General features: G+C 38.7%; 3 protein-coding genes and 1 pseudogene across 9 annotated transcripts in view; 3 read left to right on the top strand and 1 right to left on the bottom strand.

The window, feature by feature from the left end:
• The window catches only part of LOC129741867 (uncharacterized), a 544810-nt gene extending 528851 nt beyond the window's left edge, over window positions 1-15959 (top strand). For 6 of the 7 annotated variants that reach the window (XM_055733697.1, XM_055733690.1, XM_055733681.1 and 3 more), the window contains 6 exons: window positions 5393-6364; window positions 6738-6864; window positions 6933-7078; window positions 7164-7560; window positions 14181-14498; window positions 14568-15959. In XM_055733697.1, coding sequence (XP_055589672.1) covers window positions 5393-6364; window positions 6738-6864; window positions 6933-7078; window positions 7164-7560; window positions 14181-14498; window positions 14568-15622 — 3015 coding nt within the window. In that variant the 3' untranslated portion in view covers window positions 15623-15959. Of the gene's footprint in view, window positions 1-5392; window positions 6365-6737; window positions 6865-6932; window positions 7079-7163; window positions 7561-7631; window positions 7912-14180; window positions 14499-14567 lie in introns of those variants that run through there. The other variant, XM_055733711.1, reaches the window with a different exon arrangement.
• An 18828-nt stretch (window positions 15960-34787) lies between these two features.
• Window positions 34788-46021, top strand: LOC129753758 (uncharacterized). The gene is made up of 5 exons (XM_055749608.1): window positions 34788-35196; window positions 36026-37365; window positions 37425-37641; window positions 37703-38169; window positions 38226-46021. Exons 1-5 carry the CDS (start codon window positions 34900-34902, stop codon window positions 39502-39504), a joined length of 3600 nt encoding a protein of 1199 aa, XP_055605583.1. The 5' UTR covers window positions 34788-34899; the 3' UTR covers window positions 39505-46021.
• Window positions 46021-55153, bottom strand: LOC129753767 (nuclear transcription factor Y subunit gamma). The gene is made up of 4 exons (XM_055749618.1): window positions 54795-55153; window positions 46863-47553; window positions 46689-46793; window positions 46021-46621 (listed from the first exon to the last, which is right to left on the bottom strand). Exons 2-4 carry the CDS (start codon window positions 47550-47552, stop codon window positions 46256-46258), a joined length of 1161 nt encoding a protein of 386 aa, XP_055605593.1. The 5' UTR covers window position 47553; window positions 54795-55153; the 3' UTR covers window positions 46021-46255.
• A 2501-nt stretch (window positions 55154-57654) lies between these two features.
• On the top strand, window positions 57655-57774 carry LOC129740749 (U6 spliceosomal RNA; annotated as a pseudogene).
• Window positions 57775-72089: the final 14315 nt, after the last annotated feature.

Here is a 72089-nt window from a genome sequence, read left to right as displayed (position 1 = left end):
ACCTGACGTTTAAGCCAAGTGACCTCCTACATTTCGTTCATAAGCCTTTTCACAAGTTCAGATTGAAGACGCTCCTCTAAAGATCCTCTAATAATATTATATTTTACATTTAATTTTAGCTCCGAGCACTCTATGGATAGTCTTAAATATTTGGTTGGCCTTTGACAGAGATAGTCAATTCCGCTGTTCTTACGAAATATCACACAAAGAGTGTGCTTACAAAATTTCATTACTGATTTTAACAATCCAACTATCACAAGTTGGTAATGGAGGGAGTCAGTCAACTGAGCTATACATATTCACGCATTCGTGGTAATATGGCGATCTGATATGCTTAAACCGGGGTAGGTATCGCTTAAGGCCTCCATGATGGCCCAAAAAGAAATGCGCCAGGTAAAAGTTGATATATTTGACCCAATTCAAAAGCCGCAGAATCAGCCATTGCATTCATCTTAAGATTTTCGTCATGTTGCTCGTTGAGCTTTAAGCACGCCTCTGACTGCTCTTATCTCGTGAAACTTCTTGTCGTCTACGGTCTTTTTTTAGTTGATCACCCAGGTGGTAAGTTCTTTTAAACGGATTGCATTTCAAGGCACGGCGAGTCACTGCGTCCCCTATTATGCTATTCTGGTGAAATTTTTCGACTATAGATACTATGTGCCGCTACGCCGTAAAGTCCACCTGGGGTGTCTGGCCATAATTCCTATCAGGACCTACAACAAAGTCTGTATCCGTGATGGAAGACCAAATCCGTGCTTCAGCGCTCATCAGCTAACTCGTTTTCAAGTCAAACTCTAGCTTATATACCTCGCCTCTTATTACGATTCAAGACTGAGGACCTCTCCTCTAACGACTTGAGGTCCGGCCTTTACTCGTAACTCAAGGCTCGCTTGGTTATCACGAATATAATGTGCTCCGCCTCTATTCGCTTCAACTTTATAAACCAGATCTCTTCTCTAGCGATTTGAGATCTTGGCTCCGCTTATGCTTATCCTCTCTTCTTTGCCCGTCTGTGTGCCGAATCGAGAGCAGCTTATCCTGGACACGTGCCTGTCACAGCACACGTCCGGAACTTTACTGAACAACTCGGATGATTTCCGGCGAAAACGCCATTCTACACCGACTCGAGTGACTCACCCTCCGGCGACGTGAAGTCACTCTGCTCGAGAGTATCCTGCGGCGTGAATACTCTTTCTCCTACGAGTTCGATTGCAAAGAAGGTATTGTCTTATTCCCGCAGCTTCCGTCGTAAGGGGCGCGTTCTACTCAGATACCCCGCGACGATGGAGGTATCCTACACGTCGTTCACGACGTACCTAGCAGCATTTCTAGCAAGGCATTCTACCCCGACGGTGGTCCGGTCTTTCTCCTTGCTTTGGCTGGAAATTTTGGGGCTGGCAACCCTAGGCCTTTTTGCTAACCGTGTGCCGAATCTTGAGCAGCTGTAATGATGTTACATATATTTCTCCTATTTTATTAACACTACCTCACGACAATGCCATAAAAAGTTCCCAGTCCCTGAAGACTGCTCGGCCTGCGAGATGTCAGTGTTACTTGGCGTCAAGAATGCGATCGAGGTTTGGGTCGTCAGCAGATGACGAATCCAAAGAAGCAGGAAATAAAACAGAATTCACGATACTCCTCGGGTCGTCATTACTATCGAGAGGTGAAGCTTTTCTACCTTGGTAGGTCTCGTCCATTTGCCTTGTGACCACTAGACGAGTATCATCTAGGCCCGGCCAGTGAAACACTAAGAAAACGTGCTTCGGTAGTGTTAATACAGTTGTGAGTTTAGACTGTTAAGTAAGATCCAGTATAGTTTCACTACCTTCACCTATTATACCTACAAAGTCAAATTGAACTCTTTTTAGTGGTCATCGCAAACCGTGATCTTTCTTGTCCTGGTCTTTCTCGTATCGGCAGTAAAGGTTCTAGTGAGGAAAACCTTCAAAGGAAACCTCACTACCCTGAATGATTGTTGTTTTGCATTTTGGATTATTTCCTTGAGCGACTTGAACGCTATTTTTGGTGTCAAGACCCGTCCTGAGGGAACAAATTGCGACCCCACGGTGCTTTCGAGTACCTGGCGCATGAAGTGGTGGTTCGTTCAAGGGGTTGTCTCCTATCACCTTCCTCCCCGTTACACAGCTTATCCTAGACTCACGCCTGTCATAGCGTCTGACGATGATATCATCCTATCCGGCTCAATGACTCACCAGACAGCGACGTGAAGTCACTTTATCTGCGAGCATTCCACAGTATGAATACTCTTCCCTCTAAGAGTTCGACTGCGGAGAAGGTATTTTCGTATCCTCGCAGCATCCGTCGCAGGGGGCGCGTTCTACTCAGATGCTCCCCGACACGAAGGTGTCACGGTCGCGGACTGGTACAGCTTCTAACTCTTCTGCAGGGCAATCATGATCCGGGGGAACCCAAAGCTGACCACGCGCCAAGTATTGGCATCTTCACATATCTTCCGCACGGAGTTGTCGGTTGTCGTGTCGGGCTCACAGGCGGCAAGCATGTTAATGCGTACCCCTTAGAAGGAACACTGCTCTGGTGTCTCAACTATGACACCGCAAGTTTCAGAATGGTGAAGCCGCAATAACACGCATGAAATATCCGAGACCAGTCAAGAATTGCTCCATACATCATGTTTCCGATTCATCCAGAATCCGACATTAGGGATCAAGCGATTTGGTTATCAAGGCCTCTCTGGCATGTTTCCGCAGGTCGGGCATGTGCCTATGCTCGTAGCAGATGATATCTTCCTTTAACAAGATCGAGATGGGCATGATCCCCACTACCACATCAGCCGCTATCGAAGATACGGTTCGGTATCCGCTGATCATCCTCAGATTCATCAGCCGCTGCACACTGCAGAGCTTCTGTATGTTGCACTGTCTGTTAAAGGCTGCCTTCCTGGCTGCCACTCCATATAGCAGAATGAACGAGGTCACACTAGCCAGGACACTCTTTCTGTTGCAACGGATCGCTGAGTTATTCGACATGGCTCGTGAAGCTCAGCCGATCGTCGATCATTGCTCCCAGGTAGTTAATCACACGCTTGGACTCGATTGCGCTCGGTCCTACTGCAATCGTCCCTGTTTGTGCTGATTGCAGGTTTGTGATCAGCACCATCTCGGTCTTGTGGTGAGCCAGACGAAGACTCTTGGAGCGCATCCAACTTTCCACACGCTCGATCGCTACTTTGGCGAGTAGCTCCCGAGTAGTAGGGCCCGTAGCCAGGAAAACCACGTCATCGGTTAATCCCGCAAATCTCACTCGCTTGGGGAGTCGCAACCCCAGCAGTTTGTCGCAGACGATGTTCCACATTACCGGGTCAAAAATCGATCCTGGGGAACCCTGCCGAGACCCTCGCTGGTCAAGTACTGCAGATGGCGATTACGGAAGTAACACTCCACCTTCCTACAGATATTTGACGGGATCCTCATACGAATGAACGACGACACAATCGCTGTTAAAGGCGTTCTGCACGTCAAGGGTGACCACTTCGCAAAATCGGTTTCAGCTTCATCTGCTCCTTCGATGACCTAGTTGTTTTCGGCCTCGGTATAGACCTGGATCCTTCTCTGGACCACCTTCTCCAACACCTTGCCAGCTGTGTCCAAGAGGCAATGGAGCAATGGATCACCTGGTAGCTTTCCCGGCTTTGGCAGGACACCAATCTCTGCCTCTTCCAAACGTCTGGGAAGACCCTCTCATTCGCGTATTGTTGCAGTGATGGCCGGGAAATTTCGAAGTGTTCCATGATCGTGGCCTTCGTTGCAATATTTGAAATGCCGTATCGAAGGTTATTAACGTTCTATGTAGATAGCTTGCAATCCTGATTCATGGAAGCGAGGCCATCTTTTAACAATGTGACTGCCATTGTAAAGGTTTTGGAGATTGTACTTGGAAGCGACCCGTAAGGATGGAACATTTAAGAGCAATGATATCTGCAAAAAAGAAGATTGAACTCCCCCGTTATGTAGAGCTAAAAAAATGACTCCTTCGTCGAGTAGATGTGATGTCTGAGTAGTATTATCCTTAGTTTCCTAACTAAGGTTTCAAAGTTTCAACCCTTCATACAGAAAATTGGTCCTTCGAACCGGATCGTTGCAACATAATTATGCAAGAGAGGGATTAATTCTATAGCATAGAGGAAAATGAAGAGTTCTCTTTAGGTTTAAGATAAAATCGGTCAATGTTTTGGATGGTTCAAGTGTGTCCAATTTTATTAGGTTACATTCCCATCTACCGGTATCCGTTTAACACATGATAGTAATTCGTTTCGCCATCCGGGCTTATTTGAGGAAACAATTATCATCCGCCACCCTAAATGCCACACAAATCATCCAGAAAGTTTTATCCAATCGTTTTGCTTTGTCCCACCGGTTGGTAGCTCATAAATTTCTTGATTAGAAATTTCTAAGATACCGCCAAGAAAGTCGCTCGACCAACTGACCGGCTAACCAACAAACATCGATAAGAGAGAGAATTCAAGTGCCGAAAATAGTCGTCAACACACCGACCGCAAAGAACTGGATTCAGATAACGATCTTCACCCCGATAAGTGAGCGTTGTTGTTGTTGATAAATAAAATACCATCTCATCGTCATCAGTATTCTTTCCCGGAAAGCCGGTGGCGCTCGTTTTGAAGATTGGGGGGACAGTTGGTCGACAGTTGGTGATGGTTACAGGTACAGGTACTTTTCGCTAATAAACACCGCAAATCAAGTGGGTGGCGTAATCGGGGGGTTAGATTCTTTCGACAAATTTTCTCTTAAATTTTTGAGGAGATAATCTCATTTGTAAAAATCACATTTTTGAATTTTTTCTACCGAGTTGATCATAATCGATTTGGTAGGATCGCAAATTGTTCCAAAAAATATTCGTAAAATTTTCCCATGAAAATTTACCGAAAATCACGCCTCTGGCTGAAGCACCTCCACGAGCATCCGGGGAGCCACCACTTGTTGTTTACGGATATGATATGGGGTTGTGTTTGGTCAGCTCTCTTGAGTTAGTGAGTGGACTTCGGCCATTCATTCATTCCATTCTTCAGTTCTTCAGAGAACTGGGGGATGAAATTTCGTGCAACAAATCAACTGGAATTCACATTTGTGATTATCAGACATTTATTTATATTTAGCCAAATATGAGATTCATCATGGATTTGATCCTGACAGCTCCAATTATTCACGTCTACTTTCAACGGGACAGTGCCTATGGAAGTTCCCGATATTTTATCAGCATCGCAGATGAGCAGGAACTAATTCGCCGAAAGTTGGTTCGAATATTTTGCTGCCGCCTTGGGAGGACCATTGTTAGCCTAAATTTCTTATCAATTTTCATCAATTGAATTAATTTTTTTTTCTCATTTTTTCAGGATTACATCAACAGTGGCCTCGGAGGCCAGCAGGCGGAACCTCAACGGGTGGCCGCCCTCACCAGTGTGCAATCGACCAGCAACGACGAATTCTCGCCGCTACTTTCGACCAAATCACACCGGAAGTATGCCCTAGGTTCCCGATCTCCTTCCGGCCAATCGCCGGTTACCAAAAGTAGAAAAACGCCGCAGCAGAGCAGTGCGGCCATCCTGACACCGGCAGCCGTTGCCCACGCAAATGCCGCCAGCCACAGTGGCAAGGAAAGCTCGGACAAGGAGACGGGCTCCCCGAAGTCGAAAACCTGGAAAGGAATCGTTGCCCGACAGTTCCGCAAAATGCAGGGTCAACCAGGATCACCCGGTTCCCAGCATCCGGAAATCCTTCTTCCGGACGGAGCTTCCATTAATGTCCCTCTCCAACTGTGCCCTCAATCGGAGGAAAACCCCTACGTCCCGCTGCTCCTAGCCAAATGTACCGGCATCGTCGAGAGCAAAGGCCTCGGTGTCATCGGAATCTATCGGATACCCGGAAACACCGCAGCCATCTCGCAACTAACGGAACAAGTCAATCGGGGCATGGACGAAACGACCCTTAAAGACCCGAAGTGGGAAGACGTGAACGTAGTATCATCCCTTCTGAAATCCTTCATTCGAAACCTTCCGGAGCCCCTCATCCCGGCCGACCTCTACCAAAGTTTCATCCAGGTCGACAAGTTAATAAGCGGCCAGCAGCGCCTCATCGAGCTGAAGCAGCTTCTGAAGCGCATTCCCGTCTACAACTACGAAACCCTGAAACATCTGATGCGGCACCTGAGTGTGATAAGCACCAATGCCCTAGTTAATCTGATGGATCCCCGCAATATGGCCATCGTGTTTGGCCCCTCGGTGGTGCGGAGTGCCAACGAGTCGCTCGAGACCGCCGTCAAGGACATGAAACACCAGTGCCAGATCGTCGAGGTGCTCATTACGCATGTAAGTTGATTGAGAAATTGTTTGTGAGACTTTTTTTTATTTACACAAATTTGAAATTACATGCTAACAACAGATTTATTATATGGAATTAATATTAGGAAAGGTTCAGAGAAAAAGTAGAAGAACTTTGCATGGGAGTTTAAAACCCATACACATTCGAAATTCTGAACTGATGTAAAAGATTTACAAAGTATCGAAATGGAATCTGAATTTGAAAATCTGAATAAGGCATTTGAATCTGTTTAATCGGGTAACCTTCTGAATCATTAATTTAGCGTCTCAAATCTGCCGTATAAAATCAAAAGCTGAACCTCACAAAAGAACGTTAAGGTCAAGTTTTCACTGATTGACATTGCTTTTTTTGCCATTCCAGTACCAGTACTTCTTCGAGGACGACCTGCTGCCGAATGTGGTCGAGAAGCCGGCCACGACCACCGTCGATTCCGGCCTGGAGGTTCCCTCCACGTCGCTGTTGCTGGATAATGTTTCTAAAATTGAACGTAAGCTAAGCTATCGATTGGTTTCTTGAATCCGATTTCTAATGGAGACTTTTTACTTCAACTTGCAGCCTTCAAAGAATCATCAAAGGAAAGTAGTTCCCATTTCGTGGCCCAGATTGTGCAGGCGGCCAACAGGAAGATCCGAAGGACGGCCCAGCGTAAGAGCACCATGTCCTCGACGACTCCGGACTCGCTGTCGCTCGATAGCACCACGGTTTGTTTTGTCATTTTCTGATAAAATTCTTTTACAATTGTGAGAAACTTACTACTAATTTTTTTTTTCAAATTTTGCTCAACAGTCAGCGGAATCCAAGGAACAATCGTCACGAATTTCGCACCGATACCTGCTTCCTGGAACGGCAGCTAGCCTTGGAGCAGGTCGCGGTGGTGCTGGAAGCGGAAGTCAGTCGGATCCGGGCGGTGCGAGTCATCATCATCATCGCCATCAGCATCAGCATCAGGTGGTGGTGAGGATGGACGAAAGTCAGAAGGAGAATCATCAGTACTACCATCAGCAGCAGCAGCAGCAGCAGCAGCAGCAGCAAATGACCACCGGAACGGTGGCGTCGGGAGCAACAGCAGGGACAGGAAATGTCGATGGACGACACCACAGCACCCAGAGCAACGACGACAACTCATCAGTATTAAACCGATCGTCCGAGGAGGATTCCAACGATAGTGCATTTGCCGATAATGGTAAGTTTGAACAAACAAGAAAAAATCTAAAGATAGAACCAGAAAGAGTAACAATATTTATTCACCTTCAGTTTATCGGAAATATTACCCTTGGTATTATACGTAACTTCTAAAAGCATTAGCTTCAACGCAAACATACAAACAAACAAAATCAGAAACGTTCAAACAAGTTCACAGTTGTTAGATGATGATCTCTCGATTTTCTTCAATGAGAAGAAAATCAGAAGAGACCTTTAGATTGAAGATGTAAAACAAAAAATTGAAACCGCAAAAGTATTGATGTCAATCGAAGCCGGTTGGCGGCGGAGCTAATGTGAATTGAAGTTACCACTCACTAGTTCAACAGTTCGTATTAGTTCCCGGAAAAGGTGGAGGTACCTTTAGAATTTAATTTGTGCAGTTTTCGGTTGTTTGTTTCCCAGACCAGCTTTCCAAACCTTTCCCTATGAAATAACCAGAATTTCCAAAGTTTTTGTGAGTTGCTAATAGCGTTGCTGACGTCTACTGCCGCTTTATTAAGGCTTTTCCTTTGTAATGTGTGATTTTCTACCCAAACTAATACTTAGGACGGGATGAATCATCCAACCGGATGAGAATCCCCGAAAAAAAATTATAATTTTTATGTCGGATGCCAATACACAACAGACGCTGATGAGCCACAATTATTCTTATCGGTTCAACATTTAAAAAGAAAAGATATTAATTACTAATGTTTCAATGTTTGAACTTTAGAACCTTAAAATTTTTCGAAACACAGGACTGCAAGTGGTAGAGAAGAGAAATAATCACTCCTGAAGCAAAGAGACACTGCTTTGGCTATTTATTCTTGGATCGCGTTTATTGAAGGGTTGAAACTTTAAACCCCAAGCTGGAACTATTTAGCATGAAATATAGTGATAAGACAAGGAATAGATTCCAGCTGATTGCCTTGTGCTAATAAGGACCCAAAGGAACCAGCTTTGGGTCGTTTGAAGCACACCTTAAATGGATAAAGAGCTGCTTTTTCTTCTAGGCCAAACCATCGACAGATTTGATTCTGTAGTGTCGATATCGCGTAATCTATGTTCCCCGGAATACGCTTGACCTTTATTTAACAGCTTTGATGGTTGGCTCAGACATCTGTTACAAGGTGGCTGGATGATTCGATTTAAACAAGGTCAGAAGAGACCGAAAACTGAGAGGACGTCTCTTTTGATAAGAGGATCACACAGGTGCTTGACGAAGGTGATCGTCCGGAATTTGGTGGTTCTTGAAGGAAGTTGATCTACTACCACTGTGATAGGCTGAATACGTTGCCTTTTTTGAGGTTTTCGAACGCTGATTATCCAAAGGATCAAAATTTGACTACTTAAGTCGAATCCGGTAAATATAATCGTTAAAAGTACAGTATCTATCATCTGAAACTAAGTAAAGAGTCCCGAGATTTGACCACCGTTTTGACTGAAATCGGGATGTACCGTTTCACTCGGCTAATATTCGGGGTCAATTGCGCCCCTGTAATATTTCAGAGGGAAATGTGCCGCATCCTCGGGAATGAGAAGAATGTCATAATCTACATTGACGACGTGCTCATTTTTGCAGATTCTATCGAAAAACTTAGAACGAACCCCTACCGAGTATTTGAGATTTTGCGCTTGAATAATCTGACACTTTTAGCGCCAAATGCAAATATGAGCGGACTCGCATCAAGTTTCTTGGCCATGAGCTGGACGAACTTCAAAAAAATTTGTGTAAAAAAACAACAAAAAATGGTAGTTCTGGGCTTTTTCACCGTCCCTTCGTTGGCTCTCAACGCCCCCAGGGGGTGGCAGGGACCACTTTGAAAACCACTGATGTAGATGAAGCGAAAATTAAAGACATACAAAACTTTTGTCCTCCGACAACAAATCCTGAACTCCGCAGTTTCCTGGGCTTGGCTGCGTTTTTTAAGTCCGCATATCAACATTTTTGCTGAGTTAAAAAGCCCCCTTTGGGTGGCGTGTTCAACTAAAACTTGTATTTCGGGAACCCAACAACACTACCCTGGGTTATTTCTCGGGACATGATAAAACGATTCTATACACAGATGCCTCTCCGATCGCACTAGGCGCGGTCCTGGTGCAAGAGAAAGTTGGTCATCCCCCAAGAGTAATGAGCTTTGCATCTAAAGCCTTGACTTCTACTGAAATCGAACGGTTTTCGTTCTTCCTCTTCAAAAAACATTTTATTTTTAAGAACCGACGCGGGAGGCACAGTGTTCATTCTGAACCGTACGCGGGAGAACTCGAAAAGAACTGGTAAGTACCAGCGCTGTGGGATGGACACTCCGCCATAGTCCATACAACTACGAAGTACAATTTGTTAAAGGACGTAAGATTATCGCTGACCCGTCGTCCTGACTTTATGTAGGAGAAGATGTCGCATTCGATGAGGTAAAGAGACCCTGCGAAATAGCCTGCCTCAATTCAATCGTAGAGAGTTTTCTTACAGAGAGCGAAACGAAAGAAGCTACGGGAAGGGATACAGTACTCCAACAAGTCATCATATCGTTAGAATTAGGGGCATGGGCATCTGACCTGAACAAGTTTCGCTCTGTTGCAAAAGAACTTTCTCTAGAAAACGGATTGATGGTGAAGAATGGTGCGCAGTAATACCAGAAACCCTGAAAGGACAAACTCTGTCGCACCGCAGGACAGAAAAATTGAAGAGTATCCTCAGGGAAGTGTATGGTGGCAACCGATGCCAAAAAACGGGTCGGATCGTGCAAAACATGTGCAATGAACGGTAAACCTGAAAAGCCAACCCCGAAATAAACCAGACGAGTCCTTGAAGAGGTGTTCGACAGGGAAGATTTCCCAAAATTCGTTAGATGGGACATCCTACAAGAATGCAGGAATCGCCTCCAATCTAACAGGAGAGTATCTCGGAAATTGCAGTGTATCTTCCTCAGGGAAACCCCAACCATTTTCTGTCGACTTTGTCGGCTCATTGGCTGCCGGCTATCTGTGCGAGTCGGCCAATTGAAGCATAAGCCGCTTTAGCCGATCCATCCGTTCACCAAAATTACCAGCTGACAGTTCGTTTTCTCTCTCACAGCAGTGGTCCTTTTGGTTGGAATTTATCATTCCTACTGAGAGCCAACTGTCCTTCTCTTCTTCCACCTCTCCAAAATGCGTTGCTAAAAGTACATCCACTGCACCATTCTCAGTCAGACGCGATGTCTCGACAAAGCTTTATTCACTCCCAGATTGTTGGATTCAATTCGTCAAAATACATTTGGGAGTCTTCCGCATTTGGAGCGCGCACATATTGTCCATTTGAACCCATCGTAATCTGAAAATTAATAAACAAAGAAAATGGTTGCAAACAAACCGCTCAACTTTTTTGCCATTCAAAAAAAAAAGTTAAACTAAATTCTTCTTCGAATATGCTCAAAAGTATCATCTAGAAAATTCACTGTTAATGCGGATTTCTTCTATGCGAAAATCGGATGCTTCAACACTCACGAAAAAATGCATTACACCAATGAAGTAAACTCCGAACATAATAATTGACCGTTCAAGCTTTTGTCAATAAACAGCGCAGCAAATTATGTAAATCCCGTTGACGCATTCCTGAAGGGCAAGGGAATTCCTTCATTTTCTTTAAAATTAGGAATCAATTTCTTCGCTGGTCCTTTCAAGTTGCTTGCAATCAAGTTGTTGCAATTAAGCAAGCTCCTGGCAGGAATCGCTAAATGTGTGAGTCGGTCCTTTGTCGGCTGGGACTAATAACTTACAGTGGAGGAAACACGTCTGGTCTGCTCGGCGTCTAAAACGTGAAAGAGGACATGTTCGGTCGGATGTTGCCCTTGTGGTCAGAGATGCCAATGTGCCTGATTTTTCAGGGATTGCCTTATTTTTAGAGGCTCTGCCTGACAACCTGATAAGCCCTTGAATTTCCCTGATTTTTGAAAATATGCCTGATTTTGCCTGATTTTTGCGAATGTGATGAAAAATGAGTAGTAAAGAACTGGATTACCCAAGCAACCAGAATTCCCTTTAAAAGGGTCCATATAAGCTTAATCAGCTCTCGTTTGTGTCTGAAGAGAATGCTAATCAGCCCAAAATTTAAGTTCTTAAAGCTACTTTCAAGTTCATTTGGTGACTGTAGAGAACGCTATTCAGCTTCTAAGAGAATGTCAAGAAACTACTACGTGCCGAAAAAAATTCCGATTGACAGATTGCTCTGACAATCAGATGACAGACTGCTAGGTTGCCGGTCTATCACGATATATCTCGTTGACTTCAATGTTTACTAAATCATAATTTATTGCAAAGAAGCTATTTACGCTTTGGGAATTGATCCGTTGCCCTCTAGGTTGTAGTGCAAACTCGTTAACCTCTCGACCTAACCTGCTTTTGTTTTCGCCACTGTTGGAAGTAGTATTAAAACTTCATTTCGAAAGTTATTTATGGTTATGTTCGAGTAGATTAATTAAAACCGAGTGGTCGAAACCTTGGGGTTTTTTTTATAAGGGAATTTCAATGAATAAAAAAATAACCCCATTTTTTTTTATAATTTTTTTTTATTTATTGAAAACTTCTTTAAGCACTTCATTTTTCTTCACTATCAATTGCGAGCCGAGGCTGTGTTAGAATGCAGAATGATTTTCGAACCCTCGGTAGGAGGCACACATAAGAAAGTTGCCGTATTCTCACCGGTCCGTTTTTTTGCGTTTTGTTCATAATATACTTACCATAGGTCGATCTTAGCTCAGTATATACCATATTCTAGTGGTGGGTAATCGGCAAACCATGTTTTGCTATTATGCTAAATACTGGTATAGTAATTTACTATCTTCTTCAGTGAGCATTTTCAAAAATGCTCACTGAAGAAGATAGTAAGTTGCTATCAAAATACCGGTTTCTGAACTTTTCTTTTACCGTGGTTGAATTGAAGGGAATCTTCCGATTGCTTTGATTCAGTCCAGATTAAGTTTAAAGTCTGTTTCACATAGAATCTGGTGGGATTAAATAGATCATTTCTCCGCAAAGAAATAACGTACAACAATAGTAAAAATGTCATTTTGTAGGGTTTTTATTGCACTTAAAGGGAAAAAATACATAAAAATCATTCGTCAGATTTTCCGATGAATTTTCGAACTTTTTTTGTGATACCACCCATCATTTTCTGCAGAGTACTGTTGGTAACCTCATTCGCCATCTTGTTCCACCACTTTTCCATTTGAGCGGGTTTTTTCATGGTTCTGCCACATTTCTTCAGTTTACGTTTAACTATTGCCCAATATTTCTCGATGGGACGAAAATCCGGACAGTTTGGTGGATTGATACTTTTTTTAACAAAATCGATCTTGTTCTCCTTATACCACTCAACGACATCCTGGCTGTAGTGGCAGCTTGCCAGGTACGGCCAGAACTTCACCGGATCTTTGTGGGACCGAATGAATGGCAAAACCCTCTTCTGGAGACATTCTTCTTTGTAAACATTTCCATTCATTGTGTCCCCAGTGATGAAAATCTTAGTCTTCTTCCCAGGACTACAGATCCCTTGCCAAATCATCAACTTACGAGCAAATTTTTGCGAAAACAAATTTGAATCTACCCGCAACATTCTCTTTACGCTTCGCAAGGTAAAATTTGTTACCGAGTATTTGTCCAAAATCCATTTTGACGTAAGTTTCGTCGTCCATCAAAATGCATCCGTTGTACTTGGTCAACACTTTCTCGTACAATTTCCTTGCTCTGGTTTTGGCAACCAGGTTTTGTTTCAGCGTCCTGTTGGGGTGTTTGCTTGCAAGATACGACAGCATGCCTTCTCGCAAACAAATTCGTCGAGCTGTACTGTGGTTCGTCTTGAACTTTTTCGCAAAATCACGCAAGGAGATTCCAGGATTATTGTGAACTGATCGGATTACCTTCGCTCGCAGCTTCAGGTCATATGTTCCACTTTTACGCCTGATTTGTTTTGCTCGATCCACCGTAAGGGTCTCCCGGTAACGTTGCAGCACCGAATTTACAGTCGATTTTGGATATTTCTGGAATTTCGCGATCTTACCCCTGACCACGTCGGTTTCTCTACGTGAGTGTGCAGAATTTTCTCTCGCCTTTCGCGTTCCATCGTCGATAACTTTTGAACTGACTGCTTCAATCTTGATGAAATTTTCACCACTAAGTAAACAAGCCATCCGGATCAAAACACTGTCAATAGATCCGCGATGTGACAACTAGGGGCGCTGCAGTAAATGAAAAGATGCAACCAGACTCTATGTGAAACAAACTTTAAACTGCTCGCGTTGCTTCTGAATAAAAAAAATCATATGAGACCCAATATCTTCCATACTGCAACTAATATCTAAAAACTTGTCGCGTTTTAAAAAATCTCAGATCTCCCGAATTTATCTTTCGATCCTGAAAAAATCAAGCTTCATTCACTACATGCTGTTTGTTGTTCGACCATGTGTAATCTAAAACATCATCTATCTACCTCGGACTGACTAAATCGTGTTTCGAGCATGGTTTTGCAACGTGTTTCCACAGCTATACTCAGTAACGCTAACGCCGAATTAAGTTTGCCGTTACTAAACCCATTCCGACAAGTTTATCCATCATGTACTAACATCATCTCTTCCCTCTTAACAGGTTCGATGTCCCTAAACGTGGTCACCATCGCCCTGGATCACAAGCTACGTTCGATCCGAAATTCCTCGATCGACTCCGACCGGGACCTGGTGGACACAACGACGCTGGAAAGCGATGGGGACAACAGCAGCAGTTGCTACAGCAGCAATAATGGTGGCATAACGCTACGAAGTTCAACTCCAACCCGTAGATCGATGCACCATTCGAGGCCTCTAACACTGGGCGAAAACATTCCCTATGCCGACGAATCCCCGGAACGTCCGTTGATCCCGACTCGGTCGAAACCTCTGCGGCAAAACAGCGGAGCTAGTGGTGGAGGTTTGATTTTTTCTAGTTTAAATTTCTTAAGAGAAGAATTTTTTCAAACAGTTTCATTCCTTTTTGTAGGACCTTTCAAAAAGTCCTCACCGGACTCCGGCAGCAATAACAACTTGGTGAACAACAACAACACCAGTGGAAGTACCCAGCAGGACGATTCGGTGAAATCGGCCCAATCGCAGAAGTCGATCGATAGCGGAGGAACTGGGACGACGACGACCGGAACGAATTCCACCAACGATAGCTGCGTAACCCTCATCAACGATCTGGACCTGGAGGAGGAGGACAAGGTGAACAACATTTCGGTCAGCTCGGACGATACGGACACTTCGACGACGAGCAACCCTCGGGAAAAGTTGACCTCCACCTATAGGATCGATACCGAGGTGCTGAAAAAGATGAATCGGATATTGACCAATCTGGAACGGAAGGCGAACAATTTGGAGCGGAAGTTCAACCTCAATCGGTCCCTTTCGCTAAATTACAAAAACCACAAGAACTTGGTGGAGTGTTGTTGTGTGGCTCATGTAGCAGCAACTGGCCAATGCTGCAACAACAACAATAACAACAATAGCAGCTGCCAGAACAATCTGCACAGTGGCCACAATCAGAGTCAAAATTTGACCAACAACAACAGCAGCACCGGTAACGTGGCCATGGTCCGATCCCGGCTGCTGATGACCAAGGACGAAAAGACGGACAAAAACATCAACCGGAGGCGGCAAATTCACGACGTCAGCCAAACGGTTCTAGTAGGTGCAGGGACAATGTGCTGCGCCGGTGGTCATCACGGTTCCAGCTTGGGACCGGGACCAGGAATGATCTCATCATCGGCGGGTGGTCAGGGTCCACAGATTATCCTGACTCCGACGGCGAACAATCAACAACAACAACAACAACAGTCGAGTAATGTGGGAGGTGGTGGACGGCAGCGGAGGCAGCTCGGAAATCGATCCATCCGGAGACGGCACACCGTCGGGGGAACGCACGATTACTGTTCGAACGCGGGAAAAGTGGTTCAGCATACCGCGGGGGGTCAGTGTCGGTTGATGCAGAATGCATCGACGGGGACTCCCGGAAGTGCTGCTGCTACCAATGCAGACGATAAAAAGGATGGCTGTTAAAAACGTAACAATTCTATCACACCGAATGGGGAATTGGCAAATAATGTGGACGCGTTAGACTTCTTTTTCGGATGAGAGAAAGAATAATACTTTTGTTATTTGGATTTAAGTGTTTGTGTACCACACCGTCAGGGAAGAAGGTACATAAAAGTCTAGAGTTCTAACTAGAGATTAAGCGCTTCTTAGTATTGTTTGTCAAACTCAAAATTAAGAACCTGTTATTTCAGAATGTATATGTAATATCTATCCTTAGAGTTAACAAATCCAATTCTTTGGTTTTGGATGCGTTTTTTTTTGTTCTTTCCTTTTCAATCTTATAATAAATGTAGTGAGCGATTTTGGAGGTTTTTTCTTTTGTTCAAATGTGAAAAAAACATTGAAAGATGCACCATTTAGAAGTAGGAAAACTACCAATCACAGGAGGAAAAATATTCAGGTGCCAAACCTTCGAGTTGACCCCCCAAAGAAAGATAATAAATCATGTTTACGGAGTTCAAAAACAAACAAGGCGTTTCAAAAACGAATTAAATTTATTATTGAATCTCAATAAATCAACAAGATTGGACAAAATATTTATGAAAAACATCGACAATTCTGATTCAAGACTAAAGTAGCCAAATCATACAGTTTCCGGGTAAAGACCCATTTACACATCTCGTGAAAATGAACTTGATAAATCTTATTCCATCAATAACTCAACAGTGTGACTAAACTAGATTTCGTGACTTGATGGAATGGACGATAAATGAAAATCCAACGTGTCTTGTTGTTTAAAACCTCCAAGAACTGTTTTTATTCCGGCTCACCGCCATGATGAAAATTTCACGATGAATATTGGGGGAATCGGAATAAAAACAGTGCTAGGAGGTTTTAACAACAAAACTAGTTAGATTTTTATCTTTCAACCTTTCCTCATCGATTCCATTATGTTATAAAATCTATAGTTTAGTCGCGTTGTTGAGTTAATGACAAAATAAGTTTTTTTACGTTCATTTTCACGGGAAGTGTAAACCAGGCTTAAGAGGATACAATAACACAAATACAATTAGAAATATGTATCAAATATTGTTCCTACAATTCAAGTTTTTGTTGTTGCATTAGATTTCAAAATCTTTCGAATTAGAAATGGCCTTAATCGGCCATTATTTGACGAAATGGCATGCATTTCATGTTCCTCCCGAACAAAAATGTCTTAATGTCTTTAAATCTCATACAATCTTCAGGCTCGTTGAGCGACCCCTTCCCGTTGTCCGATCTGTCCCAAAATTTGGCATGGGACCTTATAAAAGGCTTTGGATCAATTGTAGCCTGCAGTGCATAACCTTTTAAAAAGTCGTGTCATCTAACCTACATTCAAAATTTAATATTTGACCTTCAAAAGTTCAACTATGAGAAATGATTACAGAATCTGATCGAAGATCATTCTTTACACATTCATAGGGTTCAGTAATAAATTTGTTTTTAAAGATTAAAATCCAGATAACAGTTTAGATTTAGGTATTGGTTATAAAGTGAAAAAAAAATAATATTTTTAACAAAATATAATTTTATAAAAGCTACTGAAATTCAAATCTACTCAAAATGTAAATTTGGAACTGAGATTCAGAATTCAGGTATATTCTTAAATCCTGACTTGAACTCACAATAGTTGAACATTAAATTTGACATAAGTCAAACAAACTTTTTTTATTCAAAATTCTGACTCATTAACAGATAAGACTTGAGAATACAAGGAGGTCATTTCAAACAAATCAAGAAAACGTTTAGAAGCTTAATGCAAAGGTCAAAATAGGATCAACATATTGGGCCTCAAAACTTTTTTTTTAAATAAAGTGAAGTCAAAAAGAAGTCGTATAGATACACAATTTAGCCTTTATCATTCAGTTTTCCACTTTCTTCTGGAAGTGTAGAACTTGGAATCAGATTCAACAATAACACTCGCAACTCAGAAATGGAGAATAGAGAAAATTAGATCAAAATTCCATTTGAGATTTCGATCCCCAATACAGATTTACGATTTAGTTTCAAAATACTTCTGCCGGATTCAGAATAAAATCAAGGGGTCAATTTTGAACTCACATTATGCATTAAGAGTAAACAATTCTACGAGAATAAAATGTATATTCTTAATCTAGTACTACCTAATATGCTGCATAAATTTTTTATTCAGATTTTTAAATTTCACGATTTGGATTTAAATTTAGATCAAGATGCAATTCCGGGATAAATCACCTGAGAGGATGAAAATCCTAAAAACTAAGATGCAACTCCAGGTTGAAATTTCGAGGTTAGAGTACCGATTTTGAGTCCACACTAAGATGTTACAAATTGGAAATTTCAAAAACAGTCTTGAGAATTTTTTGTTATATTATATTTTAGAATTGTTACTTAATAAAATTTCAGATTCTGTCTCATCCGATAGGATAAAATGAAAGTTTGAAATTTGAAACTGTGATTGAGAAGAAAATTGAGTTTATGTTAGTACTTTTAAAAAGGATCAGTAAATCAAAATATTGTGTTTGAAAAGAGATTAGAGGAAATTTTAGGACAAACATTTCTATTGAGTATCTTTTTGTTTTTCTTATTTCAGACCAAATCACCCTTGTTTTGTCTATGAAATCATTTCATTATTTTTTATATTCTTAAATTTTCTAGAAATTTGTCAAAGTATGAAAAGGTCAAATTCAAGATTAAGAATACTGGTTGCAAAATTTACGAATTCCTTTCATTCACGTTTTAAATAAGAATTCAAAATGTGACGATTCAAAGTCTATATTGAGGATGAAAAAATCAAATTCTTAATAAAATCTCAAATCGAAATTAAATCAAAAGAACCCGTTGAAGTTACATATTCAAAATGATTCTATCTTTAAACTGGAAAGGAAATTTTGACGCTTAAAATGTGTAAGCAAATTATCAATTTGTTTAGTTTTTCCTTAACACACTTCCAGGGGGAAAAATCCCGTTAACGATAGTCTAACAATAATTTTGAAACTTGAGTCATATTCTCTATTTGTACAAAAATATAGTGTCAGATTCGAATCCGAAAACTCAGATCAGAAGTTAAATATTCAAGTTTTGAAACCACAAACAGAATTCAAAATTTAGACCTTTATTAACGCTATCCTAGAAAAGGCAATATTGACGCATAAATTAATGCGTTGCAGTCAGTTTGGGAAATTTTTTAAACAAGTTTTTTCCAGAAAGTTTCTAAAGAGAAGTGCCTACTTAATTTAAACATTTAGATTCACTTGGTTGATGGTTTTAGGAGTGCAATGTTGAAATTTCCTACGGAAAATTTTAACATTGGTAATCTTGCTCACTGGGAACAGAATTGTACTGAATTTGTTTGGTAATTATCTTTTTCGATTCAAACCGAAGCAAAACTTCTGCAAAAATCAGGAAGGCTGAAATAAACGCCCGAATGTAGACTTACCGATAGACAAACAAGAGTATTATGCTGTTGATTTAAGGTTTCAAAAATTTGACTTGAATTTTCCGTTCTGTTGTTGAGTTGTAATAATAAACTTGAGGTTTTGGGTTGCTACTTTTTGAAAAAATCTTTTTGAGATCTCAAAACTTCTTCCACGGAAAACTGTCAGTAGTTCTCAGGTTGAAGTAGTATATCAACTTCTGGAAGCTTAATAATAGTCTAAAGAATTAACTGTATTTCATAAATTCAAAAAAAAATCTGGAATGCTAGAATCAAGAAATTTTACGTTTGGAAAGAAGCCTCAAGCATATCATACTTTTGAATCATTTTTTTTGGTTATGGAACAATTGAATTGAAATTAAGCATAATAATTTCTGACTTGGTCAATTTAAATTCGAGTCATGAGTATAATTTAAGATTGCCTTCATAATTTTTTCCTCATTTGAGGCTTATGCATAATAATGTGGATTTGAAAGAACATAAAATATGAACACGTTGAGAAGTTTTATGTTGATAATCTTTAAGGATTGAAAATCGTCCCATCGTTTGCCAATTCCCCAATTCGAGTAATAGATATTTTATGAAGAACAAAAAAAAAAGATGAAAGCGAATACCAAAATAAAGTTTTGAATAAACAATCAATCAATAACTTCAAGAGCAAAAAAGAGGCAGAAACCTAAAACCGAAATGTCGAATTAAAAGAAAAAGCAAGGTCGAAAATCGTCGTCAAACAAATGATATGAAAAAAATAAAACTAAATAAAGCTAAACCGAAATCGAACAACAGTATTGTGAAGTAAACGAGTACTTTTCTGCTGTCTCAAAAATAAATCAGAAATCAAATCAAAGTCCCATCATGACTGGTAAACGTCGAAACAGAAAATAAATAAACCTATCCTACATTTCATAGAAAGAAGTAAACCCATAAATACGAACACAAACCATTAATCATACAAAACAATTTTGAAAGAAAAAGTTTCTCATCAGTCTATTGGTTTTCCCCTTCTCATCAATGTAGTATTTGTGTGTGTGTTAGAACGATATCTATAGCAATCGAAACATTAAACTCATACATTCTTATTCAAACCGCGAAACAAGAAATGAACACAAATGGACAGCTCATCCTTCCTTGTCGAAAGAAATTATTCGAATGTATTACCAAGATGTCGAAAAATATGAAAAGACAAAATTGGATGGAACAAGACAAACAAACAAATAACAAAAGAGTATAAAAAAACACAAAACAGTTTAGAACTGTTTCCTACTCTTAAACGAAAATGTGTTTCTGATTTGTTTAACATTTTCTGTGGGTCGCGTCGTCCTCCTGGTTCTGTTACTTACTTTTACGTTTGTTACGATTCAGAATCGAAATTTGTTTTACCTTCTATTTGCGTTGTAATATAAACTGAAACATTAAAAAAAAAAACAAATAGACAAAAATCAGTTGTTTGTGGTAGCTATCGATAGAAAAAAAAAATAACGACACCTAGTTTCCTTTGAACGCGTGTGTGAAAATTTTGGATTTCAAAACTAATAATCTGCATAAAAAGAATCAAAATATAAGTACACACCACCCCTTTGATATAAGTATGGTTCTGTAAAAAGTTCGAGTTTAGGCACGTTTCTTGTTTATTTGGTTTAGTTACTGTTTTCTGTAATTTAAAACATTAATTTGTACACAGAAAAACTAACCTAATCCGGGTGTTTGTTAATTTGTATTTTTGATTTTCAACGAACAGCAACAGCCCATGTGAGATGTATAGATACTTTTTAATTAAAAAAAAAAACAAACAAACAAACGAATATAAGCTAGCATTGTAGTTTGCGAACAACGATTGAGGATTTTCCCTTTAAAGATTTTGACTCTGAGACAAACAAAAAGAATGGGGATCCATCCTCCACATCTCCCCCCTTTAAACGGAAAGTTACATTCATCGTACTATCATAATCATCATTCAAAAAATATTCACATCCTGTAAATAGATTCATGGGAATATCAACTCAGAAGTGTGAGACGATCACCAAAATCGGTATAGAAGATCATCCAAGTTAATCGATCGGCTAGATAATATTCGAAAAAAACAAATTACAAAAATTAAATCGAAAGAGCTGTGCAACACAAAATCAACAAACGACAACATCAAAATTAATGTTAAAACAAACATATTTAGAAATCTGAAAAAAAACAACAAAAACACGTTTACATGTAGGAAAGAAGTTTGGCGCTAGTGTGTGAGGTGTAACATATATTTGTAGCAGCTGCGTACTGATTGATCAAGAAACTAATTTGAGCAACACGAGTGTACTATTAGTATTAGACGTAACCATCTTATATTGGGAGAAACAAACCCAACCCCGCGAGACAGACCCTCGATTGTAAAATTGGAGGAAAAATGATCCATCGATGTCGAGAAGATGAATGCAGATGGTAAGATAACCCCGAAATTGTGAGTGAGTAAAGTGGAAGTAAAATAAAGGCAATGATTTCCTAAAAAAAAGTCTGTTTTCAAATGTAGAAACTTGAAAGAACATCTTCTTCTGATCGAGCCAAGTATTGCAAATGACTGCTAATAATGGGATCCTTATCTTCATTTCGAACATCACATTTTTGTGAAGGGCCCAATCATAATTTTTTTTTAAAGAATAATGAAGTTAGACTTTAAGTTTCCGTATTTTTCTACTGCAGTTCATCTTTGCGTTCGAACTAAAAGTTTATGTAATATTGCGCTATACAATCTTTTTTTTATTCATATTTTATTCAATTTAAAAAAATGGCCGACACTTATCCTCAAGCATGTTAACTATTATGGTGACTTACTTGATATTTTTGGTGTTTATGATTTTTTCTGGGACACCCCGTCATCATCGTCATCAACCAACTCATCCGCTGATTTTCGATAGATGTCCTTACTTTTATGGAAATTGAGCACAACTTCATAAGAAATTAATCAAAAGCAAAGAATTTCCCAAATTGAATGAAATCTTAAAATATAGCGGAGAGTGGGGATACCTGATCCCTGGAGATACTTGATTCCTTCGCAAAATCTCGAAGCCGGAATGTCTTACAAATATCAAATGTTTTAGAACAGCGGTGAGCAACCTTCTGAAGCACCGAGCAACTTTTAAATTGAAATTCTTACGGCGCACAGTGGTCCAAAACCCAGAAAAGCTGGCAGAAAGTCGATTTTTGAAGCGCTCATAATTATTTATCCAAATATTTCATCGTGTTCCGGCATTTTCAAGCTAAATGAAACTATGAAAATGATAGTCTTAAGTTTACCCATTTCGAAGTTCTCAAAGAAATGCTAAGAAAAGATTGAATATTTTTTTGAAAAATTCGCAAAGATTTGCTTACATTGAAAAACGAATACATATTCAAATCGCGAATATATATTGCTTTGCAATTATTTTTATATTTTTGTTAGGCATATTTAACACTTTATCTAATAAAAATTTGTGATTCGGAATAAAGTAGATTTTTTTTATATGGAATTTAGTTGCAAAAAATGATAAATATTGTGAATTTTATAACTTCAACTAGAGATTTAAAAAAAACTCCACATAACTCCACTCTAATTTTACATTGGATAGATTCCCACATTTCTGGGATACAATATATGACAAATTGGGCTGCCTTTTTTTGCCATTTTTGGAGAACGACGTCAAAGAGTTGAACCACTTTTGTCATCAAATTTGACTTCTAAGCCAATAACCTCGCGAATCACGAACTAAATTGATATTTGATTGGATCTGTAGGTTGATTTTTCTCAAAAATCCATTCATAAAACATCCTTTTCATATTTTGAAGCACTATCAGTATGAATTTCTGTGTTATTTTTACTATTAGGAAAACTCCCAAAACATAATTAAATTACGGTTTCTCAAATATTCCTCTGATTATTGTTCAAATCATAGTACCTTTTTTGCTGTTCAATATTCTTGAGAACCAATTGAAACTTTAAAAATTGTTAGAAACTTTTATGGTATTATTTTAAAAATATGAAGTAAATTTAAAAATAAATATTAAAAGTTTAATTAAAAAATTTAAGAAATATGAAGCAAAAAGTTTGTATTTCTCGTTTAAAATGTAAATTAAGTGTTATGAGTTAGAATAACCATTGCTATAATAAATGATCATTTAAGAAAAAAAAGCCTACAAACCTTAATTTCAAAATTTTTATCAGAAGTGGCGAAATTGTTGAACATTTCTCATCTATCATATGATTTCTATATTAACTCGTTAATAAATGAAAAATTAAAAAAATGGTCGGTACTAAAGCGTTGTCAGGTCAATCTGTATTGATTAAATTCCATATGTATTGTAATTTTGAGATAATTTTAGATTCAATTAACCTTTCTAGGATGTGATAGATTTTGCAGCAATCTGTTGGAAAATTTTAATACAAGAATTAACTTACTGAGATATTAAAATAAATTAAATTTTTCGAATCCTTACAATAAAAATAGAAATTTAAAAGAAAAAATGAAAATAATATGTTATTTTTTGTGAAATTATGATTATTGAACAATTTTGAAAGGTTTCAGAGCAAAAATTGTTGAAAACAGACTTTTTGCCAGCTTTTTTGAGAATTGGACCACTGTGCGGCGGTCACATTAAAATAAAATTTAGGGAATAATAGTTTGCAGAGACTTCTTTTTTATACCGACAAACTTTTGAAAAAACCAAACTGAAAAAGGATAAATAAAACGAATTCATGTACTTGCATCATTTTTTTCTATACTTAACGTGATCAAACCAGCCGAAATTGAATATGTTCATCACAAGATCTAGATCGTTTTTCAATCATTGACATGTTTAAATTGATTTTAAATGTTAAAAAAATATTCCTCTTTTACAAAAAGGAAACATCATTCGTTTCCCTTTTATTTATTTTAAATGAAAAATTTTGAAAGTCTTTTTATGCTTTGTAAAAAGATTTGAACCGTTTTCTGAGAAAACCCCTTTTTATTTGAACCGATGCGATGGTATTTGTCAACAATTCCATTGAAAAGTTTCATGGAGCATAACCATAGCAATTTCTGTGTGCCCATTTTCGAAAAGTTTTTTCACAATATGTTAAAATATTCTTGTGTAGCCTCAATTGTTTTCTATAAACCACACTGATAAATCATTTCACACATTTTACAAAAACATTTCACACATTTTTGGCAAATATATGGAGCTGTCAAACTGATTTGTGATTTTTACACACCATGCAACTCCCAAATTTACACATTATGCGAAATAAGCGGGTAAGGAAAAACTGTGTGAAATAAAACTTATTGATTCAGATTTTCCTTCACAGGTTTGCACGAATCGAGAAAGAGCCGTAGGAACAGAAATTCGTAGAAATTCTAGGACCAAATCGTCGTCTTGAGTCGTATATAGTCAATTATTGGTAAGTAACCGTCACTAATAAAATCAAACCTTTTGACTATATCGAATATCGTTTTCATTTTTTTTTTCAGATCCCACCCGTGTTTTCCGCTGGAAGAAATTTTTATTCCCACACCAGCTCTTGAATAGGGCCAATCCATTGTGAATCTTTTAATTGATTTAATAAAAGTGATTTTAATTGAAATAGCAACAAATTTTTAATTTCAGTTCCGAATCATCCCAGATTATTGAAACATTGCTTTATTCTACACATTTTTCTTATTAAGCTATGTACATTTCACACATTTTACCGTTTTCAACGCTTTCTGCATAATGTGTGAAACGCACACATCTCTTTTCCTTACAGGGTGTTTTACATTAATGTGCAGCAGTACCTTCACACATTTAATGTGCACTGATTTGTCAGTGCAGGCATGTCAAATTGGGGGGCCTAGGTCAATGCGGCCCGCGTAGCCCCGTCTTAAATTGTCACAAAAAAAACACCGCTGATTTTTATGTAAAATATTACTGAAAAAAAACTAAAGCTGAATGTACCGATTTAACTGATTTTGGCTGCGGCCCTCTACGTCATAGATAATTTTTAATGCGGCCCGCACACCTTAAAGAGTTTGACATGCCTGCTATAAACGGTGTTTTTTTCAATTTGAAGTTCCGCATAAAACCAGTTTTTAACCAGATCAATGTTAAAGTTTACATTTTTGATTCTAGAAATTTTTGACGATTTCATGAATTTTATTTATTTGATTAAGATTAAGGTCGCCAGAATGCCCGGATACTTTATACAAAATTATTAAATAGCCCGGCCCGGCCCGGTTACATATACATTTTTTTTTATTTATGCCTCCTAAACGATTTTTTTTATCAAGTTTTAATAACAGTGAAAGGTTTTTAGGAAACCTAAAAAACGATTTAAATTTGTTGATATGTTTTGATGATTTATTTCAAGTCATTTCTGGGTTTCGACATAATTTGCCCGAATATTACCGGGATTTTTGGTCGTCAGTTTTGAAATCAAATGCCCGGATTTTGTCAGGTTTTTTTTTATAAATTTACCGAATTTGTCCGACTTGGATAGGTGTTGAAAAAAAATCTGATAACCCTAATTTAGATACCTGTGCGATAGCCTTTCCATGGCTGAATCATGAAAATTTTTTGACTTTGGCAATGTGGATTGCTAAATTTAAAGTAAAATGACTCAATTTAATAAATGTTTGGCATGATTTTGCTACGAAATTTCTGATAAAAGTATCACATGTAACACAAGACACGAAAATTCACATTTTTCTGAGGTGCAAGGAATCTCAGGACTGATTTTGTGTTATACAGGGGCGCTGAATTCAAATATTGAATTAGTTTTTTTTTTCAGCTCTAGTTTTCGAGATAACTCTAAAAAAGAGGTAAACAAATAAATTATTGAATTTGAGTACTTTTTAGATAAAACTGTGAAATAAATACAAATACTTATTGACTAATTGATAAACTTTCCCAAAGACCACGAGGAATTTAGAATTCTAAAAAAAAGATATGGAAGTATTCTTTTTGTTATCCTTTGCCAAACCTGCAAAAAAACAGGAATTTTGACGAAATTTTAAAGAAAAAAGAATTAAAATATTAAATTTGTAGAATGAATTAAAATTTTTGATATCCAATATTCCATTACTTTTTTTTTATTTATGTCAGAATAAGATGTAATCGATTTTTTAGGAGTTTCTATAATTTTTAGAATTAAATTTTTTGAAAGCGTAATTTATTTCCTGTAAAATTACGCAAATGTCCTGTAACAAAAAGGAGCAGAACATTTACCGTAATTTTACAGGTCGAAAACATGATTACGTGACATTTAATTTTTATTGTACAACTTTTTTACAGGACATTTGCTGTAATAATAAATGAATCTTCGTTAACTTTCAAGGAAAACAATTTAAAATTACAGGTTTTGTTAATTACAGGTGATTTATTTTAAAGGTTGCAGTTTTCCGTGACACGTAACAGTCTTAAAAATTTTTTGTGTATTTGTGCTAATCGTGAACTTTTTTTATCTATTAATGTTTTGTTTTATAGTCTTGTCTTATCATGGTCAAACTATGAAAAAACTGAAGAACCGTTGAAAATATTCAAACTTTTTAATTCAGCTTTTTTCACTTAAGCTCTTTGAAGTTAAAGTTAAAAAAATTGGAAGAATTTTGAGGCACGGAGTCGTCGTTAGGTCATCTTCAATTTGTGCAAATATTTGATTAATACGATCTATTTTTCTTTCTGTTTTTCATTAAATGTATTTAATTTAACAAAGGGTGAAAATTTCCATAGAATCGATAGTTGCAGACGCCACACGAGCTTACGACTCCGGTGCCTTTATAACTCTTTAACCCTTTATATTTTGTAAACAAAAATAGACCTATCTTGTGCAATTTTTTCTGAGAAATCGAATAGAGGCTATTTGAGCGACCGCACGCTTCATAAATTAGAGTTATGGCTGTTTTTACCCTCAACTCCCCTGTTTTTTTTTCAATTATTTCAGAAAAAAACATGTTCGGCCTTCTAAATTTTAAACCAAATGTAACGTATCATGTGGGATTTTTTTCGAGGAATGCAATGAAGGCTGTTTGAGCCACCGCCAGCTTCGGAAAATGGAGTTATGGCCATAATTCCCCTTCATTTTTCAAATAGTTAAGAAAACACATGTTCGGGTTTGAAAATTTGAAACCAAATGGGACCGTGTCTTGTGTAATTTTTCCCGAGAAATTCAATGAAGGCTGTTTGAGCCACCGCAGATTTCGAAAAATGGAGTTATGGCTGATTTTAACCCTCAATTTCCCTACATTTTTCAATTATTTAAGAAAAAAAGCATTTTCGGACTTGAAAATTTTAAACTAAATACGACTTATCTTTTGTAATTTTATCGAGAAATTCAACGAAGCCTGTTTTAGCCACCGCACTGATTGAACACTGGAGTTATGGCAGTTTTACCCTCAATTTCCCAACTTTTTTGAATAGTTAAGAAAAAGTAAGATCAGACTTTACAACAACTAAATAGGACGAATCTTGTGTGATTTTTTCAAGGAATCCAATAAAGCTAATTTTAGTTACCGCACGCATTAGAAACAGGAGTTATGGCTATTTTACCCTCCATTCTCTTACATTTTTCAAATAGTCAGAAAAAGCATGAATCCAAAGAAGGCTGTGTAAAATTCGGATTATTGCTCAACGGGAAATCTCCGATGGCCTCATTAACTACGAAACAAACCGATTTAACTGCCTGCTGTCGACCATGGACGCTACCTGTCCAGGCGGGGATGGTGTTCGAACTGAGGGCGAGTTGTTAGTGTGAGTGCAAGGACAATCCTGGTGAGAAGAGATGTTCGCCGTTTATCGACTTGACGAGGGGTGATCAAATGTGAGCATCGATGTACAAATTAAGATTTATTATTCGTAATTTGTGCGCCTCTCACATTCCCCTTCTTCTCTATAGAAAAAAACACAAACACGTTTGAAAACTAGCGCAAATATAATTTCTTGAATGTTGTGAAAAATATTTTTGTAACGGTCTTACTCCGATTTAGCGCGCAATGTGCAATACTTATCCTCATTGAATATTACACGCTAACTTTTGGAAAGCTTTTGAAACGACCATACATTTGTCCTAACTACAAAACGTCAAACGTGCTGGCTTCGCGGATAGTGGCACAAAAAAATCAGTACGGTTTCGCGAATTATCAGTACAAATCCTGAAAAATCAGCAAAAAATGCACCTCTGCTAAGAACTTCAATTCTGGATTAAAACCAAGGCGGGTAAAGCTTCAGGTGTGTTCTTATACCAATGCACGGAATCGTCCATCTTGTGACAGGCAATCGTAATCGTAGGCATGGTAGACGAACAATTCGCTGTCAAAAAACGCTCCGTCTCCACCCCCCACCAATGAGAAACTTTTGGTACCCCTTGCCTACTTTTCCTCAATATGCACCCACCCTACTGACCCACCCTGATTTAAACTATTTATATACAGACTACACTCGTTTCACCGTGCAAAAACACTGTATGCCATACGAACTCAAAACTAAACTATTTTAACCTAAATTCTAACGGCCTCGTTCTCATAATGATGTTAAGACGTGCTCAAATTATATTTCATGGTGTTTTCCCCATTTCCACATTAAGCCCGGTTTACAGTTCTTGTGAACTCGAACTCGAACGTGAACGTGAACTCACCACAGTGAAAAAATATTCCGCAGTGAAATGTCAAATCGGTCAAATCTTCGAAATAAGTAAGAGGTTTGTTCAAGAGGGTAGAAAATTGGTTTCGATCGGAAAATGACAGATCATGCAACCAATGTTTTGATTGATACTTGTCGAACCAATGCTCAAATTTAAATTCAAATTTCTCAAAAAAACATATTGTTCTTCTTCAAAACATATTCAGCTTTGAAAACGATTGATTTAATCAAATAATCCCAAAGTTCTTATCTTTGAATACAATGAATTTAATTTAAATTTTATGAATTTAAAAACGTATTTATCGATCAAAAAGTAACGAGCTTTACCGATTCGTTTCTCTTGAAAAACTTATTGAAAGGACGTTATGAATATAACTTCTACAAGATAGTCATTTTTTGTTCTTGATTAAAAATTGACAAACAAAAATTTCAAAATTACTTTTAATTAATGAAACAATTGAAAAGGCTTTTATTTAATTAAAATGCATCAGTACAGTACTCTTTTGTTTGTTAATTTTTCTGCTTTTCAGTTCTCCTTAAAACACATTATTTTTGAATGATTTCATAAATTTTTATAATTATTTCCATGCCTTTTCTGAAACACACATTTGAACAAAGCGGAATCTATTTTTTTTATTTCAATGGAATCTGGCCATTCGATGATCTTCATTTACATTTATTCGTTGAGAAGCTCTTCCAACAGGTACATTTATTCGTCGAGAAACTCTTCCAACAGGTGCAATTAAATGATGCCCAAGCGGGTTTTAAAGTTTACAAAAAAAAAAATATCGTATGCGTTTCATTTCAAACTCGTAGTATTTTAAGCCTTTAATTGCCTCCAAATGTGCTTACAAATTAAAAAACTAATTTTTTATGAAGCAAAATTTTTTCCGTCATCGGTGAAATTTTTTCAGAATGCACATTGCCATTCGGACGTGAAAATGAACGCGGAATTTATATTCACCACTCTTGTTCGTTTTCCGTTTTCACGTTCGCTCAGTGCGTTTACACTTCGAGCGGAATGTCAATGAACGCGGAAAAAATATTCCGCAGTGAAAATCGGGGGAATTGAAATAAAATTAATATTAAAGGGCTTTGAACAAGGAAATCAATTCAAAAATAATCGTTCAACCATTCCGCATCTATTCCACCTAGTTTCGCAGCCATGAAATGCAGAACAGTCGAGTTTTTGAAGAATATAAGTTTTTTCATTTTCACGTTCGAAAGAACTGTAAATGCACCTTTATAAACAAAATCAAGTGCTCAAACTTTCAGAACATTGAAAGATTCAGCTTTCGAACAGAACCAAAACATTTGCCCATTAGGGCTTCAATTACGGTTATGGTAGTACAATCATTACAATTGCTTTTTTTGGGACATTTTATTTTGGCAGCGGTTAATCTATAGAGCGTTTCTGATCAATCAACTGGATTTATTTTTTACACAAACACATGGATAACATGAATCTTGAATTTAACCTATAATCCTCTTCAGTTTTTTTTTTAACAAACTCGTTTTTTCTTGACTTAAGATTCTTTCGTTTAATTGGGGGAGCCCCAATTTTAGGTTCATTTCATCAACTTTGTTTCGTAAAAAGTCTAACTTGAGAACCAACTTATATCCGTGTAAATAAGGAGAAGTTTTAAACCACGAAATTGGTTTAATTCTTTTTTCGTGCACGAGTGTAAACAAAGAATTTTTCCAACCAATCATTTTCTTTGGTATTCCGCGTATTTCTTTTCGACTGCTCAGCTTATTTGGGATATTTTCTTACGTCGCTTAACCCTTCAAAATATTATCAAGACCGAAAAGTGTACGTTCATGGGTGAACTTTAGAAGCGCTCCTGCCTTATGGTGGATTTCCAAAGAGCAATTCAGGCTTAATTTTCCAGCCGCATACACTTGGACCTCTGGCAGAAGGAACAACTAGAATAATCCACGTTGCTGAGAATTTAGTGGCCAAAGTTGAATTATCGAAAGTTTATTCAACCGGACTAGACTAGCAGTCTTCATCAATGCCTCGTCATCGGAAAGAATCGCGTTTAAGCAACGGAGCTCGACGCAATCGGAACCATTTGTCAGACCATTGGTTTCCTTTCTCCACAAAACTCAACTCTTCATGCTTTTTTAGAGATTCTTTCATACGCCATCACTTCCAGATTATAGGCACTGCTATGCCATTTCGAATGTGTACCCATTTTTATTAAAATCCTAAACCTGCAATTGACGCTTTTTCTTTCTAGCCTGTAGCTCCATATCGTTTTAGGTCGGTCAGTAAGGGTCCATATTTTGTAAAAAACATTCGGACGGGCGCTTTGATCGAGTTCTGTACAGACGGGAGGCAGACCGTGGCAAACATTGGAAGTAGCTGCAGCGAGTCTTCCTGAACCCGTTATTGGATGTGGATCATGATAAACCGCAAAACTATAGGATAATTTCGAAGAGCAGGAGCAAACCTCTCGCTCACCTGTAGCAATTAGTTAACAATTAGTCGCCACTTTAACTGCTCCCGAAAAAATAGTTTTACTTCGATCGCCAAATTTACAATTAGATATTTATGACTAGAGACGATTTTTCGTTACTTCAATTTTTCAAATTTAGTGCTGATATGAATAATTTTCCGCGACTAGGGCCTTGTTTCCAAAATGTCCTTTAAATTTGCTTTTATTTTATTTCTATTTTGGCAATTTAATCTTTCCTCTATGAACTCGTTTTTATTCTATTTACACGAGTTTTGACTCAGCCTTCAAGCTACACTCAATCTAACATTTTGACAAGATTTTTCCTGTAACCTTTCCAGATTTTATCGTGAGGGCTTAACTATAATTTGTTGTGTCTATTACAAACTCAAAATGCATTGAACCTTGCAAATTGAACAGGATGCTCACACAGTTGGTGTTCGAGGAAGGCTTTTGCTCCAGTAAGCGTCTATTTTGAGAAAAGCTTCTATCTTGAAATCAGCAAAGCGGAGGTTTTTGAATACTAGACCAATAATCACTATTTTGCTTAGACCCTGATACCAAACGTTGCTTATTATACATAATTAAACATTGTTTTCTATTTTTATTTAACTCAGCGTAAATTAAGTCGTATCGAACACGTATTACAAACTACTTTTATGATAACAAATAAACGGTACCTACATGAACCCGTTGCAATACTCATATTCGTTACATATTTCAGATATCAATTAGTATTGACTAAACATTTTCAACAGTTTTAGTAGTACTCTTTAAATAATGTTGGCATGTCATACGAAGTTTAGCAACTATTTCAAAAACATCTATCTTAAAGAAAAGGAAACCTTTATTTTTCTTTTTTTTTTATTCTATTTGAAGTGTTCGACTGGCGATCATTGCCTTAACTGGATCTAATGGCTATAATTCGAAATCGTCGCCTGAACTGGACGTGTAGTCCTATGCTGGCTAACATTACCTGAACTGGATTCAACTGATCCTTGAGTGACCTAGACCGGACTCGAAAGTCCTCAACTGGCGACCTATTCCTCAATTGAACATCAAGTACCAACGGGCGATCATCGCTCAAACTGGATTTGAATGTACTTAACTGGCGACCTTCGCCTCAACTGGACTTACAGTTCGCAACTGGCGATCATCGCCTAAACATCGACCCGTTACACCAGCGACAAATAGTTTAGCGTACTATTTCGACTTATTAAATTTTCAGTTATGTTTTATGAGCAACTAACAATGATTTCCTCCATCTTCACTATCGAAAGCACAAACGATTTTTGCTAGAACTAGCGCTACGCCTAAACTGTACTTATTTTAGCCAACACTCATCGCTTACATATTATTGATTTATTAAGAAAAAATATATGCTGATAGTTACGCTTCAGTAAGTTTTTTTTTTACAAACCACCTATTGAACAATTATGTACTTTTCTAGACAAGAGAGTAATTCAAATTGGAGAATGTAGATGGAGTGATTTACATTATGGCGGTCATCACCTTGAGTAGACTTTATATCGTTATCAACTGGCAATTATTGCCTTAACTATATTGACAGTCTTAAACTGGCGATTATCGCCTAAACTGGACTTATTAGTCCAACACTGGCAATCATTGCCTTAACTGGACTCACTAAATAGTCCCAAACTGGCAAACTTTGCCTAAACTGGCGATCATCGCCTAAACTGGACTAACTTAGTCCTTAACTGGCAATCATTGCCTTAACTGGACTTACTATAGTCCTATACTGGCGATCATCGCCTAAACTGGACTTACTAGTCCGACACTGGCAATCATTGCCTAGACTGGCGATCATCGCCTAAACTGGACTTACTTTAGTCCTAAACTGGCAATCATTGCCTACAAAACTGGCGATCATCGCCTTAACTGGACTTCTAGTCCTCAACTGGTTCAACTCACCTTTTCAGGAAATCGGATCCTCAGCTCGTATACGATGACTTGAAAAAAATACCTACCAATGAAAAGCGCAGTTTTTTATTTTCCTTGGACTCCGGATGCCTAGACTATTCAAACCGCTGAAAGTAGCCTCATTGTCGATCGGGATGGTTGAAAAACTTCAAGAAAACTTTTTCCCACTTTAGCCGCCATTTTGAATTCTCTTGGCAAATCGGAGATTTCCCTTAAATTTCAATTATAACTAACTTTCGACAATACACACCAATTTGTTCGGTCCTGTCACGGTCGCCAATGTAAAATTCGGATTATTGCTCAACGGGAAATCTCCGATGGCCTCATTAACTACGAAACAAACCGATTTAACTGCCTGCTGTCGACCATGGACGCTACCTGTCCAGGCGGGGATGGTGTTCGAACTGAGGGCGAGTTGTTAGTGTGAGTGCAAGGACAATCCTGGTGAGAAGAGATGTTCGCCGTTTATCGACTTGACGAGGGGTGATCAAATGTGAGCATCGATGTACAAATTAAGATTTATTATTCGTAATTTGTGCGCCTCTCACAGGCTGTTTGAGACACCGCATTGGAAACAGAAGCTATGGCTGTTTTACCATCAATTCCCTTGCATTTTTCAAATAGTTCAGAAAAATTATGTTTGGACTTCAAAATTTCGAACCAATTGAGACTTATCTTATGCTATTTTTTCGAAAAATCCAATGAAGGCTATTTGAGCCACCGCACGCTTCGGAAAATGTATTTATAGCTGTTTTTACCCTCAATTCCCCTATATTTTTCAATTATTTCTTAAAAAAAGCATGTGCGGACTTAAAAAATTTCATCCAAATGGTACGTATCATGTGTGATTTTTTTCAAAGAATCCAACGAATCCTAATTGAGCTACCGCATGATGTGGAAATGGGAGTTATGGCTGTTTTACCCTCAATTTCCTAACATGTTATAATAAATTCAGAAAATTGAGGGTGGACAACCATAACTACAGTTTGCAATCCGTGCGGTGGCTCAAACAGGCTAGAAAATATGTTCTTGAAAGTTAATAATATACTATAATGCACTGAAAATAGAAATGAACAAAAAAGCAAATCTACTATATCAATAGTAGATTTTATTTGTTATATTGAAATATCGTGATAAGTAGTTTTAAATTTTCGGATTTTTTTTTAAAATTAAATCGGATTTCTGATGTAGTAAGGAAAACGGATTCCAAAACTTAGCGCCTTCTTATCAATTTCAGAAATCAATACTTTAAGAACTAAAATACTAAATCATCGTGACAAACGTTTATGAGAATCTAATTTTAAAAAAGCTCACAAAAAAACAATTCATAAAAACTCAGAATATGTTTCAAAACTTAGAGTTCGGGAAATAAAACTGAGATTCGAATCCATTTCTCCATGGTTTAACCCTTCGTTTCATAAAGTTACAAATTTGCAACAGTTAATGTATGGAAAAAGTGAAAAATCGTATTTTATTTTTATTTTTTTTCTTGATGTACTCATCATTTCCAACTGTTAAAAATGATTTTTAAGGAAAAATAAAAAATCATGAAATAAAGGGTTAAAATAAGATTTTTTTAAATACTCATATTCGAAAGCTATGCCCTGATTCTGCGCCAATGTTCAATGCCAGTCCGCACCGATTCCTTGGAAACCAGAAGGCGGCAATGGAACCGATAAAGTTTGTTGATCCGGATTCGATTTTTCAGTCCCGTTCAAATATCTGCTGGGAATGGTAGTGCCCGTCCGATTCGTTTGGCGTAATTCTTGGCAAACGTTGAACATCATCGGTGGTTGTCCGGAAACGTGCAGTAACCGTAATAAATCTCGGCCAGGATGGTCCAGATGGATTGGCGGCGGATGTGCCGCAAAAAGCGCAACATTCCGCAGGGTGGTGCTATTCTGGATCAAGTGATTTCGCAGAGTGCCCTGGCTTCGAATACCTGCTTGCTGTACAAGATGGCGAACTATAAGCATGGCGGAGATTTGATAAATGCGTTTCAGGTCGGAGGGCAGAAGGCAGTTGAGCAGTTGATCCGTGAGCAGTTTGGTGTGTTCATGTATAACAATGGCCGGGGACAGATTATTAATCGGGCCGAGTATCTTCGATGGAAGTATATGGATAATCATGAGGTTAGTAAGGGATCTGATGGGGCCTTCAAAAGTGGTTACGTAATCTAGAGGGTTTTTTTTCTGGAGAAAATAAAAAAAAACACAATTACAAAAGCTCAAAACACAAACTGGAAAATAAATAAAATTCAGTTAAAGATGTGAAAATTTTACCAGACTCCCGTAGGTTGATTAGAGTTAAAGAAGCATCGGCATATCCGATTGTTCACTCCTTTGGTTTCACGTCTTGAAAATTTTCGGCGGGCAGTTTCGTTGACAAGGACTGAATTCAATAATCGTCTGAATAGCCAATTCAGAATGTTTGCAGTCTTCGCTTCATCTACTTTCAGGAATTTAGTTCATGGTTTTGGTGTTCTAAAGCAAACTTGTAGTAAAATAATTCGGGCAAATCCGGATTCAAGAACCAAATGGCTATAATAGCAGTCATCTCTGATACGTGTATCATCCTTGAAGATGCCTCTCCCTTTTTTTAACGAATACAAACACATGTATGATTTCAAAGAAACTTGATGTTCCCTCGAAAAAAATCCATTTCCAAACACTAGATTCGATCTCATGACCATTAGCTTAGAAGACATGCACGCTATTTTCTACTCCACAGGTAGCAGCACCAACAGAAAGATTTTATGAGAGCCAAGCTCATGATGAACGATATTGAGCAATCCCTAGCCCATTTACCTTCGAGTTTCGAGTGAACTCTTAATAAGGACTCCACAATACTCTAAATAACTTCTGCAGTATTTACTACTTCAACGAAAATTTTCTCCAGGATTGTTATTTTGGAATTTGTTATTACTGTAGTTTGAATAATCATCTCTTTTTGCTTCGCTAGGTGGTCATTCCAATCGAGGCCTCCCTATCCCCGCACGACCCGCTCGGAAAATGGGTGGACCACAAGGCCTGCTGGCAGATGCAATACCGAGGTCTACTCGGAGAAAGCCTTATCCACGTACTGATCATCTGTGACACCAAGATGCACACCAAGTTAGCTCGATTGTTACTCCGCGTCTTTCCGGAACTCTCGATCGACGTAATGGAGGGCGAGGAGTATTTGGGCGCGAGCGCTCTGCACCTGGCGATAGCGTATAGCAACAACGAGCTGGTGGGCGATTTGATTGATGCGGGAGCTGATGTTTCGCAGAGAGCTATTGGGAGGTTCTTTTTGCCGAAAGATCAACAAGGGTTGAAACCGGTCAAGTCCACGGATTACGAGGGACTGGCGTATTTGGGCGAGTACCCACTAGCTTGGGCTGCTTGCTGTGCGAATGAGTCGGTTTATAACTTGCTTTTGGAGTGTGGTGCCGATCCAAATGCGCAGGATACCTTTGGGAACATGATCCTGCATATGGTGGTCGTTGGAGATAAGTTGGATATGTTCGGGTATGCGTTGAGACATCCGAAGTTGCCGTGCAAGAACGGTATCGTAAATGAAGCTGGATTGACCCCGTTGACGTTGGCTTGTCGGTTGGGTCGTGACGAGGTGTTTAGGGAGATGTTGGAATTGTCAGCGAGGGAGTTTTGGCGGTATAGTAATATCACTTGTTCTGGGTATCCGTTGAATGCCTTAGATACGCTGATGCCGGATGGATCGACGAATTGGAATTCGGCGCTGTTTATTATCTTGAACGGAACAAAGGAGGAGCATTTGAACATGTTGGATGGTGGTATTGTGGAGCGATTGTTGGACGAAAAGTGGAAGACCTTTGCGTTGAATCAGTTCATTAAGCGGTTGTTGATTTTGGCGTTGCATTTGTTTTGTTTGTCGTGTGCGATCTATTTGAGAGCACCGAGACCGTACGAGCAAGAAGATGCGGATGAGGGAGATGATGATGGTGATGCCTCGACTAAGGCTAAACGTGAAACTTCTGATGGTGATGGCGAAGATGATGGGATCGACTTCACGACTTGGTGTCGGTATGGGTTCGAGATCGCTACCGTGATGGGAGTGTTGAGTTACGTCGTGGTTCAACAGGGTGACGAGATCAAGAATCAAGGATTCGTATCGTTCATGAAGTCACTGGCAAGCGCACCAGCTAAAGCGATCTTCCTGGTGTCGAACTTGTTGATCTTGATCTGCATACCTTTGAGAATGATCGGCGATACGCAAACGGAGGAAGCACTGCTACTATTCGCCGTTCCCGGAAGCTGGTTCCTGTTGATGTTCTTCGCTGGGTAAGTCAGCTTCCACTTGTCGACAAAGGTGATTAATAAAGAATTTTTTAACATTTCAGCGCCATAGGCTTAACGGGTCCATTCGTAACCATGATCTTCTCCATGATAACGGGTGACATGTTCACGTTCGGAATCATCTACACCATCGTGCTGTTTGGATTTTCCCAAGCGTTCTTCTTTCTGTACAAGGGACATCCGAACGCCGAGGATAGTCCGTTCGGGAGCTACTTCGGAACCTGGATGGGTCTGTTCCAAGTCACCCTAGGCGATTACGATGTAAGACGACGGTTGTTTCAATATGAATCTAAAAAATAATTCAAGGGATTAATCTTTCCAGTACGCAGATCTCAACAATACAACCTACCCGAATCTGGCTAAAACGGTATTCATCACGTTCATGATCTTCGTGCCCATTCTGCTGCTTAACATGTTGATCGCTATGATGGGTAACACCTATGCGTACGTCATTGAGCAGGCCGAGAAGGAGGGTATGAAGCAATGGGCTAAGATTGTGGTCAACCTGGAACGAGCCGTCAAGCAGGAAGATCTGAAGAAATATCTGGAAGAGTACTCGATTGGATTGGGACCATCGGATGATCCTCGGTACGAGATTCGTGGAGTTATGGTTATCAAAAGTAAGAGTAAGACCAGGGCTCGTCAGCGAAAAGGTGCCGTCAGCAATTGGAAGAGTGTATTGAGGGTTACCTTGGGTGAGTTGAAGAAACGTAACATGACTGGTGAAGAGCTGCGACGAATCATGTGGGGTCGATCCTCGATCACGTCACCGGCTAAAATCTCCAAAAAGTAAGTTAGTTTTACGGTTGACCGAATTCTTTCTAAAGTTGATGTGTTCTTTACAGGAAGAAGGGTTATGAGGTGGAGGACCCATTTGCCATAACTGCTGCAATCGATGTGATGTCCTTCACCCAGGACATCGTGATGGTAAGCACTGAGCCGGTTGACCCCTTCGCTCCGCTGACCATCGACCCAACTAAACCGGCCACAGTCCCTCCAAAACCAACAACCGGAGTCCCTCAAACCCCCGCTTCCATCCCATCTAAAATCCCAGAAATTCCTCCGCAACCACCTCTGGTCAAGCGTCAATCCGTGGTCAGTGCTCCTCCGGCCTACGACGACTTCCCCCCGATGAAAGACTACAAGGATCCGCTGCGGGAGCTGGTCATCATTTCCGAATCGACCTCGGTCGATGAACACTTCGCTCAAAACTGTCGGACCCTCGCCAACGATGCGTCCACGCTGGACCACGTGTACGAAATCGATCTGACCAGGCAGAGCCAGCTCCGGCAGGCGGAATTTCAGCAACAACAGCTGGAGCAACAGAAACAGCAGCCTGCGGGTCCGATAAATCCCTTCCTGGACGCGAAGGATGTCGTCGATCCGGTCAAGGAGCGAGAGTTTCTCAAAACCCTGGAAGCCCTCGAAGATACGGATAGCGAAGCGGCCGAAAAGCCTGTACTTGGTAAAATTTCTCTAATCCGGCGAGCCAAATCGGCCGTTTCGCGGACCACCTCCAGGAAGAAGAAGACGGACCAACATCCGCTGTTTATGATTGCTTGGGATGACCGGAATTTGGGCGCTGGTGCCGGTAAGACGGTTTCCGGTGCCGATGCCAAAATCCCCGATGACTTCGGGGCACTGAACACGGCTTACGATTACAGCGCTGAGGATCTGAAGCAGGATGTGGATGAGGAAGCTCGTGAGGTGGTTGAGGACGAAGCTGGCGACGAGGGTGTCACTACAGTTGAGGAAGTTCATCGTCGGATGGAGCAGTTGCATGCCCGGGGAAGGATTTCTTGCGAGCGGGACAGCAATTCGACCGAGAGTAGCAAACGCAGTAACAACCAAAAGAAGCGTCACGGAGTGGGTCGGGGTAGGAACAATAAGGTTTCACCGGATACTTCGAACGAGAGTGGTTCGATCAAGAAGGACAGGCGAATGAAGTCGGCTCCGACGGCTAGTGGTGAAGGTGGAGGTGAAAGTAGTCGACCACGGCATCGGCAGATGATGCACGAGCATGAGTCGGGACGGGCTTCGCCTCCGGATCCCTTGGAACCGTGGAGCACCAAGGATATAGTTAACATTAACAAACTCCTGGATACGGACACGCAGGAGGAGTAAAGTTAGTTCACTTAAGAAGTTTTCAGCACACTCTAGTTGGTAGCATTTGTTTATAAAATATTGCAAGAATTTGATATAACCACCTCGAGTTTCGACTTGCCTTATAAATTAAATTCACCATGAGAGGAGATATTTCGTCGATTGAGCCCATTCATTCAAAAGATTCTTGGTTTTAGATCAACATAAAATTTTTCTACGGTCAATTACAAAATATCGCAGAACTGACTTTCGATCGTAAACGCTAACTACTGAAGACCGTTGTGGTATATGCGGTGATTTTCAGTTTCTGGATTGTAACCATTAAAAGTTTGAGATTTCTAGAAATGGCTCTTCATTACTTTCCAAAGTTGCCGACATCACAGAAAAATCAATAATTTCAGAGAATGTTGTGCAAATTTTCATTACAAAATCTGTATCACAAGACACAGAATTTTGGAGATATTCACATTTTTTTTTAAATTGTTTACGTATCTCCAAAGTTATAATTTTTATGTCATAACTTAAACTTGGGATTTCTAACTTTTTATTGGAAAATCATGATTGCTAATTTTAATTGCTTTTTCTCATGTAAAATGTAAAAAAGATTGAATTCTACATGACTTATGTAAATGAAATTAATCCATCACAGAAAACCATCACGAAATTTCTGGGTTAAATCACAGAAAGTTAGAATTGGGAGTCATACAGTTGAAGGCCCTGGTTTTTCAGTCCATAGGGTGTCACACTAAGAGGAATAGCTTCCAGTAGCGTAGGACAATCGATTAGCAATGTCAGTAGATCGGCGACGAAAGAGGCTCGTGTTGCATTTCTTCGGGCTTGAAGAGTGTCCATTCATGTTTATGAGACGACATCGATGTTCGTAGCTCGACAGATGAAACACTAAACAGCTGATGCGTATTCGAGGATGGATCGAACTATGCTGCAATAGGGCTTTACAGGCAGTACACGTCCTTGAAATCTTCTTCTTGCTTCTAGAGGCTTTGAACTTCAGCTTACGATCGAGTATTACGCCCAATTCATTGATGTGGTTCATCCGCGCGATGGACTCATCTCCTAGGAAGTATTCCGTGTAAAAAGACTACCGTCTTCGTGAGAAACTGATGACTGCACATTCACTGAGATAAATAAAAGGCGAACCCGAAATTACGCATTTTCGCTTGATGTCCTCCATCAAAGTCTTTATAGTGCTATCCGTTACCAGTTTTTCAGTTTTTTTTTCCATTTTCTTAACATGCCCATCTCGTCTTTGACTGTCTTCTTGCCGTATCGAAGTTCCCGCTTCATTATGCCCAGTACTGCTCCACCGAGCGCAGCCCCGGACAGTTTGGCGGGTTCATGTCCTTTGGAACAAAATGGACAGAATTGGCCTCATACCACTCCAGGGCACGTTTGGAATAGTGGCATGATGTCAAATCTGGCCAGAATAGCGGAGCTCGTGCTCGTGCTGCTGCAAGAACGGCAAAAGGCGCTTCTCGAGGCACTCAGATTTGTAGATCTCGCCATTTACTGTGCCCTTTGTCACGAAAGACTCACTCCTCAAGAGCAGATGGCCTGCCAAACGAGATATTTGGAGGCGGACTTCGACATTTTCTTCTTCTTAATTTTTCTTCAACCCCGGAATTAGCTTAGAGTCGGCTTTTATATACGTTTCGTCGTCCATCACACAACAACCATATTTTGTCAGCATCTTCTCGTAGAGCTTCTGTGCCCGAGTTTTAGCCGTCGATTGTCGCCGCTCATCGAGTTCTCTACCTTGTATGAATGTAGTCCAGCTCTCTTCTTTGCATTCTGGACTCTGGAGCTCTGCGACATACCGATTTTTTTTAGCCAAATCACGGCTTGAGATGTTGGGATTTGCTTTAATCATCCGCTTCATCTTTTTCTCCGTCGTTTTGTTCTCCGGTCCCGGTTTTTTCCAACTCCTTTGCCGTGGTCCAATGTCAACCGCTTCTGGAACCGCTTCAACACTCTGGAGACTATTGAATGTTCAACATTTTTCCCAACTGCCGGTGCGACAGGTCAGGAAATTCCAGGTGTTTGGAAAGAATTTGTTCTCTCGACTCGCGTTGGTTCACCTCGATTTTCGTTGAATCGAAAAACACGACTTCGAGTTTGACAGCTTGTAAACAATACATATCAATGAGAAAGTGTGCAAAATTTAGTGGATTTTTAGTTATGCCCTGTTGAATGTGTTGAATGTGAGTGTCCCCTTTGGGGACACAAACTGCGCTACTAAGCATGACACTAAGCGGCTCAAGGCGGTTCAAAACGCATTTGCCACCCTTTCGTCTATCAGTCTAGGATCGCTACTCATTCCGTGTGTTTCAGCAGTGCATTAAAAACCTATTTCTTGGCGCCTTTTTCTGGTCTGAATATCTTCGAAGTAATGCTGGAAAGAACTCTGATGTTGTTGTCTTGAGCCAGCGTAGAATTGGGCATAATCTTCGTTCATACGGCCTCAGTTATTGCGCAAAATCCGGCTGCAATCTATACACTCACCATTGACTGTTAAGTTTTCAAGTTATTTCTATGGTAAGAGCTTGTGCTGTGTGCGTTGCTTTTGACAGGCTTACACCCAGGGTTTGTGAGGCGGCTTACGTAGCTCAGGGACTCTCAACGGAACACGACCAGTCAGTTCCTAAGTGACCAGCTACGTTCTGTACCTAAATAAAAGTTTTAATCGCTGTAACAGAAACTAAATCGGGCTGATTGTCAACGGGTAATTACAGCTGTAGCCCCTGGGTTAGCGGAAGATTATCAACCGTCTGTCGAGGAAACTATACGATTAGCACCAATACACAGTTTTCAGCAAGATCCTTTTTCAAGTGCCGCATCGAGTTTTTTTTTCTATCATGATCACGCTTATAATTATTTTGTGGCCCAGGACATGTAATTGTAGTTCGAGTCAAAGGAATTACGATTTTAGTAGCTTATTGGTCAGTTCACTAATTCCTTCTGAAGTTCGGGTGTCAACCTCGACACTGAAGTGACTAATTCATGACGCCCTTGCAAGACTTCTTACATCGCGAAAGGACTTTTTACCTCCTCTGGGTGTGTTCTTATTGCAACAGAGACAGAACTCCTCTTTCAGAAGAACTGGGATGGGCATAACCCTAAGCCACTACTCGCTTCAAAGATATCCAATATCCGCTGATAATCCACATAGCCACACACTGCTAAGTTGCTGTAGTTAACAATGTTCGATCAGGACCCACTAGTTAGCCCGCTCATCCGTATCGAAGGTTTGGTAAGGTTACCAATAATACCTTTTCTTTTGCTGATTGTCGGGGTGATATCAGATTGGTGATCAGCACTATTTCGGTTTTGTGGTGGGCCAGACGAAGGCTCCAGTTCTTCACTATCTTAATCGCTAAGGTGCTGGCTGAATCGCCTTGGTAGATAATAACTCGCGCCCGTCATAGCATCCACTCCCGTAGGACTTCTAACCACCAAGGCATGGCCGATTGAGAAACTACCAAGCTAGAATGCCGTCACGACCACCTCGGATGGTTTCTCCGTTTCCTTTTGCTGCAGGAAAGATCGTAGCTTAGTACGTGAGACCTTTGAAGCCCCACCACACGTATACACTCAGAAAAATACTATTATGTATGCCATAAGATTCTCTTATGAAGTGGCGCCATAAGAAAAATTAATGAAATTCATAAGATTGTCTTATGACGCGAATGAACTCTGAAGATGAACGCCTACTTCAATGAGAGGTTGTTGCTTTTCATAAGAGATTCTTATGGAAACAGTAAATCACTTTCTAATAAGAAAAATTCTCGATATTTCATGCTGAAAACATTCACTTTATTGTTTGCCAAATTTGTTTAAAATTAAATCCTTCATGGTCACCATCAGCAGCGCATCAACAGACAGCTCCATCAAATTTTTTTTTGCCGCATTTTAATCTTCGACCTTTCGTTTTTTGCCGATCAGCTTGCTGAAAAGTAAACAAATAATGCATTTTAGTTTACTAATATATTCAACGTTCACACCAAAAACATCAAATCGAACTTACCATTCCGGAGATAACAATAACATTTAACATTGAAGGAAAACTATAATAACTATGAACTGGCGATTGCTTCGTACTGTTAGATAATGAAAAAAAAAACTGATGCTATGAATGAATGTGTTCATAATTTTTTCACAATGCCGTTTCTTCTATTTTTCATAAGAACATCGTATGGAAATTGAAAGAATTTCAAAAGACTCTTATGAAAAATTAGTTTGGACGCAAAAAAGTGGTTCATAAGATGTATCTTATGAAATTTATAATAAAATTTCCTCTGAGTGTAAGATAAGGGTTATTCCGCGCCCTGAGATCGCGTTGCTTTTGAATAGTGGTGTTATCGCTTCCTTTAGCTTGTCAAGTTAGGTTGACTATCTCGCTCTCTCCGTTCATCATCTTTCCTGATTCGTAATGATCGCGCATGATTTGCAAGGTTTCGTCACCTTTAGCACGCCACAACCGTTCGTCACGACACATTTCACTCACAACATTTTCAGCGTACAAACTTTGTAGTTGATGACGACTTGAATCGCACCAGGGGCAGAAAAAGATCAAATGTTCTGCTGATTCCTCCGTATCTACGCAATCCGGGCTAAGGCGATAAGCTTAAACCGATGAAGGTTTTGCTTAAAGCACCCATGACCCGAAAGGAACTGCGTCAGGTAAAAGCAGACCTCTCCATACATCCGATTTACCCAGTCTGGAAGTCGCGGGATTAGCATATGCGTTGTCCGATGCGTCCTATTGCTCCAGCCACTTGTGCATTGAAACTACTCGTTGAGCTTTAGCACTGCTTTGACAGCTCCTCTGCTGGAAATAATGTCCACAATGACAAAAGCTGCGTGTAATGACAATGCACAGGAAAGTTCGTATGTGCTCCGTAATATGGATCTGTTGCGCTCTACGTCTATGGCGGAAATCCAGATCGTTCCTCCGTATCGTAATTTCGATAGCGCTACGCTTGCAAGGAGACGTCTCTTGCTACTTTTTGGACCATGGCAGTTCGGCATAATCCAGGCCAATGAATCGATTACTTTCGATGCACTTTCACAACAGTATTTTACATGCGCACCAAAACTTAAGCGATTGCCGACCATTACTCCAAGGTATTTCAGCTGCTGTTTCGAAGATGTCGTGTGTCCTCCAACAGTAATATCCATGTGCGGCACAACTATTTTGTTGGTTACGAGCAGAACTTCGGTTTTATGGTGACCTATCTGAAGCTCAACTCCCTCCATCCAGATGCCAACCCTTTCTACGGACACCGTTGAAAGGTCTTCAACTTCCTCGATTGTTCCGCCGGTGATCGTGGGCGTCAGCAAATCCGACTATCTGCACGCCTGTTTCGGTAGTTTCATCGTTAACATTTCATTATACATGGCATTCCAAAGAACAGGTCTGAGCATGGAACCCTGTGGAACACCCGCTGTTAGTGCAGTAGATCGTAGCCCAGTTTCGGTTTCGTACGTCAGGACTCGATTATCGAAGAAGATTCCTATTATCCTGCAGAGGGTGTTGGGAACACGCATCCTTTGAAGCACGCAAGCCATTGTCGAACACATTTTTCACGTCGACCGTCACAATAATTGCGCAGTGTCGTTTCTTTTGATAGGCGCGCTTCGCGTACTCTGTCACCATTCGGATGGCGTCCACCGTAGATCTCCCTTTCCGAAAACCGAACTTTCCGCTACATCACTTTGGCCTTCCATGTAGATAATAAGTCTGTTGAATATTATCCTCTCCAGTAGCTCATCAAGGGTGTCCAGTAGACAAATAGATCTATACGTTGATGGATGCCCTGGTGGTTTCCCAGGTTTCGGTAGTAGCACAAACTTTGCCGTTATCCACGGATTGGGAAAAGATTCCTCGTTGCGACACTTTTGTAGCACCACTCGGAAAGTATCCGGAATGGTCTGTACCGCCATTTTCAGCACTGCATTTGGGATTCCGTCCGCACCAGGGGCCTTATTAACCGCAAGTTTTCTTAGCGATAGCCACAAGTTCCTCGTTCGGTACTGGCTCGATGTCGTGGGCTCCTGCGCCCCAACCGTAGCTGAGTGTGCAATGTAAGGTGATCCTGAACAGGGTCGTCCCCCATATGAGACTCCAAATGGATCAGTAAGGTGATCCGACGAACTTAACTCTTATAAAAACCCTTGCAGAAACCAACGTAAATGGTTTAACATAATTCAGCATATTGTATTATCATTCCAAAACCTTAGGCGAGGAAAAATCAAAATAAACAGCAGAGTATGGAAGAAGGTTTGTAGTCTTCTGCTTTTTGAATTCGAAATTTAAATCAGTACGAAATATATTTAAAAATAAAATCGACTCTATACAGACCGAAACTAACGATATAAGGAACCGTTAGCTGATGTCAACGTTAAATTTTTACAGCTAGTAACGTTTCATGTTGAACTCAACCTAACTAACTATTATCAGTAAATGTGATAGTTTCACATACGCACAGAAAAAAACCAAATAAAATTTACATTGTTGCACTCCACTAACATGTACAGTTGTTTTATTTCTTAGAAAAAATAAAGAAATTAAACTATGCCGAACTTGGTTCTTCAGGACAAACATACGACAGATGTGTACAGTTTAAAAAAATATTTACACGTAACATTTTGTTAACTCTTCCTGTGTGAGTTATGAAATGCATTGCTTATAATCTATACTATATTTTAAATTTAACTTACCATAGGTTCAAACCAGCTTAAACACTTACTACTACTACTGCTGTTGTTGATGTTGCTGTTGCTGCACCGGATGTTGTTGGTGATGTTGAATCAGCTGATGCTGTTGCAGTTGCACTTGCTGCAATTGTGGATGGTGTTGCTGCTGATGTTGTTGCTGTTGCTGCTGCTGCTGTTGGTGTTGCTGTAGCTGCTGCAGAAATACTTCGGTCGGTTGTCCGGTTTGAATGAGAGTGGGGTGCGCCGTTTGTATCGTGGGGGCGGCCGTCTGGATGATGATCGGCTGCCCGGTTCCGGGGTTCGTTGCCGTGAGCTGACCGGTCACGGTATTGCCCGTCACTGGAACCGCTCCCAGCTGCATATTTGCCCGGATCAGGTTCAGCTGGTTTTGCGTGAGGGGGATCTGAATTTGTAAGTAAAATGTAGAGGGATTAGTTAAGTTGTTTCTTAGTCTACTAAACTAGACTTACCGGAATGTGTGTGATTTCACCGGTAGGTGTCAGCACTTGTTGAACAAGCTGTAGAGGTGTACCCTGAATCAACTGCGTAGGATTAATTGTTGCGGATCCAATAATCTAGAAAGAAATTCGGAAAAAACAGAATTCATGAGGTTTGTAAATCTAATGACTAATTAAGTAACTAACCTGAGGTGCCGGTTGTTGGATGGTCTGAATCTGTGCAGTTTGCCCGGGATTTGCAACAGCAATTTGATGTGTTATTCCTGGAGACGTTTGCAGCTGCACGATGCTAGGAACAGTCGTATTCGTTGGTACAATCGTACTGCTGCTCGAAACAACAGTCGCAGTACTGGTGCTGGGTCCACTTGTCCCCGCAGATGTTCCCTGCTGGAGTGCCTGCTGGTGTTGCTGGGCCAGCTGAAAGTAGTACTGCACATTCTGGGTATCGTCCTGAGACGTACTGGCAGCAGCTTTTGCTGCATCGAAATCCCTCCGGGCCGGTTTGATCTCGTCCCTCGGGACAATGTCAATAAGAAAATCGAACATGTCATATTTCGCTATAGCCATGGCGATGTCACTGCGTTGAAGCGTCCGGCGCTTGTTGTCTTCGGTGTGGACCCAGGCGCGCAAAGTTAGCTCCTGGATAAAAATCTCCGCTGCTTTGGCAAATAGGAGTGGGGCTTCGGCCGATATCATCTTGACATCTTCGTCCAGTTTCATGATCTTTTTGATGCGAGCCAGCGGTAGGACTTGGTTTCCCGGTTCGACGTGTTTAACCCGTACCATTTCTCGGGATACTGCTGGCCAAAACTCTTGCAAGTGCCGTTCGGCTTCGGTCATCTTCTCGGTATCAGTAGTTCCACTGGTGCTAGCCATCCTGTAGCGATGAAGATAGAGATAAGATGATCAGTTTTGTTTTTTTTTCGCGGGATTTTAATTCTTTGTTCAATCATTTATCTCAGCTGTACAGTGTTTGTGAGTAATTTTGATAAACTTTGTCCAAGATACAAAACATTTTGGGAAGACGCTGATATTTCTTAATATTTTGAAATTCTAACAATTTCTTGAGTATGAATACATCAGAAACATTCCCCCACACCCAATGAACAATGTGTCGAAAAAAAATGTAAAATCGTTATAAAATAAATCGAAGGGCCATAACTTTTGAAAGACTCAAAAAAGTCATTTTCTGACCAATGTGAACATTTTCTTAAACGATGTTGAAAAACACAAAAAACATCTCGTCTTCGTCAAAAAATTCAATCATCGTATCTCACAAAGTCCGTTCTTGCCTAATTAGTTGTTCAGAAGTTGTGTCTTAATGAGTGAAATAAATGTTCGACAAATACAAGAAAACTTTAAAATTTATGACACTTTTCTTTTCTCCCGATCCAAATGAAATTCATAAAGTGAACCTTGAGAACACCCTTCTTAATTGATCCTTCAGAACGTTTTTCTTGTTGGTCCTCCCGATCTAACAAAAACTCGTTAAGTGAATCTTAAGAGCATTTTTCTGGTTGGTCTTCCCGATCCAACGAAAATTCATTCAGCGAACCTTCACAACACTTTTCTTGTTGGTCCTCCCTATCAAAAAAAAAATCATTTAGTGAACCTTCAGAACACTTATGTTGTTGGTCCTCCCGAAACAATAAAAATTCGTTGAGTGAACCTTCAGAACACTCTTCTTGTTGGTCCTCTCGATCCAACGAAAATTCATAAAGTGAACCTTCAGAACATTCTTGAAGTTGGTCCTCTCAATCCAACGAAAATTTATTAAGTCAATCTTCAGAATACTTTCTTATTGGTCCTCACGATCCAACGTAAATTCATTGAGTGAACCTTCAGAACAGTTTTCTTGTTGGTCCTCCCGATCCAACAAAACTTCATAGAGTCAACCTTCAAATAAATTTTTTTATTGGTCCTCCCGATCCAACAAAAATTCATTAAGTGAACCTTCAGAACACTCTTCATGTTGGTCCTCCCGATTTAACGAAAATTCATGTAGTGAACCTTCGGAACACTCTTCTTGTTGGTCCTCCCGATCCAACGAAAATCATGTAGTGAACCTTCGGAACACTCTTCTTGTTGGTCCTCCCGATCCAACGAAACTTCATAAAGTGAACCTTCAAAACACTCTTTTTGTAGGTCCTCCCGAACCAACGAAATTTCATAAAGTGAACCTTCAGAACACTATTCTTGTTATCAAAACAACTTTAAGATTTATATTTCACACAGAGAATATTCAGTCCAGACTACAAATATTCTAAATGGAAAAAAGTTGCGACTAGTTTATGTTGGATTTAGTATTTTTTGTTTGTTTACATTTTGTTTCATACGACGTAATGAAAGCTCACGCGAAATATCATCATGAGTGTAAAATTTCCAAACAAGGATGAATGACGCAATTGAAAAGTTGACAAACACTCGAATGATATACTATCCAATTTTGAAATATCGTCTTCTATCGTGACTAGTTACTGTATCAAATAAGTCATTGGTAGGTAAAATAATAGTTCTTTAGATTTTTAGTAAACCGAAAATTAATTTTTTCATCAATTAAAAAGAGGCGCGTATAATTCTGTGGCTAATTAAAAAAAAAAATCCGTAACGTATTTCCGAAAACTTATCAATTCAATCCTAAAAAGTATTATTTGGAAAAACAATGAATACAGAGGAACGAATTTTCAAAACTTAATAAAAATGAATAATTGGCTTGGAAATTTTTCACTGCTGATTCAATGTTTCCCCAAGAACCAACAGAATAAGCCAAAAAAAAAAACTAGATTGAGCACAGACTACTTAGATCTTAAAAACTGTTGTTGGAAGCGCTTTGGGCAGTGGAAAGGAGAGACCTTGACTACTTGGTGGTAGAACTTGGAATACTTTATTTGACTATCCTAACATCCTATTTATAGGAAAACCATCCCTATGGTTACATATTTGATTGTTTATTTTTTATGTGTATGTTGTTATTTGTCCCATCGATTGCTTCGATTGGACAAATCTCAACACTCCTCCTCAACATACACATTCGCAGTCTTTTAACTACCTCCGGCGGCTCCTGCTGAAGTTGGAGATGCTACTCTTCAATGCACGCACCGGAATACGCTCTCTCCCCTTCCATGGCTCCAGTTTGACGACCTCCACCGGGATCTGGCACGACGACCTCCCAATGGCTCTGGCCCGCCGACCTTCCATGGCTTTGGTCTCAGTGCTCTTCCTGCGGCTCGAAGCTTTCTCCTTCGCCTCGACGCCTTTCCTGAGGCCTGCGCCTCCCAGTGGTTTCAGGCCGACGACCTCCACTTGGCATTCCGGTACGACGACCTTCCATGGCACCGGCTTGACGACCTTCCGTGGTACCCCGCTCGTAAGTCCTCCAGTGGCTCCTGACTCGACGATCAATGCTTTGTTCCTGACTTAACGACTTTCTATGATACCGGCCCGCCTACCTTCCATGGCTTCCGGTCCGACGACCTACCAGTGGCTCTGGTCCGACGACCTCCCAGTGGCTCCGGCCCGACGACCTTGTTTGGTTCCGGCTCGACGCTCTCCTATTGGCTCGACGCCTCCCCAATGGCACGACGACCTTCCTCTGGCTCCTGGCTCGCCGACCTTCCTATGGATTCCGGTCAGCCCGCAATGGATTCGCCCCAACGACCTTCCTTGGCACCTGTCCAACGACCACCGTTTTCCCTGGCTTGTCGACCTCCACCTGGCTTCCCGGTCCAACGACCTTCCAGATGGCTCCTGGCACGACGAACCGCCAGTGATTCCAGTCCGCTCTCAATGGCTCCGGACCAACGACCCTCCAAAGCACCTGCCCGACGACCTCCCTCCCGTGTCTCCTGGCTTGCTGACCTCCAGCTGGCTTCCCGGTCCGACGACCTACCAGGCTCCTGGTCCGACAACCTCACATGGTTCTGGCTCGACGTCGTTTCCTTGGATTCCCGGCGCTGGCTCGTCCTCCCATTGGCTTCTCGACTGGTTAACCTGCCACTACTGATTCCACTCCTCCTTTCCACTAGTGCTGGGCCCATAACCTGTTGTTGGAAGCACTTTGGGCAGTGGAAAGGAGAGAACTTGACTACTTGGTGGTAGAACTTGGACACGGTATAAGTATATAAGGTAGGCTACTAACACGAGTAAACAACTCTTTTTAATGCAAACTAGTGACGTCATTACTATCTGCCTATAGCGTTCCAGGCAAAAAGTTTTGCGCGCGTAGATCACTAGATGGATAGTAATGACGATATTATCGGGAAGATATCACCTTATTATATTGTACACCGTGGAACTTGGAATACTTTATTTGACTATCCTAACATCCTATTTATAGGAAAACCATCCCTATGGTTACATATTTGATTGTGTGTTTATTATGTGTATGTTGTTATTTGTCCCATCGATTGCTTCGATTGGACAAATCTCAACAAAAACGGATTTTAAAGATTCTTAATGAAAAGTTGATAAATTATGCTTTTCTTTAACATTTACATAGTAGGGTAAATGATCTTGAGCGGAACTAGTCAAAATCTGATCTTGAGCGGAACCATTTACTTTTTCTAAGTTCTATGCAATGATTGTTTATGAATCTTACCGAATTGTTGAAAAAACACTTTTTCAAGATCTTTTCATACAAGCATCGACATTTTTGCTAAAATTTATTAACTGAAATAATGTTATTAGAAGATTTAAAAACATACGCATTATTGCTGCAATTTTCATCAATCTACGCTGACTTTGAACGTTAATTTATGTCACCCTTGAACGTTGTAAACTAATTCTCAATGATTAAAATGGTAGAAAAACTCATTAAAAAGCATTATTCAGGTTTTTGTAAAAAAAATTCCATCAGAACATCAATTAATAGCGTAGTTTTTAAAAGTAAAATATGATCTTGAGTGGAACCATCTTTGATCTTGAGCGGAACTACTAGCTTCCGAAAAAAACCGCTAGGTGCGCTGCCTTATGCCTAATGTCTCACACGCAGTTTTACCCCTGAATGTATGCAGCACATTTGTATATTTCTTATTCTATCAGCTTTAGGGAAAGAAAAAATGTAAAATTAAGTTCGAATAGAACAAAAACTAATTAATTGGTGTCACAGCGTACCAAACTAGGCACACCAAAAGTGTTAATTTTTTGGGATTCAAGAAATGTGTTTTTGAATCTTTCTTTCAGAAGGACGACGAGAAGGAGGAGAAAGGCTTTCATACATATTTTTTGTCATAATTCGAGAACTATTGAAGCCAATAAAGTTAAGTCATTATTTCAGAATAAGAATAAATCTTCAATGCCATTACTAAATTTTCGTACTTTATGAAGTAGCTTTCATTTAAAGAGATTGTTTAAGATGTTCACATTCCAATTGAAAACGATAAACTATCTAATAAACAAAAATTCAAATTGTTTTTTTTACACATTTTCTTTTAGTTTTACAAAGTGTAGCAAAGCACACCGGGTAGGCTATTTTTGGTGGCCTTGTACGTGATTCGTTAACGTGATTCATTAGAAACTGGAATTTATAACGAACTTTATTCTATGAATAAGTTGCTTATAGCAAAATTACCGAAATCACGTAGAATATGTTATTTAACAAAATTTTGAGGAAACTTTTATCACAGCATCTGTGTCACAGAACACGATATTTTGAAATATTAACAGATTTCACAGAAGTTTTTAATTTCGAATGGATTTCCATAATTATATTTTTTTTTTGGTCAATATAAAATTAAGGTTTCTTACTTTGAATTAGAAAAGCATGAAAAGATTTTCAACGTAAACTGATTTTTCCCAACTAAAATATAAAAGAAAAAGTATGAAAAGTTTTCAACGTAATCTGATTTTTCTCTACTAAAATATAAAAATGACCCAATTTATCATGAATTTCCAATAAAATTAAAGGAATGAAGGAATTAAGGATTAAAAAAAGAGTTTTTTCTCAAAAACATTGATTTAGAGCAATGTACAGTTTTTTTTTTGAAAAATCTGTAGTTTAAGGCATCTTCTTTTGTATAACTAACTTTGTCGTTACCTTTAAAAGTTGTTCGGGGCAGTATAATCCTAAACACGCACATTCAAAAAATCAGTCAAATATGCTAACGAATTTAATTTTTGAGCTTAAAAAAAAACTAAAATATGAGTTTAGAGAATCGATTCTTTCAAAATAGGATACAGTGCATCTAATGGAAAATTGGACTTTTTTAAGCAAGAAATAAATTTGAACGGATATTTTGAGCTTTGGAACGCTAAGTTTCTTTTTTTCCCGTAAAAATATTAATTTTTGAACTTTAAAATCTTCAAAGATGAAATTTAATCGAAGTTTTCACAGTTGCACAAGTATAAGGAATAAGAGCAATTAAAGATGTTGATAGAAGTAAATGGTTCCGCTCAAGATCATATTTTAGTTCCGCTCAAGATCAGCGTGGTTCCGCTCAAGATCAGAATTCTTACTTCAGTAAAAAAGCTCTAAAGTTATTAGGATTTACTCTAAAATATTCTAAAAAGCATCATTAGAAAGCAGAAACCAAGATCTATCCGCTGAACTGAAAAAAAATTTGTTCGGATATAACCCAAAGCCATACCGCTTGATCAACTGTTCCGAGTTGCGTCGAATTGAGCCATTTAGTTCCGCTCAAGATCATTTACCCTAACAACAATGGATTGCCCTTTTAAAGCTATTTTTTGTGATGTTCCCACAGTAGACTGGCCCAACTTTGTATGGGATGATTTTTACAAACAAAAATTTTCAACGCGGCACCCCCCAGATTGGTGCATTTATGTGAAAAAATGACTTTCTGAAAGTTTCAGGTCATTTGGAAGATATATCAATGAAATTCGAAAAAAAAATCACACATTCAATTTCGGATAACTCATCACAGTCAACTTGTATCGCGTCACAATCTTCTACAAACTTGTTTGTCATTGTTTGAACTACAATTCCTGAATATCTGAGCTTTCTAGCATACTGGAAACATATTTTAGAACACAAAGAGTGAAAGTATGTCGATTTTTCATACATTTTGCCGAAAATCTCTATACAAATTTCACGACTTATTCGTCTTACTCCCGCGTATGTTCATCGCCGTACTACAGAGCTTTTTAATCTGGACATAAGAAATAACTGGTGAACGCTTAATGAATATTCTTTTGATAACTTTTAAGTTGGCAAGTGCGTTTAGTTATGCATAATTTTTCGGGTAGACAAGCGAGCCGGATTCAAAAACATGCATGAGGTTACTTTTTCTAGAGAAAGTTTTTTCTGAATGATGCACAATTTTTTTGGGAAAAAATAGTGAAAATATTTAAGCTTTCCCTCTTTAACTCCTTTAGGAATTCTATTAGATTGACTTATTGATCATCTTGTATTTTCCTTTTGCGTTTTTAATTTTTTTATCGTTTGTCATTTTTGGGAGTTTTCAATACCGAAAGAGAAGTCGTTTGAACAGATTTAAAAAAAATCATTAGTCACATCTCTCGGCGTTCAAGAGACCCACCGTAATTGGTGCTTCATCGACATTGGATGGATACCCCAAATCAAATCAGGTTTACTTATACAATTTGTGTACCAATCAGACTGCTCAAAACAAGTTTCCCTCTGAATCGGCACTGTCTGTGCTGTGCCAATCGAATGGTAGCAAAGCAGGCGACCGACCAACCAACGACGTCGGCCGTCGAATCGACTACAGAAACAAAAACAACAACACCAAGCAGCCAGCCAACAAGCAGCTACTCAACTGTGTTTTCATTTCAGTCGTCGAATCGAAGCAAACCAAGCAAACCTACCAGTCTGGTGCGTTGGTTGCAGAAATTTGTCAGGGCCAGATTGAGGGACTGGGTGATGGTCTGTATAGGAACTGAGTGTCCCCGAGTTTGGCCCTGCTTACTCAACGGCACACAGAGAAAGGTTCGGTTAGTATAATTTCATTGGATTGGTACGCAAGGGGAAGGAAAGGGCCAATGCGGTGATGAGCACTGTTCGATTCCCAAGCAGCGGGCTCCCGATTGGCCAATCGGGCAGCCACCCGCAGCAAATAGGCTTTCTGCTGCCTGTGTTGACATTTGGCGATGCGTGCCCTATCAGGCTGTCCGAATGAGAAATACGCGTAACGCACTCACCTGGTTGGTAGTTTTCGTGGATGTCGCTATTCTGGTACGCAAATTGCTGGATGCTGTACAGAGCACAATATTCTGAATCACTTTCGAGGAATTCAAATCCGTCCAAGGTTTCTGGAACTGTGACGCACTTATTTCGAGTTCTCTCAATTCAGGGAGAACTTTTCCACTTTTGCACCGAACAACACTTCCCGTATCAGCTACTAAACTTCGATTCCCTGATTTCCTGATTGGGTGGACAACTTAACCCCCCTCGGAGGTACCGGACGCTTGTCGCTGATTGATCACAGCAGCACAGCACAGAAAATCTTTCACCTCGGACGCGACGAATGAAAAAATTTGTTTCCAACTGGGCCGATTTGATTGGCTCTTGGAGCTTTTTTGACAGACCAGTGGCGTGGCGGCACTCGTGAGTGCCGCGTGAGCGATCCGAAAAGCATCAGGTAGGGCGCTCATTCCAGGGACTATGGTTGATCCAATGAAATGTGGTGTCTGGTTTATGGATCGCAAACTCTGAAGCGCGAACTTCTAATAATTCCTAGAAAAGAAAATATGAGTTAATGCATTTTATCAAAAAGTAGTTAACTACTTACGTAGCGACTCTACAAAACTGTAATTTAAAGTGTTCCTGCGAACCTTTTTTTAATGTAAGTTATTTTTTATTTAATTTTGTTTCAAAACATCATGTTCCTTCGATTTTACCTGTAAATTAGGGTTGCCGATGGCCGTGTTGTTTGCTGAATTCATATGAAATTTTGCCAACCACCAAACAATAATAATAATAACCAACGCAATAACTTTCAGATAGGGCAAAATAACCAGATGTTCTATTTTCATAAGCCAGAAATTTGATTTTAATGAGATTATCATGAAACATATTTATTAAACCAATTAACATCGCATACATGGAATTCAAAAAATAATTACATAAAAACCAAAAAAAAAAAAAAAAAAGTTCCAAATAATCTTTGCAGCCGTGAACATAATTCATTAATCATTGCGATCGTGTTCGTTTTGCGACGAGAATTTACTGAAAGAAAAAAAAAATAAAAAAAAGGGAATTAAAAATGTAATATTAACCGATGCTTTTTTATATTGGGTTTAAATAGACGCTTGAAAGAAAAACTAGGCGAGCCGTTGAAAAGGCGCTTTATGCAATCGTGTACGCAAATGCGATAAAAATTTGATCTTTTGATTATTTTGACAGTATAATGAATACTTACAGCCGCTTCTCTACATGTTGTTTCATTCTGTGCCGCATCATAGTATGCTTGTTAGCAAACACACGTTGGCACTCCACGCATCTTACCGAGCAATCTTGGCTTGTTTCCCAATGGTGTTTCAGTTGATAAATATCAACGAAAAGAAGTTGACATCGGCTGCAGCGATGGTTTTTGGGAGCCGGTGGTGGTTTTTTCGGTGTTATTAATTGCTGTTCCTGTTGTGGTAATTCGTAGCCAGTGATATTTGGCGGCGGCGACGACAACGGCGGTACACATATAACCTTTCTGTCCTGTAATGTCAGAGGTGGTGGTACAGGTGGTGCAGATGATGATGATGGATTTTTTCTTGGTGGTGGGGGTGATAGTTTTTTAACACCTACACTCAGAAATAAATCCAATACAAAAACAATTTTTATTTATCTATCCAGTGATTTCTAGATGATTAATTACTCCAGTCATTAAAAAGTAACTGCCGCAATAATTATTTTTTATGCACTGGAAACATTTCACATCAAGAAATCATCCGGTGCATAAATTTTATCACCGAAACATTTCAGCTGTCATTTTGTTCTTCTTTTTGGCAGGTGTCTTCTTTTGTTAACTTTTTGAGTTTGGAATTATTGAATAGTAATCGGTGTTCACTCGAGAAATTTAAAACTTTTATCGGCTCTGGCGACATAACAAAACATTAAACGCGCCTAAACTGGACTGTCGCCGTTGGAAGACCTGTGTGGCAGTGTTGTGTCGATGTTCGAGGCAAGCATTGGTCGTCAAAATTAAAAAAAAGTGGGTTTTTTCGACAAAAGTTACTTGAAAATTCCAACCAAGAGCCGAATCGTCTAAGTGAACAGGATGGTAAAACAAAATGACAAATCGATGTCTAGCCTGGATTCTGTTTAAAGGTTTTTTTGTGTGCAAATTTTTTTTTGTTTTTATTTAAAGTTTAAAATAAAGAACATTTTAAAAATCATTTTATTTTTATTTGCTCCGAAACTTTCTTTATTGTGAAAATAATATTTTTTATGTCCACCACCAGATGTCACTGCTGCCCATTTCTATCAATGCATAAATTTTAATCGCAGAAATATTTCTCAGGGAGAAATAACCCAGTAATTACACCATGAGAAATATTCTTGTGCGTAAAGAGGGAGAAACGTGAAAATACCTAAAAAATAATTGTTTGATATTTTATTTATTTCTGAGTGTACGTTATCCATGACCTGGTATGTCAGAGGTGCTAGTACGGTTGGCGCTGAAGATGTTGCCTGCTTATATGCTAAAATTTTATCTGCATTGGGTGCAATGTCGAGTTCCCGGCAGTGGTCATTGAGCGCCTCCATGTAGATTTTTAGGCCGATATTTAATATAAGCAACCTACATGTAGCGCATAGACGCACTTCCGGCTGATTGTCCAACTAGAAATGGAAAATAAAATGGAATATAAAAGCTGATACATTATTTTTGCAGATCGAGTACTTAGGGAAGAGTTGGGCTACTTTTTTTTTCTTTGCTTCATAACTTTTTATTATAAAAGACAAGCTGATCCCATACGAACTCCGTTTCGCTTTTAATTAAGAATATGTCATGAACAGCTTGAATGAATGTCAATTTAAAGGCATTTTCCAGATGCAATTCTGAATGTCCTAGCTTCGGCTGGACATATACTAAAATTGGAACAATACAGAGAAGATTAGCATGGCCCCTGCGCAAGGAAGATACGCAAAATCGTAAAGCGTTAAAAGAAAAAATAATTCATTTTTAACCAATAATTGCAAAAATATTGAACACGTTACATGTACGATCACTTTTTCTGTCGTTTGCTGCTAAATTTGAAATCAAGAATCAACTGACCGTGCCAAAACACCCCCGTTTATGAATTTTCGTTTCGTAATTATTGCAAAGCAAATTCGACAGTTTATAAGACCCCCTTTTTCGTCTTTTGATTCACATATTTAAAATAAGAAATCACCGTCACAACCCCAATAAACCGTGCATAAATTTTGACTCGATCGTTGCAGATCGGTGGCTTTTTTTCGAACTTAGATCTCTGAAATCGATTACCTTTCCTTTAAAACTCTCGTGTGCAAATTTTCAAACCAATCTATTGGTTAATAACGTCAATATCGCAAAAAAAAATCAGTGAATAGTTAATATGGACGTCTTCTTTGGCCGACCTCTAACCCAAAGTTGGATAATTGGAATCAATTGTTCGTCCTTAATAATTTCGATGTGCAAATTTTCATCTAAATCCGATGTATAATAACGTCAATATCACAAAAAATCGAAAAAGTAGTATGGATGACCCCTTTTTTCCGGTCCCTTACACAAAATTAGATACCTGAAATCGTTTGCACATCAATCAAAGTTCTCGTGTACCAATTTTCATCTAAATCCGATGTAATAACGTCAATATTGCAAAAATTGCGAACAGTTATGAATATGAACGACACCTTTGACTGGCCTCTTATACAAAATTTTATATCAACAATCGATTGCGTGTCCCTTCAAATGTCCGAGTGCAAATTTTCTTCTCAATCCGTTGCATAATAACGTCAATATCACAAAAACAATGAAAAGTTGGTATGGGTGACCCCTTTTGCCGACCCCTTACACTGAATTTGATACCTGGAATCGATTGCTTGTCATTCAAAATTGTCGTGTACCAATTTACACCTGAATCCGATGTATAATAACGACAGTATCACAAAAATAGCGATCAGTGAATATGGACGACCCCTTTGGCTGGCCTCTTACTAAAAATTTGATACCGGCAATCGATTGCCCGTCCCTCAAACCATCCGAGCGCAAATGTTTACCTCAATCTGATGTACACTAACGACAATATCACAGAAATATTGTAAAGTTTATATGGACGACCCCTTATGAGGACCCCTGACCCAAAATTCAATACCTGAAATCGATTTCCCATCTCTTAAAACACTCGTGTGCAAATTTTCATCACAATCCGACAAACACTAACGTCAATACCGTGAAAACAATATTTGTCTTGTATGGACGCCCCCTTCAAAAGGGGTCATCCGAAAATCTGAAAACATTTTTCATCATTCCTGGCCCTAATGAGTTTCCATGCCGAATTTCACCTCTCTAGCCTTTGAGACGGCTGAGCCTATAGAGGACAAACAAACAAACAAAAGAGCAAAACAAATGGAAAGGTTTTCTACATTTTTAAGGTGTCATTAGGCATTTTTTTAAATACATTAATTTCCTGGGCTCTGACTGACTGATATAATTCATTTAGTTATTTGAAAAGGTTGTATACAGTTTACCGGAATTCCGCATTTACCGGAATGCAATTTACTGGAAATTCATTTACCGGAATGAGCCGTTTATCGGACTGTCATTAACCGGAAATGTACTATTTACCGAAATGTCATTCACCGGATTATAAGAGTTTTTAGGGACAAATCTATTACTGTACCCCATTTACCCGTAAACTTTTACCCAAAATGATTTTTGGGCAAGATTTGGGTCCCTTTAATTGATTTCATGATAACCAGTGGGGCTTTTAAAAATTCGTTTATGTTTTTTAGTATCCGACTCCTCACGCTGTGCATTCGATCTTGATAAGACATTAGGATTTATATGAGCATATTTTTGTTATGTTCTTTTATTTAGGTCTCCCACGAGTGCAATTTTGCGGGTGTTTGTTTAATTATGAAAATACATTTTTCCAGGCAAGTTAAATAAAAAAAAAGCATATGATACGTACATAAGCCAATAACTTATAGAAAAACATGCTTACGCAAAGGGACGACGGTGATAGTTGGGATTGATATTTTTATCTCAACACTCAGCTAAGATATTTAGAGTGGCCCTCGTTACCCCACTCTCTCCTATACATTTTTTTGTGGATAAGCTGGCGCGCATCCATATATTAAAAGCGAAATGTACTCACCGCGTTTCGTTGTAACTGCAAGGGGGCCCTGTAAAGCAGGGTATCCATTCTCACGGTGGCGGGTTTAACCAAACAATGGAAACAAATACCGTCAGTCATTATTTTTCAGAACACAAAAAAAACAATTGAGGCGCTAGGAATCGAAGAGATGCAAGTGCCTAATTTCGAGAAAACGCGCTTCAAAGTTGTGAACCAGTGAACTTGCTCTTACATTAAAAAATTTAAGTCAAATACAGAAATTGTAACTATTTCAAAATTTTGCCCTTAAAGCAGCACGTCGTTTCACCAAAATAATAATTTTCAAAATACCCCTCGTTAGGAACTCATCGAAGTAGATCAAATTCTGCGACGAACTTTTTCTGGGGCTTGTGAAGCTTTTTCGAAATTATTTAAAGCTTATAAAAGCTCACGACAGAGTTCAGCACTGCTGGAGCTGGAAGCTTCGAAAAGCTTCTGTTGTATATCGATGACACCGGTTGGTTTGTGTTCTGGCTGCGATCGATATTTGAATGCATACGTTCTGACATACAGATGGCAATACGAGATGCTTTTTGTTTGTGTTTATTGAAATCGTAGTTCTGTGTTGAAAATTTCAAAACATGAGTTTAAATTGAAGAAATTTGTAACCATTATTAACTTAATAAGAAATACATTGTGTAATTCTTGAACGAAATTGAATATTGCTAACCGAACTTTTGATGCTTCTTATGTTCAGTTCTAAACTTCAGTTTAATGTCCAAAATCTTGAATTACAAAATTCTAAGATAATTGAATTATGTATTAAAGAAGTTCAGTATTGAGAATTTTTAAAATTGCTGAAATAAATATCAATATTGGACTGCATGAGCTTCCGATGAAGAATATTCTTTACTAAATGATCTGCGTCCGAATTCTAGAATATTCGGTGTGCATGAAAGAAATAAAAGGCTTAAATAAAAAAATATTTTCAAGGGATTTTTATTCAAGATTTTTTTGTAAAATCAGAAATTTATTCTAATAGTATATCGAAGTAACTCATTTCATGTTTTGAAGTGGTTTTTTCGTATTTGAAATCAGAAGTGTACTTGTTTAAAATACGAGACTTAATCTCAATAGTACGTATAGAAAAACCTACTTCAATTTCAATACGCATGGGTGTTTATTTTGGAATTTGGGCCAATCATAGCTCTGCAAATCTCAGAGGTGAAAGGGTCTCACTTTTCGTGCTGATTGAACATTGTTGCTACTAATTAAAGCTTCTGGCGATGTGGGCAGCATCCAATGAGAAACGTGTGAAAAAGAAATTCAATATTCACCACCCTGCAGAGGAGAATGTTCTTCCCCTTTTACGCTCTTGGGTTCTGTTTCAATTCATGATCACGTCACAGCGCAGCATCTCATCTCGAAGATTCGAAGTTTGAGAAAGTGTGGAGTGGGAGAAAAGTTGTGAGAGAAAATTCTCCCTCCCCTTCTGATAGAGAGAGAGCACCAGTTATAATGACTTGGGGAAAAGGCGTGTTCAATTTGTACCATGCGGAAAACTGAATCCAAAGAACTGAGTTTCGTATTTTGAAATCTGGATTCTGATTTCTAAATGCTGAATTCAAACTTCCTAAATAGGAATTCAAAAGTTTAGAATTGCAATGTTAATAATTCTGAAATCAGAAACCAAAAACCACAATCTTAATACACTGAATTCTGAACTCTGGGTTCTGAATTCTGAATTGTGAATTTTGAATTATGAAGGAACTGTGAATTGTGAATTCTGAGCTCTTGATTCTGAAGTCTGAATTCTGAATGAAGAATTCGTATTCAGAATTCAGAATTCAGAGGTCAAAATTCAGAATTCAAAACTCAGAATTCAAAACTCAGAATTCAAAATTCAGAATTCACAATTCAGAACTCGAAATTCTGAATTCTTAATTTTGATTTCTGAATTCTGAATTCTGAATTCTGAATTCCGAATTTAGAATTTAAAATTCAGATTTCAAAATTCAGAATTCAATGTAATGGAAAATTTCTGAATTCTGCATTCCGGATTCTGAATTCTGAATTTAGATTTAAGAATTCAGAATTCAAAATTAAGAATTAAAAATTCAATGTAAAGGAAAATTTAGAAGTCAAAATTCAGAATTCAGAATTCAGAATTCAGAACTCAGAATTCAGAATTCAGAATTCAGAAATGAGAATTCAGAAGTCAGAATTCAGAATTTAGAGTTCTGAATTCTTAATTTTGAATTCTCAATTCTAAATTTTCCTTTACTTCATGATATGTGTTTTATATTTCCAAGCTCTTTAGGCGTCACGGAAATCCCCGAACTTTTTGAATCTTTGAAGTCTTCTAGTGGTTTCAGAACAAATTTTCGTTATAGAACTGGTTACCCCTTTCAGTTGATTCACATGTTTAAATTGTTGGAAATTTACCGGATGAAACTGGTAATGAAATCTGTGTTTTGGATTAATTAAATTTATGAATGAAATTTTTGACTTGTTCTGAATTCTTAAACTTCAACGTGACTCACAACAATACAAGAATGAAAATAAGCACTGATGAACTGATGATTTTTGACTTCCTGTACAATCAATTAAAGCGATTGTGAAAAGACCGAACATTCAAAATAATTAAAAAATTGAATCTATGGGATTTTCTCTTGTATCCTGAAAGAAGACGTAAAGGAAAATTCTGATGAAGGTAAGGTGAATTCTTAACACAAAAAATACCGTAGGCGGTCAAATGACGGTTTTTTAACTCTAAATGATGATTACGTCTAATTTTTTTTTCGCGAACTTAATTACAGAAATATATTTAGTTTTATTTTTAAAATGCAAGTATTTTTGCATTTTTATATTTTTTTCAAGTTTAGTGGTTTTCGAAAATCGCATGTGGTATATCTTTTCACGCCGTTAACGGTCAAATAACGGCATATGTATTAGACTGAGTCGATTTGGGGTCATTTTGGAATTTCTCAAACCCTGGGGTCTAAAAAGCTTCGTCTCGGTTCAAAACTCGTCCATGATTTTTTGCAAAATTTTTAAATAACGTTTACATGAGTAAATTTGAACTTTTAGGTTTGTATGGGAAAATTGAATATTTTGTACTGAAAAAACAACAGCATTTTTGTTTCGTCTGTGGAACCAAGCCAGCTGATGGCTTTTGTGCCAATTTATAAAATTCCTAAAGGAAATTTTCCGCTGAACAACTTTGTCGAGAACCGTAACTTCGTATCTTATTAAGAAAAAAAGTTATTAGCTGTTTAACAGGGGTATGTCTTTTTGCACTGATAAACAATAAATTCAATTGACATCCCTGCAGGGTGCCTAGCGAGGTATTGCGTGACGACCAACCCCCTGGCAACTTGACGTTTCCCATACAAATCGCGTGTGCCAGTTTTTTCTGGTTCTCTGGTTCTGTCAAATCGAAAATCAAGCGACTTAACATGTCGGAAGGACGCATATGGAAATATGTTTTCTTTTAACCAATTCAACAAATGAAAAAAACGTTCAGAATTGAAAATTAGTTCAGTTATACGTAAAGTGAATCTGTTTTCAAAAGTTCAGTCGAATAAAGGGCACACAGACGTAAATCTGTATGTCCTTTATTACGTTTAAAAGTTTTGGACTGATCAAAATAATTCACTGATATACGGCAGATTTTTGGGAAAAGAACCCCTTCCACCAAAACTATTGATGACGATCGTACAAAATAAATGTAAAACAAAACATTACCACAACAATCATCGAATGATTTTTATAAACTGCGATACATATGATAATTTTAGTATGACAAAACTTTCAAATTATAGCAGAACATTTCTCGGTTTATGGAAAACTGTTCCTATACAATATATAAATATGTAGAATATTCAATGAGAATAATAATTTCGGTTGAAATTTTTTTTCATTCATTCGAATTTTATGATTTGCACCACATTTGATGATTTGCCCTTTCCATACGCATGGCTCGAAAAGTATGTAAACAAGCGATACACAAGCGACACCTGCGGATTTCAATCAGGCACACGAAACTCGCCAGAACTGTCAAGTTGCCAGGGGGTTGGTGACGACTTTCCATGCAACACTTCGCGATGCTCAAGCAGGGATGTCAATTGAATTTATTGTTTATCAGTGCAAAAAGACATACCCCTGTTAAACAGCTAATAACTTTTTTTCTTAATAAGATAAGAAAGTAACGGTTCTGGACAAAGTTGTTCAGCGGAAAATTTCCTTTAGGAATTTTATAAATTGGCACAAAAGCCATCAGCTGGCTCGGTTCCACAGACGAAACAAAAATGATGTTGATTTTTCAGTACAAAATATTCAATTTTCCCATACAAACCTAAAAGTTCAAATTTACTCATGTAAACGTTACTTAAAAATTTAGCAAAAAATCATTGATGAGTTTTGGAACAAGACGAAGCTTTTTAGACCCCAGGGTTTGAGAAATTCCAAAATGACCCCGAATCGACTCAGTCTAATATGTATACCTTTTTCGCTAAAACTCTCTTGTTTCTTAGCCGATTTTTATAAAATGTATAGCTTTGGAAAGCTTATAACGTGACTGAAATATAATTCTCAGACAATTTTCAGCTAGAATAATTTGTATTAAAGTTATTCAAAGTCCAAGAACTTTTTTTTTGAAAAAAAAAACATGCTTCAGAAAAAGAGTGTTTATCAGTTATTTAGTGCTCGAAAAAAATATCACTTAGTGCCTGAGGAAACCGAAGTTAGAAAATATATGTTGCACATATGGAACTTTTTCTTAATTTTTTTTATAAGATCATGGCCACAAAAAATGTAAAAAAGCTGTGTAAAAATGGTACTTTTCAATCAATCAATCGTCAAAGCTGTTCCAGCACAGTAGAAAAATTTTCAAAGTGAATTTGGAAAGTTAACGTAATTTATGACATTTTGACATCTTTAGATTTCTAAAAAACGAAACAAAAAATTTATGACGACTTACTCAAAATCCAGTGCAAAGCTGAATTTAGGTGTAGGAATTGTCTAAGACAATCCAGATTGATAAAGAGTTCGACAAACAACTTTAGGTTAAGGCTGCCAGAATTTTTACAGCACGTATCTGGGCTGGAGAATTCCGGGCGATTTTATATAAAAGCCGTCATTTGAAAATTGACAACCAAAATCCGGGCAATATCCGGGCATATTTTGTCAAAACCCAGAAACTACTCAAAATAAATCAAGAAAAAAAAAATAAAAAAATGTCTTCAAAATTCATCGACAAAATTTAAAACCACATTTGGTTTAAAATAATCGACTTTAAAACATAAGGGGTTTTAAAATGGAATAAAAAGAAAAAAAATGCAATAATCGCTTTATGTTTTATCATTAAAAACTCTATGGAATATTTGACCGAATATTTGGCCAAATATTCGTTTGGCCGAATAGTTGAAAACGGCAATATTCGAGACATCTCTAATACAAAGTTTCGGTATGTTTAGTGTTAAATATTGAAAATAAATAAAATAAAAGCCTACAAGACGAAATTTCTCATCAATATCAAAAGAGAATCTTTATTCAATTATTTATTTAAATATAATATTAAATCGCGATAAAGGATGAGAATTAAAGGTTCATCGAAAACTGTTATTTTTTTGTTTTAACCGAAACCCGTGGAAAGTTCGGTAATTTTAGCTAATGCACAGTGTATTTCGCGAGATGATTTGAGACTTAAATCATCTCACGCAATACGCTGTGCATCTTCAGCCTAAATCACCGAACGTTTTTTGGCTTTTGGTAAAAGTTATCGGAAATTTTACAATTTTCAGTAAATATTACCCGCATTACGGGCATAATTAAATATATTCATGCAAAAATTACCGATTTATCGTTAAAAATTAACGAACTTTTTACATTTTCTCGGCAAATTTTGTTACTGTGTTTCGAATCAACGCTTTATTCATTAATTGACCATATGGGAGAGAATATTGCAGCGAGACAATCAGCTTTTTAAATTAAATACTTCACCCGTAAATATACCATTAATTGCTGACTTATACTGGGAAACATTGATTACATAAATATAGATACCATGGTTTTATATCATAAAGCTAATAACAATACTTTGGCTTACTTGCTAATTAACAGGAACGACTCCATCCGATGTGATCACGGGGCCCCGGGTTGTTTCTGGAACTCATGCATTACCGGCGCATCCACATGCACGCGAATCATTCGTTTTCTCCACTAAAACTCTGCTGCCCAATTAGATTTCCGTCAAGCCACCCTAGTTCTCAACGTCATCTATTTCAATGTAAACAATCCGGTGCATACAGCTGATTGCATCGGAACTTTCTGTAGTGATGCAGTGGTGGTGATACAATATTCACCGTGACATCGCCTAACACTCACACATTATGGCATGCAACACTTTCGTGAACCGAATCTAGCTCTCACGCACACTGAGCTCATGAATCATACAGCCTTTTGCTGGATTCAGAATGGCCGTAGCCCACTTGCTACCCTTTTTCCAACACTCGATCTATGCGGCACGATAAGACACAGGCGCAATTTCGGGATACACTTTGCTTCTTCCGCTACTATGCGCAATTCGGATTCACTAAACATCCACGACCGCGAAACCGTAACTTTCCTGGCGACGCCGACACCGATCCGAGCCACCTTCCGCAGTTGGCAATAAGTTCGAACTGGTTTCTGCTGTGGCGAGAGGAATCACACACACTATGTTGGCCGACGAGAGCTTTCAAGAGGCACTCGGTTCCATACAGACACTTTGACGAGGTTCATGCGCACGTGGATGGATGGTGAACTATGTGTGACGTCACCAACGCATTTAGTTTATCGGCTTTGAGTGCGTTAATTTAAAGGGCCCTAAAAATTAGTTAGGACTTTAATTGAAGTGCAATTCTATCTTGTGAGATGAATGAGCGTACCTCCAGGAGAGCCCTTCTTCCACTTAAGCTGCACTTTCTAAGGTTCCAACCTCGGCCGATCTTCAGGTTCACCTTTTTCTGGTTTCTGAAGATACATATATGAGTCAACTAAGTTATCATTCAAATGTTACATTTCTAGGGTTTTACCTTTTTAGAGGCCTGTCTGAGCTGGTGTTATGGCAAGTTGCTTGGCGCGGGACGGTGTCGCTACTTGGCTGTCACTAAAGGAAGGGTGAATGCTTTAGCATGTGTGAGGATACATTTTTACAGATCATTTACCAGTACGAGGGTGCAAGAATCCGTTCTACGGTGATACGGCTGCCTTCTAGCTGCTTGATCTTGGGTCGGATGATGTGGTTATCTATAATTGTCAATTATTTGGTGGTAGTGCATGAAACATGATTTGGCATTTTTGTTTGCATTACCTTCAGGCTCTTTTCGAGATTAATAGTCAGCCTGTACGCTGTACGATGCCCTTTTCCTGTGCACTGAGCTGAAATGTAATTAGCCTTTTGAGTATTCCGTTCGCTTTCACGGAGTATTCCTTTACCTGGCCACAATTTGATCACTTTACTTTACACTTGTGAATTGGCTCATGCACTTTCGGGGATCCATCTGATAATGATGGCTTTCGATAAAACGGAAGTTAGATGGTGGCGATTAGCTTGTGTCATGACGGCTGGCAGTGGGTCGTTAAATGACAGAGTCTTGTTTGTTTTCCAGTTCAGGCTTTTTCAGAATACAGTGGGAACTCTGTTTATCCGAGATTTGGTTGTGCTCAACTCACGGCTTTCATATTTATTACTTAATAATGTTCACAAACAAAAAGCTACAGTAATAATTTTACCGGAAGTTCGATTATTTTAATCAATATTTCAGTAATATTTATTGGTATTTCGGTAATAATTACAGGAATTTCGGTAAAATCTACCGATTTTTCAATGAATATTACCGAACTTTTATAGCTTTTCAGTAAGAAAACACGGTGTTTCAAAAAATTTTCAAATATTTCGGTAATAATTACAAGTATTTTAGTCATAATTTAAGATATTTAGGTCAACTCTACCGGTTTTTGGAATACAGCTTTGAACTCGGTTAAAATCTACCGGCTTTTCGGTAATAAGAACAGGTGTTTCGGTTAACATTACCGGGTTGCTCGGTAACACAACAAGCTTTAACGTTGCCAACTGTCAAAATTTCGACAGAAGATCTTAGCTGTCACTTATCGGCCTTGAAAATAATACCAAACAGATTAACGAACTCCAACATGTTAGGAATTTGGTAAAATAATTACCGAAATCGGTAATTTTCGTTTATTAACGCGTTTGTTAAGCACCAAATTTTACTTTAGAAGTCCGGACTTCCGACTTCCGAAAGACTTTCTACAAGAAAAGTCGGAAGTCTGAGTTTTGTTGCCAGTTCACTAGCGGCTTTTCTAAAATTTTTATTCAAATTCACAATACTGTATTCACTTTCAAGTTAACTCTAAACGGATGATTTCTAGTCGGTGTTGTGTATTTTTTGGGTTGCTCTATCTAATTGTTGAATAAATTGCCAGAAAAACAAGCGTTTTGTAAAAACAAACAAAAAAGCTAAGTCCCCGCAAAGTGGAATTGCAAAGCGTCCTGAATTGAAATTTGTGCTGGAATGCATTGGAAAACTGATTAAAACGGTATGGAGAAATTTTTTGTTTCTTCCATTTTTACCATGCAATCTTTGGAAAGGGTCAATTTCCATAGATTGAATGGAGGTTCTTATTTTTTTTGTCTTTTTATACCAAATTTTCTAGAACATGCATTCAAGCTGTATCTACAGTCAATTTCCAGAAATAAGGTTCGATGAAATTTAATATTTTTGGAAACTAAGTAAGCAATCAGCTCAAGCTTAGATTTCGAAAAAGTTTATTCTTGCTAATTCAATTTTGTCAAATCATGTCTAACCAACCTCTTTGAGAAGCCATAAAATATTCTTTTGTTAAAAATTTTGTTTAGATACAATAGCGTTAAGAACTGGAAACTTTTTAAGAACTATCGAGGTAACTTAATAAGTAAATTCTAAAATTAAATTAAACTTTTTGAAAAACCTTTCGAGCTCTTGATAGGATTTATGTTATAGTTACTTTTATTTTGTATTTTTTTTTCAATAGTGCGTAAAAGCGTTTTATCCTTGGTCGAAGACCAGAAATGATTGTACTCTGAAATGCAAAACAGTTCAAAATAGAACTTAGAATTTATTTTTTCTGGTACGCTTTTTTCATCAAATTCTTCAAAATGCCTATAACAAGATTCTGTGTTAAAAGTAAATCATTTCCATTCGTAGAGGAATGATAATTCTGTACATTGGTCCTTCGAGCCGGATTCAACTCATAATTATTATTGTGATTTTTGTAATTTTTGTTACTTTGTTAATACTGTAAATACTGTAGACAATAGTAGCCCGGGATTCGCTTAGAAGACTTTAAATTCCAATCAATGGAAATTTCGGTCTCTTTTAAGTTTTGAAATATGCAGGCTTAACATTGTGAGTGCACTGAAACTGATTTTACAAATACTTCTAACATGAACTTGCAGCAAAACGCCGTCGAAATTTTTCAAGTAAATGTGACATCGTATCGATCTTGGCTTTAAATTTTGGGGTAACAAATAGCACATTTTTTTTCCCGTCTCATGTCCAATCATTGTTCCTTAGACGCGGTACTCTATCGTTTTGATATTGCTGGCAGCAATCTATGTGGTTGTGGCCAAGGTTACCATGACATCGAGCATATTGTTTGGTCGTGCGAGGTCCATCTTGTCGCCAGAACGAATTTTATAGACTCCCTTAGGGCCCGAGGAAAACCACCCTATGTTCCAGTGAGAGATGTGCTGGCTGTGATAGACTTGGACTACATGTTCGAAATATATCTTTTCCTAAAAGCTATTGATCTTCGTCTATAATTCTTTTTATATTCACATTTCCCTATCTATCTTCTATCTTTTCTTCAAAAAGTGAACTAGATATAAGCACACAATTGTCATCAAACAAAACGAGTTTGGCTCCTTAAAGCCTAAAGGTATGAGCCGTTTCAAATAAAGAAATTACAAAAAAAATAGCACAATTTTTCAATTCAGAAAAATAAAGTTTTAGAAAAATTATGCTCAAACTCAGTATAAATGCGATTATCCCGAATAGGAAATAAGACCAGCCTCGATTGGAGCCAAGTGAGTCGTTAAAAACAGCGGCCAAATTAAAGGAGAACAAATTTTCGATCCCAAAATCATAATAATGATTAGCGATTAACGTGTGCTTGCTTCCACATGTGGTGATTCGTCGTGGCTCGTGCCTCCAAGAACCGAAAAGGTAAAACGAGAACGAAACAAGAAGCGCTCCGGGATCATCATCAGTTTGCATCATCTTAGAGAGACGAAAAAACAGAACAAAGAACAAAAGATCCTCGAAAAATTTATGGCGTGGCTCCACTCAAAAAGGATCGATTTGAAAAATCGTAGCACCTGTAGTCGAGTTTCTTCGCCTTGTCCAGGAAAAGGGATAACATAAAAAAGTTAGGAGGGCAAGGAAATCGTGGCGTTCTCTGATAATGTGTTTGGTTTTTGGAAGTTCATCTACCTTGGTGTTCTTTTTTGTTCTGGGCTTCAAATTTTTCGATCAGAGCAACCTGCTGCTGCGGAATCGTTTGTTTTTTTTCGGTTATCATGTTTGGTGAACATTTATGGGTTTTGCGCTGCCAAAATTAATTGGTGAAAAAGTGCAACATAGCTGGTTAGTTTTTGGTTGTTTTTGCTCCGATAACCGTTAGGAAATTTGCAAATTGCGTCACCTTACAGGAGAGCATCATTGTTCGTTAGTACGGGAACCGTTATCAGCTGAAGCAAATTGGAGGTAAATGTTTGTTTTGAGGTTGTCTTAAGTTTTATTTTTCGTTTCTTCCCTAACGACAGGTGATTCATCATCGCTCATCACAAATTAGGACGAAGTAGAAATTGAGAGCCCCATCGACGGATCTTTCATCTGGCTTAGGATGCAGCTTGCGGATTTCCCCAAACCAGACAAGTAAATTCTAGGAATTTGTAAAAAGAAACGTAACACTCAAATCGAATATTCCAAACCGAGTTTCGAAAGCGAAAAAATCCAAAACTATTTCAATCAAGATGAGTTATTCTCAGCTTTTCTCCAAAAGCGAAACACTCCTCCTTCCGAATCGAAATGAGTTGCCCCATAAGCATCGGAAAAAAGACTCACACAAAACGTCGGTCATTATGAGCAATTGTATTCCGATTGGAACCTACATCATCCAAAAGTTTTGTCCCTCACCTTCTGGCCCACCGGTTTTATACCAGCAGGTCCCTCGAGTGCTGTTTTGCTTTTCGAATTACATCAAAAAGCCCCCCTTCCCCACTCCAAGGGAGTTTCGGACTCGCAGTCATCATTTCCATCGTCACAGAAAATATCAACCATTCAACCGTTTAATGCGAATGATTGACTGGAAACATTCGACCGGGAAACGTGCCCCGGACTGCTAATGAGTTTTCGTAGTTTTCTCTCCCGGCGCGGACACTTCCCGATATGTTTTGCTGTGCGTGGGGGAGGAAGGTAGGTGGGTGGACATCATAATAATTTCTTCCTCGATATTTGGGTAGGTGTAATATTTTTTCCTCCGATGAGAGTAGAATAACTGTAAGGTCCAACTAACGGAAGTTAGCCAAATAGATTCGATCATTTTGATCAGGGCTTCTGCTGGATGATAAAAAACGTGGATTGAAACTTCCGTTGGTTGAACAAAATGTTGAAGCATTTTTCTTACGAAAAACAGCCAAAACAGGTTAGAGACTACTGCTGAAAGGGGACTAAGAAAAATTCAGAAGAAGCTTGGGACTTTTCCAAGTTGATAAAAATATTTTGTTCGATAGAGACTTCTTCTTGTTGATAAAAATTTCGAAACATTGTGCTTTTTTTACTTAAAAAATGGGACTTGCACTTTGCAAAAGAATATTGAAGTCAATTAGACTTCGTTTGGCGGGAAAAAATGTTGAGAAAGCTTGAGATTTTTGCTGGAAAAAATTCTTTTATTCGATTGAGACTTCTACTTATAACGAACAGTAAAAACAGGTTGAGGCTTGAAACTTTATTGAAGCTGATTGTGACTTCGTCTGGTTGTAGAAAAGTGTTGAAATGGATGGAGAATTGTGTAGATAAAAGTGTAGAAACAGCTTGAGACTTCTATTTAAGAAAAAAATGTTGGAACAGGTGAAGAACTCTACTGAGTAGAAAAAAT

The sequence above is a fragment of the Uranotaenia lowii genome, chromosome 1 (assembly GCF_029784155.1).
Source record: "Uranotaenia lowii strain MFRU-FL chromosome 1, ASM2978415v1, whole genome shotgun sequence".
Taxonomy (NCBI): Eukaryota; Metazoa; Arthropoda; class Insecta; order Diptera; family Culicidae; genus Uranotaenia; species Uranotaenia lowii.
This window is presented reverse-complemented; position numbering and strand designations above follow the sequence as displayed.

Excerpts from the sequence above, each read along its gene's own strand:
- LOC129753767 (XM_055749618.1), bottom strand. The coding sequence starts at position 47,552 with ATGGCTAGCACCAGTGGAACTACTGATACCGAGAAGATGACCGAAGCC. Across the intron at positions 46,794-46,862 it reads TCCAACAACCGGCACCTCAG|ATTATTGGATCCGCAACAAT; the intron begins GTTAGTTACTTA and ends ATTTCTTTCTAG. Across the intron at positions 46,622-46,688 it reads GTGAAATCACACACATTCCG|ATCCCCCTCACGCAAAACCA; the intron begins GTAAGTCTAGTT and ends TTACAAATTCAG.
- LOC129753758 (XM_055749608.1), top strand. The coding sequence starts at position 34,900 with ATGGTCCAGATGGATTGGCGGCGGATGTGCCGCAAAAAGCGCAACATT. Across the intron at positions 35,197-36,025 it reads AGTATATGGATAATCATGAG|GTGGTCATTCCAATCGAGGC; the intron begins GTTAGTAAGGGA and ends TTGCTTCGCTAG. Across the intron at positions 37,366-37,424 it reads CTGTTGATGTTCTTCGCTGG|CGCCATAGGCTTAACGGGTC; the intron begins GTAAGTCAGCTT and ends TTAACATTTCAG.